Raw genomic sequence first — 70926 nt, 5'->3', positions numbered from 1 at the left:
CTTGTCTGACTTATATTACAGGTTATACAGAAGTCTGATACCTTTTGGGTCCAAACATGGCAAAGAATGCACCGCCCAACAAAGAGGAATTCTTCCAACACCATTAAGTGAAACGGAAGATCAAGCATAATTTATCGAACCATGTGGGCTGTGGCCAATGCTTCCTCAAGTCCATCAGACTTTAACTGGTCTATTTGGGACTCAAATGTCAATTAAACCCACTCTTTAGCTTTAATATAAAGACGAAACATCATACCTTACTAAATTCTCTCTATTAAATCCCTCCTTTAAACTTACAGGTGTGACATCTACAAAGAATGCACATTGACAACTCACAGAAAAAATTAAATTACAAGCTCTAGTTTGGCCCCAAATGTAAGTCTATTCTATCTCAATAGTTTTGTTTTCTTCAAATCAAAAGTCTTCTTGTCATCCCAAACTTCTCATTCTGTTGTTTGAGTAATCTTTTTCCCACCACCAACCATCTTTCTCTGTACTAGGAGAGCTGATCAGTACAAAGTACAAACTGTCTATATACAACTTACAGCTTTGTGCGTGTGCATTGCAATGGCAATGTTTTATTGTTGTAAACCTTTATCTCCCTACATTCTACTCTTGACTCAGTACTCTTGTAACATCCACCCAATTAACATTTAACATTTTCTTAAGTCAAAAGTTTTCAAATCATCTCAAACTCCTTAATCAATTGTTTAAGCAGAAAAGGATGACCTTTCTATCAGAAGTCCTTAGTGTGAAGCTGAACTGGGCATTTAAACATTTATGGTCCATTTGGATTGAGGAGGAGGGAGGGAGAGCAAAGTAGAGTAGAAATGACCCAAAATTAGCCTATTTTCAGCCAACCCTACTCTATTCCCCTCCACTCCCCCTCCCTCCCCCCTCAATCCAAATGGGCCCTTAGTTCTTGCAAATATTTGCTCTTTTATTGCCTCTAACATTCCTTCAGTATGACTATTTCAGTTTTGAACGTCTCCATATTATCGAGCATAGGCAGAAAAATCTTCTCTAAGGTTTAAAAAATAGTTTTCTAACAATAAAAAGTACACAACATTTTCAGATTTAAAAATTGTCATTAAGCTCTAGCTCAAACACCACCTCCTATGCCATAAATTTATAGCATTAACATTTTCTGAACTTTCCTTTTGCAGTGTATTTTTCATTTCATCCCAACTATTAACACGCTACAGGAATAAGCCACATTCTGACAATCATGATCCCAGTACATATATGGAGATCGTAATGAATGAGGGAGAGTCCACATCGATACAATGCAAAACAATAAAAGCATTTTACACATAGTGGCCAGGAAGGCAGGAACCTATAGTAAAGTCAAATACAAAGCAGAGACAAACACAGCTTAATCCCCCACTCAACCCCAAAGACACGCACACAGAAAGGAGAAAGAGGGGGGGCACAGAGATCTCAGTGAATCACAAGAAAATTTTAGTAACAAATAAAATAAATAAACTAGAAGAGTGGCAAACCTCAGTCATCTGTTTCTGCCCACAGAGCACAGCACCAGTAGATTGAGGGCTGTAAATTTGCTTGGCTCTTGTAAAAGCAGCCTGCAAAAGCAGTCATAGTGAGTATAGATTTGATTATAGGGAAGAAAAAAGACCAAAGCTCAATTGCTCAAGTGCACACTCTACCTGTACATAGCCACTTTCACCCGTCCAGTTGCCATCTGGTTGTGATAATACAGGCACAATCTTAACCCCAGAAGACTCCCAATCTTTAAATCTATCCTATAAGAGGAAGAAACATGATTTTTAAATTAGATTCCATTGAGCAGACTAGCATTGCTGATTCTACATAGTAGATTCGTGACACAAGCAACAAAATTTTAAAACAAACCTGATAAGCCATTCTCTTAAGGTTTCTTGCCCCATAATAAAGCCTCACATCAGATCTCTTATCAGCACTAAATCCTGACTCGATGAGAGACCGGATTGGACTGCAGATGAGAAAGTCAAGAGAAATTAGTAAATGATGAGGATGTGCACGTGGAAACTTCCACAAACATTGACATGAAAATGGAGATCAAGGAGCAAAAGCTCATTAAATTTCTATCAGAATGATTCCTTCTAGCAATAGTACCACATCAAAGACCACTTGGGCACAGTAATACTAATATTTTACATTTGGAGACTACAAATAAATATTTAAATGTGAGATTTCAAGACCCTTTTTTTTAAATTACTATTAGTAAGTACTAAGTTATACATGCACCAAGACCTATCAAAAAAAAAGTTAATACACGCACCAAGTGGGTCTTGAACTTGTAGCCTCATCCTTCATCCCATTATGTTGGGAGGAGGAAATGCCAGTTAAGCAATAGCTCATTGGCAAGCCAAAATTATAAGCTATGAACTAGAGTTTGACAAAGCACAAGAAAATTACAATCAAATGGACAAAAGACAGTTAAGTTCTTAAGGGTTGCAACGTTCAGTAACTACGGAGTTAAAAAAATTTATTTTTGTTGCTTCTGGACTTAGGAGCAAAGTGAGTGATGCCTAACAGCCTAAGTCAATGATAGACTTGTTTTAATGTTAGCATAACAGCTCTAAGACTTTCCAGAACAGGTCTTGGAATTTAGCCCTTTCTTGTTTAGTGCAGCTTGTGTGGAACAAGAGCAGTAGGAGAACATTTGAAGATTAAAAACTATTATAGAGACTCAAATCTCAATTTATTGGCACTTCATTTTATGGCTCTCCTTGGATCCATGAGACCTTTTTCTTTAGATGATTTTATTGATTCAATGTATATGTAACTTATATCAATGAATTTTGGGTATAACCAGTATACTCCATAGGTCAAATATCGTAACATCCTTTATTTTGGTTTGATGAAATTCTATTACCTAAAAAGGAAAAAAACAAAAGACTGCTATGCTATACCAATCATCCAATTAAATTTCCAATCTTCATGTTCGGAATTAAATTATTGGTCAGAAAAATAATTAAAAAACATATCTTTAATCTGCTTTCACGGGCATCACACTCAAGGGATGAGGCTCAGGCCATAAGGTATAAATTGCAATCCTCAGTAAAAGGAGCTCTACTACGCTATAAAAGGAGACACAAAGGACTTCTGCTCTCCAAATGGAGAGGGTTGGCAATCACTGAAAAAGGCTCATTTAGAGTAATTCAATGAATTTCAGATACCAAATATGATTTTCAGTTTTCACAAGATTAAACCATAAGGAAACAGTTGTATCTATTCTAACAACCAATCTAAAATTCATGTAGTTGTATCTATAGAAGCTCAAAAATAGTAAACAGTTGAACAAGCTTATATTGCTCACATTCTAGTTCAGAATTACTACAAGCAAACCTTTTAACATCCAAACATCACTGTAGAAACTGCCAGATCAAGAGGGTGCCCAGCCTACACACAATTATTATCATTTCTAGAACCACATCTACCAAGATAACATAGATGGGCAACATAATTTAAGATATTCCACAATGCTTTACCATGAAACTCAATAAATTCTAAGAACAAAGGATGATTAGTAATTTGGACAAGCAAACTAATTCCTAAGTACTCTTATGATTACAAAATTTTCCAACATTGAGCACAAAAATACACCCATTTATGATGAGAGAAAAAAAAAAAACATAGGGAAACGCATTACGTGGTTCCGCCTTCGTTTCTTTAATACACTCCATTTGGTTCTATGGAAAACGTTTTCCGCATCTTTTGATGTTTGGTACAATGGAAAACATAAATCAATTGAAAACATTTGACTTAGAGCTCATTGGCACATTTCCCTTTTCCCCTAAACTTTCTACACAAAAAGGCCAGACAAAGCAAATCTTGCCACTTTCTAACATTAACTCATAAAGATCAAAGAAGTTCCCAATTCAACTTTGCATTGCCTTTACAAGCTTACCAATACAATTCAAACACTAGTTTGACTAAACCTCCAAATCAAAAACTGAACTTAATTAGCAAATTGATCCCCATATTAACACATTCCTAAAGTTCCAACTCAAATTCAAATCTTGCAGAGACACATAGACAATAAAATTAATAAAAAAAAACGAAGTAAACGAAACAGAAATCTGACCTAATTCCGGATCCAGTGGCGAAAATGAGAAGCGTATGAAATGACTCGGGCGGGTCGACCCGATCGATATCGAATCCACGTCCCATGACCTGGCTGAGCTCAACCACGTCGCCTTTCTTCAATCCACAGAGGAGCTCAGCGGTGGAGCCAGCCACGGTCTTGACCAGGAACTCGAACGCGCCGCGCGCTTCCGAGAGCGAAGGCGGCGACGCGATGGCGAGGAAGGAAGGCTTCTCGACGTCGGGGACCCGGAGCTGCAGGTACTGCCCAGGGCGAGTGTGGGACACGGCGAGGTCCGGCGCGTCGGACACGTCGATGGTGACGTGGAACAAGGACTCGGCGGCGGGCTCGATTTCCGTGAGCGGAGCTGGAGTCCAGACTGTGGTGTCTTGACGTACGGCCGCCGCGGCGGCTAAGCTTCTGAAGAGGCGGCGGTTTCGGTTGCGGTTGCGGAGATTTAGGTGGTTGTGGAGGTTGAGGCGGCGTAGGATAGACATGGGAGGGAGGGGTGGGCTAAGGTGCGCATGGGGCGAGAGAGAGAGAGTGGTAGTACTAGTCACGGACATGGTGTTTTGGGTTTTTGAATGATTGGGTTTTTATATTAGTAATGAAGTTTAGGTCTTCGTGGCGGGGACTATGGAGAAGAGAGGCGGCGTTATAGGTGGGTAGGTGGTGATGAGGTGGCGTGTGATAAAATGCGCCGAGGGTGTGTGTGAATTTGGTGGAGGGTTAGTGAGAAGCCACGTGTTAATGGTTTTAGACTAGTTGACCCTGGGAGATTGGAGGATAGAGTGTACAGAAATATCTTACTTCTCAGCCATAGAATGAATGGAATTCAGTCAACCTTTCCTGAATGGCCAAGCTCTTATCTTTACCCCTTTTTTATTCTTTTTTTTTTTTTTAATAACTTGATAATTACAATGAGTTGGAGATATTTGAAAATGATAGTCTCTGTTCAAAAAACTTCAAATTTCTTGTTTTGTGGATCCGAAAGTATTATATTGTTTCAAGTTTTAACTTTTATGGTGAAATGAAGAGGATGCCAATAGCTATGATGTAAAGCAGGATTATGAACTTGACTCGCTGCCAGTGGCAATAGTAATGTTACATTATCTGTGAATAGTTAAAACAGCCAGTATCAGTAGAGTTGATAATTGATTGAAAGCTTCAACGTAGATGATGCCAAGTTTTGAAGGACAACCAAAACAAAACTTTCATTGAAAATCCAGTAAGCATACATAGAGGCATGGTCAGCATTGCATTTCTAGTAAAATTTCATATGAAACAAGAGTTTAAAATTAACACAACTCCATGTTTTAAAACACAAGGTAATATACATGTCCGCTTTCTTTTTCCCCTTATTAAATAACATGAAAAAAGGGGGGGTAGGGCATTTTGGCTCTATTTCTCTTACACAATCTGCCATAAGATCAAAACAGAACTGGAAATTCCTGATACATTCAATCTCAAAAAATGAACATTCCTGCTGCTGGCAATGCCAACAACACCTAAATTATTTGATTTTCGCAATTATCAAGATAAGGTAACAAGAGAAGTTGGGGGTAGAGAAGGAATTTGATTAGGCTGCAGATTCCTTGGCAATCTTCTCTGCCTTAGCAATGACCTCTTCAATACCTCCAACCATGTAAAACGACTGTTCTGATAGGTCATCGTATTTGCCATCCAACACTCCCTGTCAGCCAAAAAAAAAAAAAAACTCCAATGAGTGAAAATCATGGACAGTGCTACTAAAACTAAGCACCATATTAATAATTTCATATGCCAATGCTGTCCGTATCTCTAATACACACATTAACACATAGCATGTGCAGGTGGATGCCGTGTCTTTGCACAATCATATGAATACGGAATTTATGGTTCTGCTTTGATCTTATTGCAAAAACTATTGTGTACTGCTCATAAAACAAACAAAACTCAACAAATGACATGATCATATAATACATTGTGTGCTGTTCCTCGGTCTCCACATGTACAGTTTTTTTTTTTTAAATAAATATAGAAAATACTTGAAATAGATCAATGAACAACTAATTAGATCCTCAATTAATAAAATCCTTCCACACATACAGAACCTAAGATGGAAAATATAGATAATACTTAAAATAGATCACTGAGCAACTAATTAGATCCTCAATTAAAATCCTACCATACATACAGAACCTAAGATGGAATATATACCCAAAAACTAACATGGACGCTTTTAAAACAGGTAGTAGTAAAGATAGAAAGACAAGATTAAACTTTTCTAACTTCAGGATCAAACATGCAAGGTTATTATTGAAGCTCTGATATAGGTTATCAAGGATAGAATTCCAAGACTATTCTCCATCTTTAAAACAAAATATCTTAACATAAGGAATCCATAGATATTGGAAAGCAAGAATGAGGGAGAAAGGAAGGCACCTGGAAACTGGCAATGCTCTCTTTCAATTCCACATACTTGCCAGGGGCACCAGTGAACACTTCTGCAACATGGAAAGGCTGGCTCAAGAACCTCTGAATTTTACGTGCACGAGCAACAGTCAATTTGTCATCTTCACTGAGCTCATCCATTCCCAAAATGGCAATGATATCTTGCAGATTCTTGTAGTTCTGGAGAACCTTCTGTACCCCACGAGCAGTGTTGTAATGTTCCTCACCCAAAATGTGAGGAGAGAGCATACGAGATGTGGAATCTAGAGGGTCGACAGCAGGATAGATACCAAGCTCGGAGATCTATTATCATTAAAGCATAATAGAACTAATTAGATGACAACCTAAGAAGTAATGATCCCAAAGAACCACTAGTACTTCATGAAACATGGTCAAACCTGTCGTGACAACACAGTCGTGGCATCCAAGTGAGCAAAGGTTGTAGCAGGAGCAGGATCTGTCAAGTCATCAGCAGGCACATAGATAGCCTGGACAGAGGTAATGGAACCTTTCTTGGTGGTTGTGATACGCTCTTGAAGACCTCCAAGATCCGTAGCCAAAGTTGGCTGGTAACCGACAGCAGATGGAATACGACCAAGCAGAGCAGACACCTCAGAGTTAGCCTGCAGGATGCACCAGAAGGAGAAGAGAAAATGACATCATTAGCAAGAAGAATCGCATGATGTTGGGCAAATCTACAGGCAGGAAAAAAGTTACTGGACAAGCTTGCTTACTTGAGTAAAGCGGAAAATGTTGTCAATGAAAAGAAGCACATCCTGCCCCTCAGCATCACGGAAATGTTCGGCCACAGTTAGACCAGTAAGACCAACACGAGCACGAGCACCCGGGGGCTCATTCATTTGACCGTACACAAGAGCACATTTGCTCTCAGCCTGAGAGATGGAAAAAAGACAGTTAAATATAAAAATCAAAACTAAGATTCAAAGAATAAGGGTTGAGATGCAACAAAAAAAAATTAGGATATGAGTGAGCATCATTCTATTAACCTGCTTATCACCAAGCTTAATGACACCACTCTCCATCATTTCCCTGTACAAGTCGTTACCCTCTCGAGTGCGTTCTCCAACACCAGCAAACACAGAGAAACCACCTGTTAAAGAAAACAGGAAATTTTGATTTTAAAAAATTGAATAACGAACAATTCCTGACATGCGTACTTTAGAGTAAAACCAACCGTGAGCTTTAGCAACATTGTTGATAAGTTCCATGATAAGCACTGTCTTTCCAACACCAGCACCACCAAACAGCCCAATCTTACCACCTCTTTGGTATGGTGCAAGAAGATCGACAACCTGTAGATGAAAACAACATTAGAAAATTTTGCAACAGTTCTAAAATTACGCTTCCAACTCTAGATTACCCAACTATAAAGGCTCTAAAGGCTCTACAGTAGAAGGGACAGGGAAAGCATACCTTAATTCCAGTCACAAGGATCTCTTGTTCAGTTGCCTGCTCAACGAAAGATGGAGCTTCTCTGTGGATTGGCAAATAGTGGTCGGTTTCTGTCATAGAATTCCCAATAAAATTGTCAGAAAATTTACATCACATTGAACAATGCACGAGAACAACAACCCATGAAAAAATACACTCAAAAGCTTTATATTTGTCTTACTGAGATCTCCCCTCTCGTCAATTGGCTCCCCAATAACATTTATGATACGTCCAAGTGTAGCCCTACCAACAGGCACCTAAAGGGGGGGCATACAAAAAACAAATTATAAAATGGAAATAAAAATTTAACCGAGGAGAAAACACTATCAATAAAAGGCAAAACAAACAGCATATTGATAGCCACATAACAGATTTCCCAATTTTGCAGAAAACAAATGAGAATACAGAGAATTACAAAGCCTAGAAGACATAAAATTTTCTGATACGTAAGTTTTAGGACTAGGGGTAGAGGAGACCCAAACAAAACTAACATCATGACATTGAACAACAAAAGCAAGTATCCTCATGTAAACGCAGCCAAGGGACTGGAACCAGTGAAATTTCAATGGCTAGCGCACATTATAATAGAGCATAGAACTTAGAAGCACAAGACTATAAAGAAAGTGCCCATTTGGAACCAACGGAATTTTAGCAGTTAATCCAGGTTCAGAATAGATGAAGGGCCCATTTGGTACATCTTATTTTTCGGGGATCTTTTAAAATGGTCCATTTGCAAAAGTTGTAACTTCTATGCAAAAGGTTCTAACAAAAATGTGGTATTACAACATTCCTCCCAGACAGGCACAAACATACCATTTTCCAATAAAAACTGAAATAGTAAACTATGCGTCTATGCCAAACAGGCCTTAAGAGTCTTCTTGACATAGAGTAAGTCACAAATTATGTTCTTTTAACACCAATCAGCATCAAGACTACAAATTTAATCAAGTTATGCATCGCACTAACCCCTCGAATCCTTGATCCATATCAAAACAATCACCTAAACCCTATTTTTATACATTTACCATTATCACATTTTTTATATAAAAAAATTTAAAACCCTATTTTTGGTTCCAACGCTATCAATCAATGACACGTCATCTCTTACTATAACATTGAAAAAATAACAGTTTAAAAAATATTTAGTTGCTGAGAAAACAGATGAGAAATGCAATTAAAAATTTGAACTTTATGAGAAAAAAGTCCTTGTTTTGGAGTCGTTGACCAGAGGATTTTCAACTAGAGACATTTTCTCAACATCCAAACAGAGACAAACAAAAGTAATACTCAGATCTACAAAACACATTAAGATCTACACCTACAAATCACCAAATAACCAAAGCTCAGCTCTTTTCATCCAATCACAATAATCAAAGCAAAAAAACCAAAAGAAAAGTATAAAAAAAAAAAATCCAAAACTCACAGTGATAGGAGAGCCAGTGTTGAGCACGTCCTGGCCTCTGACGAGACCTTCAGTACCGTCCATAGCAATAGTACGAACCATGTTCTCTCCCAAGTGCTGAGCCACCTCGAGCACCAATCGGACCGAGTGTCCCTGAACCTCTAGCGCGGTCAAGATCGGAGGCAAGCCTTCCTCGAACCTCACGTCCACGACGGCACTGATGACCTGGCACACCTGCCCGATCGATCCCGCACCGGTAAATTCATCGGTGATCTTGCCTTTCTTCTTCGGCGCCGGAGGAGCCTGAGCTGGAGCCGCTGCAGCAGCAGCAGCGGAAGTCGAGTAATCGGCCACGCGCGACAAGAGATAGCCGTATGGAGAAGCGCGTGACGACGGCGACGGAGACGTGAGTCTAGGGGCAGCACTTGAGATCGGCGATCTGGTGGTTCGCCGTGCAGACGATCGGAGAAGAGAGGATAAGACTCTTCTAGAAGCCATTTTCGCTTAAGCTTCAGAGAGAGAGAGAGAGAGAGAGAGAGAGAAATGCTAGGGTTTGTGAACTCTGTCAGTGTGAGACTATAAAGTAAAGCTACAGAGGCTAAAATGGGAATATTCTTTGTTTTTTTCCTTTTTATTTCCTGTTTTTCCGTTTTTGATATTGCCAAGGATATAGGAAATGTTATTTCCATGGGGGTCAATTTATATCTAACAATTCAGATTTTATTTTATTGCAAAACATTGGGAAAAAGAAACGGGTTTTAACACAAAAACAAATCACGAATTTTATTCAAAAGTTATAATAATTGTTTTTATTTTTAGTTTAAGTGTAAAATTTTCAAAATTTTAAATTTTATGATAATTTCTAGAAATGTACTTAATATTACAAAATTACAATATGCTGATGTGTATGACTATGAATGGTAGACATTTTTTGCCTATTTTTATTTACATAAACCCACAACTTATGATCTATTATTCACAATTGTACAAATCAGCAAATTATAAAATTGAATGTAAAAATAAATGTGTTGTAATATTATTGTAAATTTAATTTAAAAAATAAAATGTACCGAATGGACAAGATTTAAAACAAGAGAACATGGTTCTGTGATAACGATTCTAAGGTAGGGACGTACTCGTTTCATTACTTAATTTCACTGTATGTTAACATGTACAATTGTAATTGATAGACATTTTTTACTTATTTTTGTTTACATGCACCTATTACTTTTGATTAATCACCCATAATTGTACAAATTAGGAAATTGTAAAATTGGGTATAAAGATTGATGTATGCGTAATTAACATATTGTTGTAAAATTAAATCAATGTACCAAATGGACAACAGAGAGATCCTGTTCCTTTCAATAATTTGAGGTTTTTTCCAAAATCTAAGACTGAATACGATGTTGTTTAAGGAGGTTGAGTTTATCTGGCAGTCGCCTTGGCAAAATAAAGTTCCCTTTTTGGTATTGCCAAGATGTTCGTGATAAATGATAACTTAAAAATAAAAAATAAAAAATAAAAAATGTTCAATTTTAACGGGTGCTGTACTATCTGCGTTTTCACGCTACTTTCCAATTTTTTAGTTTATGTAGTGGAGTGGAAAGACCATTATGCCCTCTCATAAGTTCACTCCACTAACTAGGTGAACAACACTCTAACAAGAAGTCAATCCGTGTTTGGGGCCAAATATCTAGTTACCTACAAATGGTTATTAGATAATATGGTCACGAGTGAGAATTTAGTGGAAAGGGTATTTTTATTTTCTAAAATTTTAAACATATTGTAAGCATGTATTTTCTTTTTCCTTGCCTCATCACACTCGCTACGAGTGTGCGATGAGGTTCTTTTTTTTTTTGAATTTAGTATTATAATTTTTTTTTCATCATAATTTGAAAAAATGGATAGGACTTTTTTTTTTCAAAGAGAATAAGATAAATTTTTAATTATAAACTTTTGCGGGTTTATCTAAATCCAATTGATGATGTAATAGTTATCAAAAAAAATTTGATAATGTAATAAATCCAAAAAAATGATAATATAATAGTTTAAAAAAGAAACATGGGATAGTTTAATTTGACACTTTTTTTTTTTAACGTGGGATAGTTTTTTTTATTGTATTAGAGGAGTAGTTATTTTCTTTTAAATGTGAGTAGTGGGAACTGGGAAGTTCTTTTTTTAAGAAGAAAAGTGGGGAAATTTTATTTTACACGTTTCTTTTTTATTAGAAATTCTATTCAGAAAATGTGGAGAAGATAAATACGTGAGAAGTTTTTTAAGCTATTGAGTAGAAGTAGGAATTTATTAAAAGTAAGAAGGCACTATAACATAGAAGTAGGAATATATTATTTTTGTCAATTTACTATTTTAACCCCATTTTAAATTTTTAGATAGGGGTATTTCTTACTATAAAAAAAGTAATAACTAACTTTTTTTTGTCAATTTACTATTTTAACCCCATTTTTGAGTTGTTGGTTAATTAATTTAGGGGTATTTTTGACAATAAAAAAAGCAATAACTAATTTTCTGAATCCTCTTAATATATACAGATAATGAATTAATTTGATGTCTACATGAAATTTGAGAGTCCATATTTAATTCCTTCAAAATATTAGAACAATTTTTTTTTTTGGGCGATTAAACGAGGGAGCAAAATGACAATAGAATAATATTTTTTTCATTATATAAGTGAATCATCAAAACAAATTTGCAAGAAGCTATGAAGAGAATGACTCAAATGACTACTTTTTTGTGCAAGAATTATGTTCTATAGGCTATTAGGTGTGACAATCTTTTGAGAAATGGGCATGTAGTCACAATCATAATTATACACACAATCCATGCTTCTCAAAATTTAAATTCTTCTTCTCGACTTGAATAAGTTAAAAATGAGGGGCCATTTGAGGGATTAAGCGGATTAAGTTTAACAAGCCCATGATTTTAATTAAGCCCATCAACATAAAACCTAGTCTTGAATGGTTTATAAGTCGAGCGTCATGTTTGGCCCATAAGTCTTGGAGTTGAGTTTAGTGAGGTGCATTGTCTAGTAATATTCTAGATTAGATAGCAATATAATATTCAGAAGTGCCTCCTCGATGCTCAACCTACATCACCATTTTAACTAACCACCCTCGTCATCGCCTTTTGATGGAATTGAATGCCTCAAGTAGCTCAAATATGTGTCTAAAGGAATCTCTCGTTTGAACGATCTGTATTGCTCTCTTAAAGGGAATAGCTTCATGATCGTTGCCAAGTGTTGACTTTCCTTCGCATTTGTAGTTATTGCATCTCACCAAATTTCAATCACATATAAACCATTTAAACATGTCCCTATTTGCAACATGTTCTACCCTAAGGTACACTCCACTAGCTAACCAAATGAAATAATCTTTGTTAGTTTGTTACACTCAAAAGCTAGCCAATCTGCATTATTCTCTTCAAAATAATAGCCTCGTGAGCTTTGCCAAGTGTTGACTTCCCTTCTCATCAAATTTCAATCGCATTTATGCAATTGATCATGTCTCTATTTGAAAACTAAGCTTGTCACCTAGGGCTAGGGTACATCTCATCATTCGACCAAAAGAAACAATCTCTATCATATTCAAAAGCCTAGATTTTGGGTGTGATTCCCACCAAAACTAACTCCATTCCTTCTTAAAAAAAAAAATGTCAATTATATTGAGAACTTAAATTCACACAATATTGCGGTGTTGATTTAACTATCAAAGTGTTTTTGTCCAACCCCAACACAGGGTTAGCTTAAGTTACACTTAGTGCTTGTTTAAGTTGGGGGGATTGAAAAAGTGAGAAGATAGAAAATGAGAAATAGATGAAAGAGATTTTAATTCCCCTTATTTGTGTTTGGTTTAGGGGTGGAAAAGTGAAGTGATAGAAAATAAATACTTACAATTTTACTCGTATACCCCTATTTCATGACTTTTTTTTTTTGGGTTTATATAAGCATTTTATAAAGGAAAAAAAATGTGTTGTTGGAAACAAAAGAAAAGAACGAATAATGGTGTGCGCGATGAGATGGGATGGGGTGGGTAGATGGGTAATTTCAATCTAACCCCTTCTCCTCCTCACTCTCTCTCCAATTTTAGGAGAAACCAATTGAACCCCACAACTTTCTCTCCCCCAAAATTACTCAAACCAAACATTCCTCTCACCCAAAATCTCTCCTATTTCCTCTCTCCCGTTTTCTATCCTTCCTATTTTAATTCCAACCAAATGCAGTCTTAAGATTTTTCTTTTCCTTATAAGTAGGGGTGATGTTTATGTGGAAGCTCATCATATTCAGTTTACTTTTCTCCTCCCCATTTTCTCTCCAATTTTTGGGGGTTGAAAAATGGTGAGTTTGGAGAGAAAACTATTGGACCCTACCATTTTCTCTCCCCCAAAATTACTCAAACCAAACACTCCTTCCACCCAAAATCTCTCATATTTTCTCTCATTCATTTTTCAATCATTCCTGTTTTCACTCTAACAACTAAACCTAGTCTTAAGATTTTTCTTTTCCTTACAAATAAGAGTGATGTCTTTGTGGAAGCTCATCATATTCAGTTTATTGAGGTAATCCCCTTACAATCCCATTATCACGTTTTACTTAACCCACACATAATTTTCAAGTCTAAAAGATGCGTTACGTCCACAACATTTTCTCAACAAATCATAGATGGTTAATTGTTATTAGTTCTAATTTGAACCTACCACTAAAATTACTTTTTTAATCATTAATAACAACCAATAACAACTTACCAAATAAGATTTGTTGTGAAAATGTTGTGAAATTATTGTGGACAAATCATTTCTTAGCGTAAAATGCTTCCATATAATCTTATAAATTCTAGCTAATCAATATTGTTAGTACAAATGTAAGAATTATCATACGTACAGTACAGTGTAAGATTACATGCTACTTAACCATAAGATGTTCTTCCTATGAATAATAGCGTGAGATAAAAATAAAGTCTATCTGCTCCACAGATCTTTCTTGGCAAACAACTCGGAGTCGTGCTTCCTTCCTTGTCACAATTCTGGTTGCGTCAGAATCAACTTTGATGCTGTTTGTTTGTCCCACCACAACGTTGTCCATCTGCTATAATCATAAGGTGAAATCCTATTTGCTTGGATTGACTATTCTTCAATTGGGACTCTTTGTGGGCTGAGCCGTTGAGCCTGGCCCTTTTCACTGTTCAAAAATCGAGGAAAGTGAGTATGAAAGATATGATATTGGGAGAAGATGCTCTAAAATGTGTTAGAGCCCATCCAATATGTCTTTTCTGGACTGGTCTATATGGCTTCCATTTCTCATGTTTTAAGGTCTCCCAATTGTATGGCCCATTATATAGCATGTTATGTGTTTCCTTTTCATTCCTTTTTGGGATTTATTCTCATCTACAATCTTCCAACCATGGTCCACACCAACCATTTATATCACTAATTGGGATTGAAATTCTATAATTTCTAATTACAATTTTAATTTATATATATAATTTTACTGAATGATTCCATACGGCTTTTAAAAGGTGGTGAAACTAACTACTACTTGGTTCTTACACCCTGTATTATTAAAAAAGAAAAAAAAAGCTGTTCCTAGGGTATTAAAGATTGGATTATGTCAATGTAGTCATTTGAATTTTTGAAATAGTTCAATGGCATCAAAGTTAACGATCAATAAAAACAATTGGATATGTTCTATATAGAACTCTCATATATAAATATACTTCTGTCAAACTACAATACTCAATAGCCAAAGAAAAAAAGAAAAACTCCATCCATATTCACTTTAATTTTATTGTTTGTAGTGCCTTTTAGGAGTAGTATATAATTGCATTTAAAAAGAAACTGTAATATATACACACACACACACACACTCTCTCTCTCTCCCTCCCCCTCTATACATAGTTACATACATTTATATATATACATAATTTGTTAGTCTCCTTTTAACATTTTCCTTCTTAACTTCCAAGTTTTTTTTTATTGGAACTACTAACAATTTTTATTTTATTATTTGATTAATTTCCACAACATAGGGTTTTACTTGTAAAAATTATAAATTTGAATTTTGACAATAAAAGAAGTATTGGAATTTAAAGTTTACAGTTTACCAAATGTTAAATAAAAGACTCATCACACGCATGCAATTAGGCTCAAGGAAAAACCAAAAATTGATCAAAATAGGCTCAATATTACAAAGGAGTCAAATACATACCTCAATTGAAATTATGACTGGGCTTGTAGTCGATGATCTTTGTCTCTCTCGTGATGGAAATATCCACAAAATTTATAGATCTGTGAGATGCAAAAATAGAGAAAAATATACGTTAAAGAAAAATAATTACACATAAGACAGTATTTATATGGTTCGGCAATTTGCCTACGTCCACGAAGTTGCAGGGATTTCACTATTCTCATGAAAAATTACAGAGTGCTGCAGTACAATTTTCTCCCTAAAAAACAACAGAAAACCCTAATATCCAAAGCAATAGTTTTTATATCCTACTCATAAGATTTACAATGGGCTACAAAAACGAGCCAAAATTTTTTCAAGCTTCAGAAAATCTCTCACTAAAGACCGTAACAATATTATTTTAGGTTCGTTCATAATTCGGATCAAACACAACTAGACCCCAACATCTTGCCAAGCTCTCTGTCAACAACAAACACCTTTAAATACATACCTCAATAAAAATTATTTTCTCTATGTAAATTAGATATAATGTACCTTTAAATATTGAAATTCAACAAATTTCAAAGGTTGTTGTGTTTAATTCTGTTATTAACTGGGTTTGTTAAATTGGAATGAATATGTGAAGTAGGAAGGTGGGAGACATGATATATTTGATAGTGGTTAAAGGGAGTTGGGATAGCAGTGAGTAGATGCAATTTTAACGCGTTCAAATGAGGACACTTTTGTATCGTAAGAAGTTGAAACCCAATAGGATGTTTGAACTTATTGATTGGGATAAGAATTGTGATAAGTACAAAAATTTAAGATATGAACAAAAAAAAAAAATGTTAGTGTGGATAGATGGAGATTTGGGATAACTGTATAGAATTTGGACAACAAAAATTTTGGAATGTTTTAAAGAATTTAAAAAAAAAAAACATAAAATTTGTAGGATAAGAAAGAGTAGTTTTTACATGAGATACGGGTTTTTTTTGAAAGATGTAATTTAGTATTTTTTTTAATAAACATAATTGAAGTATTTGAATTCAAATAGATAACAAATATAGATAAGAATCAGACATTTGAATACAAATAGGTGGTGAGAATATTGTTTTTTTTTTTTGGTGAGAGGTAGTGAATTTTTTTTTGGAAGATTTTTTTTTTTGATAAACATAATTGAAGTATTTGAATTAATATAGATAACAAATACAAGTTGGAATTAGACATTTGAATACAAATGAGTGGAGAGAAAAATTGTTTATTTTTTTTCATTGTGTCCGTACATAATTGAAGTTTTTGTTTAATTTTTTTAAAACATATTTGAAGTATTTGAATTCAAATAAACAAATACAGATAGGAATCAGATATTCGGATTTGTTTTTTCTTTTGTACGTGAGATAGTATTACTCTTTTAACATTTTTTACTTTTTTGTAGAATTTGTATGAGGATGTTTTGGTAGGCCAAAAGTTGAAGACAAAATAGAGAAATCCTCCTATTATTAGTATAGATTAATAATTATAAGAATAAAAACCAACAACTATATTATTTAGTTTAAGAAATATTACGTCTATGACATTTTCATAATAAATCATACAAAATAAGTTGTTATTGGTTTTACTATAAACCTAACATAAAATTTACTTTTTTACCCACCAATAATAAGCAGTAAAAACTTATCACTAAAAATTTGTTTTAAAAGTATTTTAAAAATATTATGAACACTATTAATCTTCAAATCAAGTACTTAAAAAAAGTAAGAACAAATTTCAATAATATGAAAAGGGCAAAAAACTCCCGCCAATTTGTAAAACCTTTTCCCTCCACACTAATCACCGGCTACAGCCGGTAACCCCAATATTCCCTCTCCCAAAAACGCAGCCACATATATAAAGAGAAAAAATGCTATGTCCAATCTTGTTTTCAAAGCTTCCACTCTTCAATGAGGCTCACCCTACCCAGGCTTATTAGAAAAACCGATACCTATCCACGACCCGAACCATCAAAATCAAATCCAAATCCCTTCTGTTCATATTCCGGGTCGAGACTATGAGCGCCGTGAACATCACAAACGTCGCCGTTTTGGACAACCCGGCCGCGTTTCTCAACCCCTTCCAGTTCGAGATCTCCTACGAGTGCTTGACCCCTCTCAAAGACGGTAACAACTTCACAAAACGTCACCGTTTTGTTTTTTTTTTAGCTTCAGCTAGGGTTTGTTGTAAACTGGTACTTGAATTTAATTAGGCTTCTATTACATTAATCTACTGTTAATTTAGTGTAACAATTTTCGTTGATGTCTTGGTTGTTATGATTTATGACGATGTTTCTGGTTTCTTTCTTGTACTCTAGCAAGTCTTATGTTGTTGTTCTTTGCAACTAATTAGGATAAATGTTATGTTATGTTATGTTATGGTTTCATTTTTTGGGCATGAATTTTTTGCTTTTGAATTTGTTGAATGACTAGGAAGTTGGAAATGACAATTTCAACATTCTTTGTTGTGTTCGCGTATTAAAAAGTGGCGGGTTTTGAATTTTGGGGGTATGATTGTCTACCAATCACCTATGCCGGACTCTGCAAAAGTGGGAGTTTTGTGCATTGGGTACGGCCTTTTTGTTTGCCGTGTTCACAAAAAGGGTAAAGTCTTGTTGGGTGGCTATGGGTGGTTCAAATGGGCGTTTAAGGTCAAAAGATATGAATGCAAAAAGAAATGGAGGGGAGTGGGGTCTAGGACGAATTTTACACTAAAATCTTAAATTGATTTTGTATTGTGTAAATTTATACCCTTTAGCTGGTTTTAGGAGGATATGGGGGAAAGAGAAGAAACCATGGTATCAAACCTTATGCAAAAGGTAGAGAGAAGAAAAAACAAAAGGAAATGGAACCGGGAAAGTTGATTTCTCATTATACCCTCTCTTATTTTTGAAGGGCTAAATTGGTTACTACAATACTACAAAAGAATTTATAGACCTTGTTACATTTCTTTTGAGATCCAAGCACTTGTGTTGAAGTCGGCATCTAAGGGACAATAGGTTGCCTGTTGCCACTATCTCTATTCCAGTCTAGAGCACCAAGACTAAAGATGGGTTGTATATTTCACTCATTTTATCTCCCCTACCTCCCCTCAAGCTTGACCAATCCAAATGGGGAATTAGTATGATTAATGCAGTTTGTTTGGTGTTAAAGAGTGCAGTTATCTGACAGAATCATTTATGCAGAATGAACAAGCAGTATCTGACTTAAAGGAAGATTTACCCATGAAAAAAATGGAACATTTGAGCTACGTAATCTGATTAACCTTTCCCATTAATTTGGATGCTTTGTAGTTACTTTTTAAGGAAACTAAGAATCCAATGATGTCTGATCCAGTCCTGATTTGATTAAATGTCCATCTATTGAGAATTAATGGTCCTAGTTGATTTCCTTGATAATATGGCCTTAATGTGATGAAAGAAATGCTTTTATCTAGAGTGAGGAAACATAAAAAGATGGTTTTTAGATGTAATCCTAGGATGGTTCGGATATGATGGAGAATTGTTTGAGATGCTTTTGACATATGCCATGGAGGCCTGTGAATGTAATCAAAATTGTGATAATAATCGTATGGATGGAGCAAAAAAGGCAAAAGGGAGGCCAAAATGACTGGGGTAGAAGCTGTATGGAATAAGCGAAAGGCGTGGTTGTTGGATAGATAAATGGGACACGACCCTAGATAAGTTTGAGTGACATAAAAGGTCTTTGTAGCTGACCCCAATTAATTTGGCTTTAGTTAAGTTGATTAGTTGGATGTAATGCTTAGAGTTGTGGATAAGTTTTTTTGGTAGCTTAATTTATGTGTAATAAGTTTTTTACTAAAACACTCAAGAGGATTGATAGTTAGACAAACCTAAATGGTTTGAGTTATTGGTCTCCTTATATATTTTCAGTTACATTGTTGTTCTAAATACTTCAAATTTAAAAGTATTTGAACCAATATTATATATCTCTGAGTACTATTTACCATTAAACAACTAGTCACTGATTCATTGATAAATTTTGGATATGATAGGCTTAGGTAAAGTGTTCAATAGGAAGAGAAGCTCAAAAAGTAGTCCTGTGTTAGATTCCATGTGTTTGTTTAAGATATGCCTTACACAGGATGAGACAACAAAGAAGCCCCTGATGGTTTGAAAAAGGCATTGGATCTAAGTGAGGCTTTTGGCCTGTTCCTTTTAATTTTTTCTTTCTTGCCCTGAATGAATAAACTAATCTTCATCTTTAAGCATGTAGATGTTTATATCTTTGATAGAACTCATAGAAGAAGCATTTCTATATTTCCTATAGAAGTTCTATTTTGAACTCCAGCTACAAAGTACTTGAATTAGAGACACTAAAATGCTTTTGAGGATGTACCATGTTTTGTCAAGATATTTTGTACATTTTCTTAGGGTAAAAGTGGCAGGTGCAGCAAAGCTGTTTTTCAGTATTTGATGCTCTCTTTAACCACTCGATGCCTTCTCTCTTCTCCCTCAGTCTCCCTGTTAGGTGGAGTCAATTATACTAATGGGAATCATTCATTTTTCTCTTTGAACTTTTAAATTTTTCTTTAAAAAAAAATTATTTTGCCTAATATAAACTTCTTGTGCATTCCTTTTGTTTGTTGTCACCATCTATGTAGTTAAATTTGTTTACTTGACTTCTGCCTTGCTAGCCTTGCCATATTTTGACTCATAAAACATTGCAGATTTGGAATGGAAACTCATTTATGTGGGATCTGCTGAGGATGAGACATATGACCAACTTCTTGAAAGTGTGCTTGTTGGGCCTGTCAACATTGGCAACTACCGATTTGTCCTTCAGGTAATTTTTCGATGAATGCTTGTGCTATGTCCTAAACTTGGTTTTCAATGCTAATTTGCTTATGAAAATAACACTAAATTTTTTGTTATTGGGGCCCCTGGCAGGCAGATCCTCCAGACCCATCAAAAATCCGTGATGAAGATATCATTGGCGTCACAGTACTGCTATTGACATGTTCTTATCTTGGACAAGAGTTTATTCGAGTTGGATACTATGTGAACAATGATTATGATGATGAACAGCTAAGAGAGGAGCCTCCACCAAAGGTTTTGATTGATAGGGTTCAAAGAAATATTTTGGCCGACAAGCCCAGGGTCACAAAGTTCCCAATCAATTTTCATCCTGAGAACAATGAGCATGGTGAAGAAGCCCCTCCTTTAGCTGAGAATGCCATTGAGACCAATGTGAATGGAGAAGAACCACTCCCTTCACCTGAAGGACCAGCTATTGAGCAGTAGGTTGTAAATTGAAGCAACTGCGTGACATATTGACTTCAAATTTTGACATACTGATGATTTTGGGTGAAACTGGTTTCCTAATCTCAAACATCTCCATCCATGATATGCTCTTGTGACCGAGATCTACTGTGAATTGTCAGTTGGAATGTGATGTACCATCACTGTACTTGGGTTGTTGTGATGTGGTACATAATGGGTTAAAGATTTTGTATGCCATGAAAATTAAAGTTTAGGTTTTGTTTTTTGAAAGTCTTTCATTACTTAGTCTTGTAAAATTTCAATTTTATTGGAAAAACAGTATGTTTGACTGTGTTCTTTAGAGACAGTAAATTAAATGAAATGAATTGGAACCGAATTGCAACCTATGCTTAAAAATTTTGTAAGAGTTATTGATGTGAATACTTAAGCCAATCTGTAAATATTCTTGACTTTGTCATTGGGCAGAGATCATGAAAATTTCTGATAGTAGGTAGAGACAGCTTTCTGAGTTTGCATAACTTGTGCCATGCAAATAATCAGCTATATGGACTTCTGGTTTCTAATGAATATCGATGGAAAGACTAAATTAAAACCAGTTAAAACATTTAGGCATTTAATGAACTTTGGGGATCAATTGGATCTTCAAGCAAATTTTTGGGACCAAAATTGGTGTTTTACTCGTATTAATTTATAATTGCATGCATTTGCGTAGGTGAAAGAACATAGGATAGGATTGATATTGCTGGCTTCAGTCAGGATAGTCTGCAAGATCTAACTCCTAAAACTTTGCAGGACTAGAAATGATAATATGTTTAAGGATATTTGTATTCAAAGTCTAAGCTAACTTGAAACTTAAAATCTCAACAAGAGCTATAATCTATTTATTTTTATTTTTTTACAAGTAAAGCACTTCATTTTATTACTCAAAAAAGAGAATTATTTATCCACAATTTATCTTCTTGGTGTGTAATGAAAAGTGAAAATCAAATCTATAGTTCCTCTTCCTCCTCAACAATTACGCTGCCACCTCTTTGAGCACCACGCACAGCTTTATTTGCCTGAAAAAGGAAGGAAAAGACATTCCGTAAAATATAATACAATTACTTGGCCAAATTAAACCCAATGTTAGTAGGGAATAATGTTATTTTGTTTTTATTTTTGTTTTGTTTGTTTTTTGTTTTGTTTGTTTGTTTGTTTGTTTTTTTTTTTTTTGTTTTTGTTTTAATTATGAACAAAAAAAGGGCCTCAAGCGTGTGATCATTGATCCGGCCCACTTAAATCCGCTATTGATAGTGTGGGGCACCCTGAGCACTTTAGGGCTATCCGCTTCGTGGCACAACATTTTTGTGAAGCGCACGACTCAAGCCCAACAACTCCTGGATTTGCAAGTATGACTAAGTTTGGGACTCCTATCAACACACCACGCCCCAAGGGGCTAGGGAATAATGTTATGCCTTTGAACAAACCTAGACACATTATATTGTAGGTATAAATTTGGCACCGGAATAAATTATGAGAAATTTTTTTAACACTTTTAAGTTTGAAAGCACTTTTCTAGTCTAGTACATTTGGAAGTAATCAAATATTGTATTTAGAAAAAGTGAGACATTAAAAAAATTAGACATAAGCAAATAAATTGAAAAAACAGTTGCCGAACAGATTAGCACATTTCCAATAGTCATGATCATTTTAGTCCTATGGCATGGTCCCAATTTATTGGATCATTAATTAATTAGTGCCTCTTTATGAAGAGCTAGTTTCTTACTTTTTTTTTGTGTGCGCTGAATATGCTAGTTTCTTTCTTGATTCCTATAGGTTAAATCCAAGTCATGGGTTAAAGTTAAATAGATGAAATTTTCTTACCTCTTTTTTCCAATCAGCTCGTAGGTTTACTATAACAAGTGCCACAACTTGAATAGAAAGTCCACATATGATGCCCATCCAAAGCCCCTAATAAAATTCAATTTCACAACTCAAATATTAGTATAGCAAAATACTAAAATTGCTACTGATTTTGCTATATTTTTTTTAAAAAGTAAATTGATGTGATAATGAATGTGATTGATAACACATCAATAATATAATAATAAAATTTATCAATTACTTTTTATTACATGTTTAAAAATTGAAATAACAGTTTTTAAGGCACATGAGAAAGAGACATATAGAGACATACTTTGCCTCCAAAATGGAAGACAAAAGCAAAGAGCACAGCAGAAGGAATTCCCACAAGATAGTAAGCACCAAGATTTATAAATGAACACAGATTTTGCCACCCACATCCTCTAGCAGCCCCTACATATCCAAAGCAGAAATCACTAAGCAGTTGAATCAAAGTAAGAAAAAACTAAACAGTTGTTAACAATTGAACTTGATTAGTGCTTGTGACATAAATTTAAGACCTGAAAGAACACATTGGAATCCATCCAAGAAGTCTGATAATGCAAGCAGTAGCATCATTTTAGCAACGTATCTGATAACTTCTTCCTCTTTGCTATAAAGCTTTCCCCAAACATTGCGCACCAAAATTGTAGTAATTGCTATTATTGTACCCTCTGAGAGAGCAACTATGATCATCACACGAAGAGCCAATCGTGCACCATATGGGCTCCCAGCACCCAATTCATTTGACACTCTTGTACTGTGTAATAGCAAGAAGATTCTTTTAGTTTTGAGGGGCAATGGTATTAGGGGGAAAATTCATATAAACTGGCTATGTCACTAACCTTATAGTACCACCAAGACCAACAGAAATCATATAAACCAACCAACATGTGTTAAGGCTGCAGAACATTTAAGAATATATTATGCTAAAAGAGGTTAAGTAATAAACATAGGTAGTAGAAAATGGTAAAACTTAGTTACAGTCTTCTAGATTTTCAATTATATTCAAATACGTGATTGTATTGATTAATACAATATAAATAATGTTATTTTATAAATGATAACTAAATTTAATATAATCATATGTTCGAATATAATTAAGGAATCTAAAGTATAGCACTTAAGGAATTGCATCTAAGTTTTACCCATAAGAAAATCTAAATTACTGACTCCCTATTCTATGTTTTTTATCTTTAAAAAAATAATGGAAGTGATAGCAAATACCTTATTGATAACACCGATGTCTCTAGTTTTGGATTTGGGAGAAGTCCTGCTAAGAGAACAACCATTTCAAATGACCAATATTCTAAGCTGTCAATCAAAATATTCAAAGAGTCAAACCCCAAAAAGAAAAAAGAAAGAAAAAAGCTAATTGCTTCAAACATTTCAACAATGCAAATGAGTAAACCGAAAGCTGGAATGATCCAAATTTCTTTTGCAAATAGAAGAGCTGCTTTTGTTATGCATCCTTCAAACATTACAACAATGCACGGGACACGACTTTTTTCTCAATCTTTTCCATAAATTGTCAAGGTGATACATTGTGATTGAAACATCAATTTCATGTGGGTCCATCATTGATACTTCTTTTACAATACTAGTCAGAAGTAGCTAGAAATTACCATATCATAATTGCTGAAGGAACCGCTAGCTTTAGGAAGCTGAGAATATCATGCAAGGCTTCTTTTGAAAACCCAGTCCAAGTTTTCTTGCAAGCTGGAGACAATCTTACATAAATCGCAAACAAAAGCACATTAACCCAATTGGAAATGGTAATTGCCAAGGCAGCTCCTTTAATCCCAAGTTTGATTTTAAACACAAGAACCCAACAAACAAGAACATGTAGCAAAGTTGTGAATCCAGAGCATATCAACATAGGAATAATGTTGTTTTGTGTTTGTAAAAATCTGTTTAGGCATTGAAGGATACCATAGGCAAAAAGGCTTGGGATCATCCAACGATTGAAAACTCCAGCTTCAGTAGCTATTTCATGGTTTTGGTGTAGAAGTATGAGAATGGTGCTTGTATTATACCAAATTATTGCTAGAGGAATGCTTAAGCCTAGGAGGGTTAGTATAGCTCGCTGTGTGTGAACACCAAGCATGTGGTACTGTTTTGCTCCATAGGCTTGTCCACATAGAGTCTCTAATGCGCTTCCCATACCTAGCTTTAAGAGATTTATAACGTTATAGAGATGAGAATTGGCATCAAATGATACTTTATGATGAAAAATGATGAAGAATGGGGATGATGCATTTAACTGGAAAACAAAAAAGCTTTACTAAGGTCATTAATTTGTTTAGAACAATTTGGACAAAACACAGGCCCATTAATATTTATGAATTCTTCTTTGTGCAGTGACCTCAACATGGAGTTGTGCATGCCATTGTTTAACCCTATATATAGTTTCAATGTTTCTAAAAAAAAAAAAAACTATAATCTCAATATAGTTGGAGACACAAAAGTTATCATAATTGTTGGTGTAATCTTATATGATTGCTATATAATAGAAGTTATGTCAATGGTGGACTCGTGTAAAAGTGGTGATGCTCCAATCACAACTTACTTCCTTAACTAGTAGTGAAAATTTCTATGTATTTAATGATATTCTTATAGTTTAGGCCTAAATGATCAAGAGTGGAAGGAAAAAATCCACTGGCATGAAAGTAATGGGCTAAACTTCCGATATTTTCATTTCAAGCCCATATATATGGACTTAAGAAGATAGCAAATGCCCAGGAGGTAGGCCTTTTCAATTTTGACACAAGATATACTTAGTCAATGCTACAAACACAATTCTCAGCAAAAAATAAAAATAAAAATGCTACTAACACAATAAGTTTAATTATTTTTTTCACAAACATTTAAGGTGATAGATTGTAATTAGTGCAACTAGTGGTGATAGAAATATTAAAAAATTTTCTACATAAAATTGATGTGTAATAACAGGAAAAATACTTCACCACCGATTATAATTATTATCACATCAATTTGTACATATTTTATAGTAAAATTTGTAGTAATTTTAACATTTTCTTTAGCGAACATTACTTTTATTATATACAAATCACAACTTGCTGTCACGGCACTTATAAAAAAGGGTTGTGAAATTTGTTGTGTATATAGTCTTTTATCGCTTATAGTTATTGATACTTAGGGTCCGTTTGGATACAGCTTATTGCTGAAAACTGAAAACTGAAAACACTGTACCAAAATAATTTTTAAATGTGTGAATAGTACCGTGGGTCCCATTTTTAATTTAAAAAAATCTGAAAAATGAAGTTTGTGGGTCCCGTGAACAGTACACGGGACCCACAAATGTGCTGGAAGTCAACAAAATCGGCTACTGTTCATGCACAGTAGCATGAACAGTAGCCTTGTCCCCTGTGAAAAGCGTGCAGCAGAAGGAAAAAAAAAAAAAAAACGCTGAAATTTCTCAGCAAAACGCAAACGCAGGTTATCCAAACACACGCTTAGAGCAATCACACCAGATCATGTAAAAATTTCCTCTATTTTACACAAAAAAATTCCTTTTAAAATTTTACACATTTATTTTTACAAATTACCCACATCAGTTCATCTATCATACTCCTTCTATTAATTAAATAATAATTTCCTCACTTTTTTTTATTAATTCCCTCAACTAACCTACGCGCCTATCTATTTCATTTCTTCTCTTCTTCAGTTCTGATTAATTTCTCTCTCTCTCTCTCTCTCTCTCTCTCACTCTTTCTACCCAGATCAATTTCCTCACTTTTTTTATTAATTCCCTCACTCTCTCTCTACCCAGATCAACGCTCAATCCGAGCTCTGATCCAGCGCTCGGAGCGCGATCGCGAGCTCCGATCCAGCGCTCCGATCGCCGATCCGCGAGCTCCGATCCAGCGTCCGCGAGCTCCGATCCATGGCAAGACCCACGAACTCCGACCAGTCAAGCACCGATCTACAAGTCAAGCACCGATCTGTGGTTGTTTGTGTATGACTGTGTTTTTTTTTTTTTTGAGCAAAGTATATCTCTGTATTCTGTGTTGAGAAAATGATGGAGTTTGTTGAGAACGGATCAGAGAGTGAAAAAAAGGAACGAAGGAGAAATAGTAAAATATTGTTTACTTGAGCTACAGTAACCGTGTAAATATACACGGTACTGTAGCTCGGGATGATTTTACACTATTTTACCTAGTTTTAGCTCTACTGATGTAGCTCAAAATGTGTAAAATTGAAATTTTTTTGCATTATACATGATTATCCACACACTGATGTGGATGCTCTTACTAGACTTATCTTTAATGGAAGGTTTATTTTTTTTGGGTGATGATGTACAAATATTTGACAATAGTTAAGATTTCCATAAATGTGACAGTCATGCACAGAATAAACTACTCTTGCAGAGAAAATTATTCTATAATCCAAGAACAGTATTCCTTCCTCTACATGGTTCCAAGAATCCACTTACCAGGACATAGAAACCAGTGACTGATGCAAAGGAAGATCCCAAGGAAGCACCAGAAAGAGGCAGCTCTCCTAAATGACCAGTGAACATCACTGATACAATTTGCAAGCTGTACTGCAACAAACTAACTGCTATAAGAGGCCCTCCTAGCCTTAGTTGCTTTTTTGCTTCTTTGACATATTTTGGTTTCCAGCCATCGTTTTCTGATCTTTCTTCTCCTTCAACTTCCATATCATGAATTCTTACTTGGGTTGTTGTCATCAGATAAATATATATATATTCCAATGCTTTGAGGCTGGCTAGGCAAGAAAGAATACAGTAGTCACTTGGTGCTGAATAATCTAATGCCACCTGCAACAACACAAACCCAAATATCCCTTAAACGTTAAAGCTTTCTTAGTTCTAGCCATGTGGATTAAAAAGCAAAGGCCTTTTTTACCTTTTAATTTTTTGCTTTTCTCACCTTTTATTTTTTCTCATCACCAAACTAACTTAAAAATAAAGTTAATTCTTATCATTTTGTTTCACATTGAGTAAATAAGTTACCAAAAACTACGTGATTATTATGAGTTATACCCAAAAATAACAAGTATGTGAGATGCTTTGTTTTTATTTTTTTATTTTTACAAGACCAGATTAAATATAATAAAATTCTTAAATTAAAAAATGAAAACTTTCATAATAGAAAAAAAAAAGCTTTATTTTCATAAATTTACTTTTTTTTTCAGGGTATCAAAATTATCTATAATATTTCTAAACTAACTTTTTAGCAATCTCTTTTTTTTATGTACACAAATAAAACATCACTCAAAAACTCATTTTTCATCTTATTATGAAGTTTTTTTTTGACAAATTTCAAGTACGAAGATACACCTTTTGTAGTTGCTGTTGAAACAAAAAGAGCAAACACAAGTTTAATCAACAAATGAATAGATTGCTGATTTTCTAACTCTCACAAACCCTTGACATAATTAAAAAAAGTATGGATAAATTCTTTAGATCTGGATGTTGAGGAACAGCAGGTTGGATTCTAAAATGTTGTTGTTGTTGTTGTTTTTTTTTTTTTTTCCCCAAACTTAGTTATATCGCAAATTTAAAAAGAAGAAAAAAAGTATGAACAATGAAGTATAAACTACTATTTAGATACAATGAGATTTTTTTTTTGTCTTTATCTCAAATTTAAATAGTTAAATATATTAGCATATAATAAGCACCACTATTATATAATAATAATAGATTATATTATATAAAGCAATTAGAAACCTAAAGAAATTGACAGTTACTTATGAGAGGGGTTTTACTTTGTTTTATGCCAGAGTTACTAGCAAAATCTTACAAATTGATTTATATATATATATATTAAAGTATAGACAAAACAAACCACCTTCCATTTAAGATGGAAGAATGCTAAAAATATTATAAATAGTAACAAATTGATGCGATAATAAACATGATTAACTTACTTTAACAACTTAATAGATGATATTTAAAATATTTTTTTGTTATTGATAAAAGATCAGTTTATAAAGGCTAGACTTCAGTGCAATGGTATATAAGAATCAATCTCTTATATAAGAATAGTTTTCACTCCCAAAAAAAAAAAAAAAAAAAAAAACCATCAATCATAACATCTCTCAAACCCAGCAAATATAAGAATTTTGTGCATATGATACTACTTTAAGAACAAATCATTCTATAAATTTATACAATAAAATTTGTAAAATTCCAAATACCATTTTTTAAATTTTAATAATTAATAGCACTAACACTATTCAACTCACCACCCACCACCCACCACCCACTACCCACTCTCGTCATCTCTTTCTTAATTTTTTTTCTTCAATATTAATGTCACAATAGCTATCATTAAATAATTTAGATAAATCACTCAATGCACAGTTGCACACTAACAAAATACAAAAAAAAATTAAGATAGCACAAACCTTTTGACTTTCTCTCATTCCACTGTTTGTGATTCCACATTGTCTTTATTAAAAAAGACAAAAACTTATATGTATAGTTAAAGCCTAAAAAGAGTCTTGCTGTTGGTTTGTCTGTCTGTCTGTCTGCTTTAGTTTCTCTTTATCTCTCTATCTGTGGTTTGTACGGTACTCTCTCTTAAACAATAAAGCTCAGCCCTTTCATGCAAAACTAAAAAAAGAGAAAAATAGAAAAGCTATAAAAGAGGAGTTTTGACTTTTGAGAAAGAGAGAGAGATACCAGCTGGTCCAGACGCGTCGCCGGCGTGGAGTGGCTGGGCGGCACAGCGGCGGTGCTGGATGGTTGGTGATTTTTGCGGTTGGTATGGGGATTTTTTTCTTCTTCTTGAAACCAATGCATCTGGGTATAGGATTTGATGAAATGGGTTTCTTTGTAAAGGCTTAAAGAATGAATAAATATAGACTCACAAACACACGTGAATTGGCAAGTTGTTAACTATTGTGGGGTTATTAAAGTAAGGTAAGTGGTGGGCTTAGATGATAACCCATAAAAAATTAACAACTCAATTGCTTTAAAAATATTGTGAAAATGTGTAAGCATTACTCCCTAAGAATGGGTCATATGAGAAATTCTGTTGGGCTAGATCCTAAAATATTATGACAACTTGTTAATGGTCTAATGTGAATAATAAAGTAGTGTAAGTGGCGGCCTATATAGAATTAATAATAATTTGCCAACTTAGCATATATGAAACTTGTGGCGACAACTGCTCTCTGTAACATTGCTCTATATTTATGGTTGTAAGTGTTTGAAATTTTGAACCTTTGAAAGCTGAGTCTTGGTGGTTCGGATGCTGTTGGGTTCTTGCTACTTGCTAGTACTCTAGCAAGTCTTATCGTGTTGTCATGTTGTTACCTAGTGTGAAAATTAAAGTGTGGATGATTGTGATATATGGCTAGCTGTAAACTATAATAAATGTTATGTATAGGTTGTTGCGTGATTGATTTGTTTGCTTTTAAATTTTTTGATTGACTGGAAATTTGGAAAGCCATTTCAAGGTTCTTGTTGTGTTCGTGAAGGGTTGAAAGGCTTGTCTGTGTCACTATGCAATGTTGAACTTTTTGGTCAAAAAAAAGGGGGAAAAAAGAGAGGGTAAAAATTAATATTGTATTGTTGTTAGTCAAACCAAAGATGCCTTAGTCTTAAAAAAATAAATTTACCTTCTTTCATTAATTTCGTATTATTTAATAACCTCCCTTAAAGTTAATGAAATAAATGCTTTTAGTTTGAGCAAGGAAACATAAAAAAGATGAATTTGTGGATGTAATCCTAAGATGGTGGTCATGATGGAGAATCATTTGAGACAGTTTTGATATAAACAATGTAGGCCTGTGAATATATCCGTACAAAATTGTGATTTTAATAATGTGGATGGAGCTAAAAGGGTGAAAGGGAGGCCAAAATGGATGGGGTAGAAGTAGAAGTTATATAGAATAATGGGAAGAGACATGGTTGTTGGAGACACCAGTTAAAACATGACCCTAAATCAGGTTGAGTGACATAAAAGGTCTTTGTAGTTGATCCCAATTAGTTTGGCTTAAAGACTTAGTTAAGTTGAGTGGTTGCTTGTAAAACTAAGAGGTGTGGAAGAGATTTGTAAGTAGTTTCATTTATATTGTAATGAATTTTTGACTAAAACACTCAATAGGATTAATAGTTGACAAAACTAAATTTTTTTGAGTTATTGGTCTCCGAATATAATCCCAGTTCTTTCCTTTTTCTGCTGTTGAAATTTGACTGAAATTAAACTCTGCAACAATATTGAAATTTGAAAGTGTGATATGTTTTCTTATTTAAGCATGTTTTGTTCTAATAGTTGTTTAATGAGTTAGTACTTCGCACGTCCAAGCTTATGAACATGCCTGCCTTCTTGTGGTCAATGATTTGATTAAGTTGTGTTTTTGCTTGATCAGATATATATTTGTTGACCTCACTGTGTGTGTGTGTATATTATATTGGCTTGTTTGTATGTTTTTCAATTTTATGACTTGGGCTCCGGTGTGTTTGTTTAGTTTGTCTATGCAACACAACTCAAGGATTGAGAAAGGATCACCATTGAAAAGTGGAGTGTTTAATTTCTTTCATTCTTTTCCCTTTTCAAATATGTTGGAGGTGAAATGAAATTTATATTTTGAGAAGAGAATGCTTGATATGGCCAGTTCACAAAAAGAGAATATCTTTCTTAATTGGAACTGCTTATCATTTGTACACCCCAACACTAGCATTGTTATTTCATAACAATCCCCATTGGTAGAAAGTTGACTCATTTATGTCATGGCGTGCTTACTTGGATCTCACACTTGGACTACGAATTTGCATGCTATCGACATCTGGATGATGGACTTCCTTGGAGCTGTCTTGAAAATCCCTCTCTCTGGTGTGTGTTTATAATCTTGAGAGATGTTTATCTTGACTTTAATTACATACTAGTATATTGAGGGGAGCATAAATACTCTTAGATTGCATACAAGGAATTTTGTAAACCATTGGAAGTTGGAATTTCTTCTAGAAAATGCATTATCTTGGAAGATTTTGAAGTTGTGGTAAGCTGGAGTAGGAAATGTAATTTAGGAACATTTGAATTTGCAAAGGGCATGACCTATTGTTCTGTACCTTCAGCGGTCTCATTAAGTATTGGATTTTGGAACCTATATTATAAATCTGCAAGTACAATTCAACAATTAGTCACTGAAATAAATTTAGGGTATGACAGATTCAAGGTAAAGTGTTCAATGGAAAGAGAACGTCAATAAGGAGTTTGATACTCATTCATTTAATTAGTGCCGTGTTAAAATTCATGCTTCTGTTTAAGATATGCTGTACACAGGATGAAACCACAAAGAAGGCCCTGCCGGTTTGAAAAAGGCACTGGAGCTAAGTGAAGGCTTTTGGCCAGTTCCTTTTAATTTTGTTCCTCGTCCTGAGTGAATAAACTAATCTTTGTCTTCAAGTATGTATATGATTATGCATGTGATATAACTCAGAAACATTTCTATACTTCCTACAGAGGTTCTGTTTTGAGCTCTTGGTACCAATTACTAGGATTTGATATACTAAATGCTTTGAGGATGTAACAAGTATTGTCAAGGTCTTTTGTGCATCTGCTTAAGTTAATATTGGCAGGTGCAGCAAAGCAGTATTTGGTTTCCCTTTACTGCATGATGCCTTCTTCTCTCTTCTCCTCCATTCTCCCTATTAGGGTGGAGTGACCTAATTATACTAATAGGAATCATTCATCTTTTCTCATTGAACTATTTTTATTTTATTTTTCTCTAGTATGATGAATCTTTTGCATTTCTCTTCACTTATTTGTTGTTTGCATCTAAGTAGTTAAACTTGTTCTTTTGAGTTCTGCCTTGCTAGCCTTGACATGTCTTAACTCATTACACATTGCAGATTTGGAATGGAAACTCATTTACGTGGGATATCCTAAGGATGAGATGTATGATCAACTTCTTGCCAGCTTGTGCTAAGTCCGGAAATTGAGTTTTCAGTGCGAATAAATTCTTGAAAATAAAACTTAATTATTTCTTGTAAGGCCCCTGGCAGGCAGATCCTCCAGACCTATAAAAAAATGTGTGATGAAGAATTGAAGATATCATTGGTGTCACGGTACTGCCATGACACATGCTTATCTGGGACCAGAGTTCATTCAAATTGGATACTATGTGAACAATGATTATGATGATGAACAGCTACGAGAGGAACCTTCACCAAAGGTTTTGATTGATAGGGTTCAAAGAAATATTTTAGCTTAGTATGACATTGAAACCAATGAGAATCGAAAAAAACCAAACCACCCCTTCACCTGATCATCCGTCCCCTGAGCAGTACTTGCAAATCCAAGCAACTGCATGACATACTGTGACATTTCTTCTTCAAATTTTGACATATTGATGATTTTGGGTGAAATTGGTTTTTCCAAATCTCAAAAATCTCCATCCATGATATGCAAAATTGGCTAGATTGTGCTTTCTTTATGTCATATATATTGGTCCTAGGAAACTAATAATGTCAGTTTTTGCTTTTGTATTTTTGAATTTTTTTGTCTTGTTTGTTATCTCAACAAGAGCTATAATATGTCAATTTTATTTTCTACCTGAAATATAATTTTCTTATTCCAAAAGAGAATTATTTACAATTTATTTTCTAGGTGTGTTGTGAAAAGTGAACCAAATCTATAGTTCCTCATTAACAGTAAGGTCACCTCCCTGAGCAACATGCACAGCTTTCTTTGCCTGAAAAAGGAACGGAAGACATTCTGTAAAAATAAAATACTACTAATTTGCAAAATTAAGCCAAGTGTTCGTGGGGAGTAATGTTATGCCTTGAACAAACCCGGACACATGATATTGCAGTGTAAATTTTGACACCAGAAAAAAATTATTAGAAATTTGTTTTACACTTTTAAGCTTGAACAGTTGAACTGCACTTCTCTAGATGATATTGCAGTGTAAATTTGACATCAGGAAAAAATTATTAGAAATTTGTTTTACACTTTTAAGCTTGAACAGTTGAACTGCACTTCTCTAGATGTCTAGTGCGTTTGGATGTAACTTTTTACTGAAAGTTTAATTGCTAAAAGTTGGATAAAATATACTTTGTATTTTAAAAAACGTGAGGCATTAGAAAGTTGTACATAAGCAAATAAACTTAAAATAATTTATTACTAAATATATTAGCACATCTCAAATAGTCCAATAGGAAGATCATTTTAATCCTATAACATGGTCCCAATTAATTAGTTCATTAGTTAGTGCCATCTATGTAGAGCAAATTTTGTTAATTGATTCCTATAGGTTAAGTCCAAATCAAGAGCCTAAACTGATAATTTTTTTTTACCTCTTTATCCCAATCAGCGAATAAGTTTACTGCTACAAGTGCCACAACTTGAACAGAAAGTCCACATATGATACCCATCCAAAGCCCCTAATTAAAACCAATTTCACAACATGAATATTAGTATAGGAAAACATCAAAATAAATACTATAGAATTTTTTACAAATTGACGTGATAATGAATGTGACTAATACATATCAATAATATAATAAATAAATTTATCAATTATCTTTTTATTACCTATTTAAAAATTGGCACAATATAGTTTGTAAGACATAAGAGAGAGAGAGAGAGACAGAGAGACTTACTTTGCCTCCAAAATGGAAGACGAAAGCAAAGATCACAGCAGAAGGAATTCCCACAAAATAGTAAGCCCCAAGATTTATAAATGCACATAGATTTTGCCACCCACATCCTCTAGCAGCCCCTACATAGCCAAAACAAAACTTACTTTATAAGAACTTGAATCAAAGTAAGAAAAATCAAACAATCATTAACAATTGAACATGAGTAGTACTTGAGACTTAAATTTAAGACCTGAAAGTACACATTGGAATCCATCCAAGAAGTCTGATAATGCAAGCAGTGGCATCATTCTAGCAACATATCTAATAACTTCTTCTTCTCTGCTATAAAGCTTTCCCCAAACATTGCGCACCAGAAGTGTAGTAATTGCTATTGTTGCACCCTCAGAGAGAGCAAATGTGATCATGACACGAAGAGCCAAACGTGCACCATGTGGGCATCCAGCACCCATTTCATTTGACACTCTTGTGCTATACAATACCAAGAAAATTCTCTTAGTTTTGAGGGCAATGCAGAGACTTCAGGAATTGGCAATGGTGTTAGTGGGGAAAGCCATATAAACTATGTCACTAACCTTATAGCAACGCCCAGACCAACCGAAATCATATAAACCATCCAACACGTGTTAAGGCTACAGAAAAATTACAAATGCTTTTTGACTCTTGAGATTGTAGTTTCTGATGGTAAAAACTTAAGTACAGTTCTTTAAGTTTTTCAATTAAATTCGAACACATTTATGTTGTAATGATAAATGTAACCATGAGTTTATATATAATTAAAGAACATAAGGTTTAACATCCAAGAGACTGTATCAAAGTTTTACTTATAAGAAAATCTAGAATATATGCCCCTTATTCTTTCATCTTTATATGTTAAAAAATCATGAAAGTGACACCAAATACCTTATTGATAACACCGATGTCTCTAGTTTTGGATTTGGTAGAAGTCTAGATAAGAGAACAATCATTTCAAAGGACCAACATTCGAAGCTGTCAATCAAAATTTTCATAGAGTTAAATGCTTTGACAGAAGTGATATCTTGATGTTGCAATTACAATGTTATATGCTTAATTTTTTCATGCAAATCAATGAACAAAAAGCTTTAATGAACCAAATTTCTTTTGCAGATAGAGGAGCTCTCTTTTTTCACAACCTTTTTCAGTTTTTCTTAACTTGTTAAGGTGATGTCTTGTGAATTTTTGTTAGAGGAGGCATCTTTTTTATGCATGCTTCAAAAATTACAACAATGTGATGGACATGACTTTTTCATAGCTAGTTAAGGTGATATATTGTGATTTTTTTTAGAGGAGCCCTCTTTGTTACACATGCTTCAAACATTACAAAAATGCAAGAGACAAGACGATATTCACGCCCTTGTTCATAATTTGTGATTATTTTTAATAGTAAATGATAGAAGATGATATCTTGTGATTAGACCAACATCATTTTCACTTGAGTCCATTGTTGACCTAGAATTTACCATATCATAATTGCTGAAGGAACTCCTAGCTTTAGAAAGCTGAAAATATCATGCAAGGCTTCTTTGGAAAACCCTGTCCAAGTTTTCTTGCAAGCTGGAGAAAATCTTACATAAATTGCCAACAAAATCACATTAACCCAATTGGAAATGGAAATTGCCAAGGCAGCTCCTTTAATCCCAAGCTTGATTTTAAAGACAAGAACCCAACAAACAAGAACGTGTAGCAAAGCCGTGAATCCAGAGCTTATCAACATAGGAATAAACTTGTTTTGTGTTTGTAAAAATCTGTTTAGGCATTGAAGAATATCATAGGCAAAAAGGCTTGGGATCATCCAACGATTGAAAACTCCAGCTTCACTAGATATTTCATGGTCTTGGTGTAGAGCTATGAGAATATTGCTTGTGTAATACCAAATTATTGCTAGAGGAATGCTTAAGCTCAGGAGGGTTAGCATCGCTCTTTGTGTGTGAACACCAAGCATGTGATACTGTTTTGCTCCATAGGCTTGCCCACATAGCGTCTCTAATGCACTTCCCATTCCTAGCTATAAGAAATTATTGAAAGAGAGAAAATTTTAGCTAATGTAATTGAGATGAAAATCTGAATCAAAATGATACTTTAATGTGGCGTTTGGTACGGGGGAATCCACATTACTTCTGGCATCCAGATTCCTAGGAATGTGATTCCTAGCAATCACATTCCTAGGAATGTATTTATTCCTATGTTTGGTTTCATTTGGAGATTCCTAGGAATGTGAGATGATAATGTTTGGTGTATTCCCAGGAATCTTAAATGAATTATTTATTTTTCCCATTTTGTCCTTAGATTTGAATGTGAACTACTAAGTCCTTTAAAAAAAACTTCCTTTAAATAAATAATGAAAAATATATATAAACTATTAAAAATATCTTCCTCTAAATAGATAGATAAAAAAAATATTTTAGAATTAATATGAAATTGACGTTTTTAATCAATGATATTGTAATTTGCTCAATCGACAGGTAAACAAGGGTGTCACCTAATTTGAACTAATTAATGGTACCTCTTTGTTAATAAATTATTTTGACACTACTTTTATGAAATGTATAAAAAAAATGGCAGAAAAAATCAATTTAAAAAAAAAATTCCTAACAAGTTTCTAGAAATTTAAAATTTTCTTTTCCATTAATTTTTTTCCTTACAAAATTGGGAAAAATTAATAGTTAACTAAGAGCATAGATTTCGAAACTTTTTTTTATGAAATAAGAAAAAAAAAAAAAAAAAAAACCAACATCCATGTCCAAGCTAAAGCAAAAGCAAAAGCAAAAGCAATCCTTTGGGCGGTTAGTTTGGCTAGACAATTGAATGTAGATCAGATGGTGTTTGAAGGGAATTCTAAGGCCTGCATTGAAGCTTTGAGTAAGTCAAAGCCTGTCTCACAGTGGCGGCTTGTCACTTTTGCAAAGGATGCCCTTCGGACCTTTCGGAGCAATCTAGCTGGAATTTCAATGCCTAGAGCTGGAAATTTGGCTGCCATAACTTAGCAAGATGGTCCTTCTTTTGTAAATGTTGTTCAGAATGAGGCTGGACTCTCTTAGTTTAGGAGCCTCGCCTTTTTTTGTATCATTGTAAAATAAAAATCAAAAGCACTAGAGAGGATACAAATTATTGACATGTACTGTAACATATGAATCTAGAAACAAAGCTATAAATCCACACAAAAAAAAAAAAGACTACATGAAGCTACTAATTAGATCTATATTTCTAGAAACTACACAAAACTAAGATCTGAGATACGGATAGAAACATTAACAAATTCTCATGAAAATAAATTCATTAAAGTTTTGTTGAACAATACACACAACAGTAAATGTGATTTCTCAAAAAAAAAAAAAAAGAAAGTAAAACTGAATACCTGGCAATAATGGAGAGTCTCCTTCAAACTTTTTTTTTCACACGTAAAATCTAAATAGAACCTTGTTAAAATATATATTAACAGGGTTGTTTATCCTTATATTGTTTTGGTGGGAAAAGATAAAGACAAAAGAGAAGATATTGATAATTTGTTTATAGTTTATCTTAATTGCTTAAATGATAAGGAAAAAGGGTTAAAATTGTCAATTTATAAAAAATATAATTTCTTTTAAGCTTGGGAATCTGGATTCCTACCTGTTTTAAAGGGAATCCACATTCCCACTAGGAGAGTTTAAGAGGGAATCCATTCCCCCGCATCCGATTCTGCGTAATTTGCAACCAAACATAGGAATCTTTAAACATTCCTGAGAATCCTAAAACATTCCCCCATACCAAACGCCACATAAAGGAATTAAAGCTTTATTAAGGTCATTAAATTGTTTAACAATTTTGACTAAAACTAGCCAATTAATATTTTTGTGTTCTGTGTGCTGTGACACCCATATAGCTTAACTTGGAATTGTGTAAACCATTGCTTAATCCAATTTGGTTACAATAAATCGAGACATGCAATTTTTCATTATGTTTGATATAATGGGTTGTAATTAGTATATTTAATAATAGTGGTGACAATGACAGACTCATGAAAAGACGACAATGTTCGGATCACAACTTTTATGTTAAAGAAGTGAAAAGAAAATGTATATCCTAACATTCCGGTCACAACTTTTCCATTGTTTACGCCATATGGCCAAGAGTGGAAGGAAAAATCCAATGGGCTAAAATTTGGACATTCTCATTTCAAGCCCATTATGGACTTAAAAAGACAGCAAATACCCATGACGTAGGCCTTTTCAATGGCATGGAAGTGTTGAGCTAAATTTCCGATATTTTTCATTTCAAGCCCATATATATGAACTTTAAGAAGACAGTAAACACACGAAGGCCTTTTCAATTTTGACACAGGACATACATCCTCAACAATGCCATGGAGTATGAACATAATAAATTTTACAAATTTTTCATAATGTCTAACGTGATAGATTGGATTCTTAAAAAAAAAAAAAAAAAAATACACGTGATAGATTGTGTTTAGTCTGCAAGATCACTTTAATCATACAACAATAATCGCAATTTGCCACTTCAACAATTTATAAAAAAATTTGTGAAATTTGTAGTGTATTTAATTTTTTATATATATAATAATTTGATAGTTAGGAAATTGAGGATTTGAATCTTAGAGTGGAATAAAAAAAAAAAAAAAATAGAATAACAGATTTTTATTCGTATTTGACACTAGTTAAGACTTAAGCTTTCCGTAAATGTCGTAAACTCATAGTCATGTATCTTTTTTTTTAAAATTATTTATTATTATTATTATTTTTTTATAATCTCATTGGCATGTATCTACAATAATTACTCATCGTAGAGAAGATTATTGAATAGTGAACATCATTTTTCTTCTTGTTTGTTGGATCTTATCATAAACTTAATTAATAAAACTTATTTTTATGTTTCTATATATACTCCATACTTAAAAAAAAAAACAATTATGTAAGAGAAAAGAAGCATGGTTCAAAAAGTACCATATAATTACTCTTGTCGTTATAGCACCAGACTAAACGAAAACATTCAAGATTCAAACTCCATTTTTTCAATTATTGAATCAAAAGGAAAAAGAGAAGTCACTTACCAAGACAGTGAAACCAGTGACTGAAGCAAAGGAAGTTCCCATGGAAGCACCTGCAAGAGGCAGCTCTCCCAGGTGACCATTGAACATGACTGATATAATTTGTAAGCTGTGAAGGAAAAATTTTGGTTTTGCATCTCATGCAAAACCCACAGCGGAAGCAACGAACAAGGATCTATTTCATTCATGATTGATAACGTGCACAATGTAAATTTCAGAATTTAAGAACAAGATAGCGTACCTTGGTGTGGAGAAATTCAAAACAAAGATTAGAAGCACTTGGGAACACTTTTAATCTTCACTCCAATTCCACTTTTCGCCCAAGATGTGTGGTCTCTCAATCAGTTTTTTAAAGGGAGAATGAAAGTGTATCTCACACTCTCTCACACACAGTTTCTTTTTCTTTTCTAATCTCTTCTAATAAAAATTCTGTATGTTTCTCCCTTTATAACTAACTGATTATCTAATTGGGCTGGCCTATTGAGCCTTTTCAATTGGGTTTTAGTGTGTGGCTTGGAGTGGGACCAAAAGGGACCAATAAGACACTAGCTTCAATGGGCCTTGGGCTTTTCCATCAACTCTTGACAAGTCCAAAGTTACCATTAATTATATTTAATACCACTATATAAATATAATTGCACTCTAGGCCCTATTAATAAATTATATCCCAAGACTTTATTATACACGTAACCCCTTCATAAAATATTCGTAATAACACAAAGTCATAAATGTAGACTGCCACTTTGTAAATTACTACATCTTATCCTTGAGTACCCGGTTTAATTCTTTAAAGTTATTCATTATATATTTATGAAATCCAATTTCATAAATATATACTTTAGTAATTTCTTACTAAAGTGGTTAGGCCTAACTCTTTGAATAACTGAAACCATTAAACTTATCTCAAAGGAATATTTTATATCTCCATCAAGAGACTATGAATTTCATATTGAGAATATATGTTCCATCAACACTAAATGTGGCTGCCCAACGTGCTGAGGTTTTGACCGTCATTTCAGATCTCACTCCTGATATATCAAAGCAACCTACACTTCATGATCAGGTCCATTATTCTCTCAGGATTGAGAGTTCATGCAAATAGAAGTCGTGAGATTTATTATTCATTTGACAGTCATTAGGAGAACAATAAATCTCACATTGGTCCTGTTCAATATATTTTAACTCTTAAAACATATCAACATATCAACTAGAAGTCTCCACTTCCATGATTAAGACAAATTATCTTAGTTGACACGTTATAGTTTTCGGAGATGAAATGCCCAATTTCATCATCGACTACGAACTATAAATTTTGAGTTTACAATGAACTTGTGATTTACATCTTCTGTGACTTTTCACGTGAATCATATACAATGCATCTCATGGACTATATGATAATGTCCCATATTCATGTTACCATTATTTTAGATAATAATAAAATAATTTTATCAAACACAATATTAAGTCGTACATCATGTCGTACATAATGTCATACATAATATCATACATAGCATCATACAATAGGATTTAAGGGGACAAATCCTAACAAGCTGTACTGCAAAATACTAACTGCTATAAGAGGCCCTGCTAGCCCTGCTTGCTTTTTTGCTTCTTCAACATATTTTGCTCTAAACCCATCATCTTTTCCTGATGATCTTCTTTCTCCTCCTTCCAGTTCCATATTTTGCATGGTTTCTCACAATCTTACTTGGGTCGTAATCAGAGACAACTATATAATCTAAGCTTTCTGGTGGCTGTGGCTGGACAAGAGCGAAAACGATAGTCACTTGGTGTTGATAATCTAATTTAACCTGCGACAAACCCAAGATCTCGCGAACGTTAAAGCTTTCTTAGTTCTAGCTCACTACAATATATTAAATAAGATACCAAGAAATATACCCAGTAAATCACAACCACGTAATTAACTTGGTAACAGACAGAAAGTTCATTCACATCCTCGCTCGTTTCGTCTTTATTCAGTGGCGCAGAGCCAAGAATTTTTGTATGGTGGCCCAACCTAAATATTATAAAATTCTGAAGTTACAGAAAAAAATCTTAAATAAAACGTGGCCTCATTTCGTAAATTTAGCTTAATAAAGTGAATTTCCAAAAAAAAAAAAAAAAATTGAATGAAGTTGTACACTACATTTTAGTAATTTCTTTTTATTTTTTCATTATATTACTAAGACTTGTTTTGACAAACTTCATGGTTGAAAATGCACTTTTCATATTTGTTGTTTGGAACAGAAAGTGTAAGCACAAGTTTAGTCAATCTATCAAAAATGAATAGATTGTTGAATTTATTACTCTCATAAACCTTTAACATAATTCAAAAGGTATTAATAGACTCTTTAAATTTTTAAGATGTTGAAGAACATCAAACTCAAAATGTTGAAGTTGAGTTTGCAAATGTATTCTTTTTTCCTTAAATTAGTGATGTAGCACCTTTCAAAAAAAGAAAAAAGAAAAAAAGTTATGTAGAAAAAAATTGTATGAGAATAAAGTGTAAACAACTATTTAGATATAGTATAAAACTAAACAATTAAAATATTATTTGTCTTTATAGGGGCTTGAACCCATCTATATCTAAATCATGTATTTGACAAAACAAAATGTTGTCGTTTATTGAGTGCCTAACAAAGCTTTTTTAACAGAGAATAACGAGGGATCTGAATCAAATTAATTTAAAAGTTAGAGAATCTAATTAAACAAAAGTAAAATTAATTAGGAGATTGAATTGAATTTTGACTAAAGTTATAATGAGCAATTTATAATTTAGCCTAGACTATAGAAGAGTAGAGAGAGTTTGAAAATTTAGAGCATGTACGCTAACCATACAACACCCATACAACAAACACAAAAACAATTAGAACATAGTGGGGTACTACAAATCTACAATACACATTGACCATACAATTACAATTACAGGCTAGTCCCTTAGGTGGGCGACTCCTATCCTATACCAAAAGTAAGTAATTGATCATAAAAATGACATAAAAAGCACTTTATAATTTATATTGCAATTGATTGCATCCATGTTCAGCCCTATTGTTAGCATATAATAATCTCGAACTATTTTTTTTTAATTAATATATATATATATATTTATATAATAACTAACAGTCGAAATATTTGACTTTTTGTTGACTACTCTTCATTGCACCACGTGACAACATAAATTTATGACACATTCACATTTTAAAATACCAAACAATTGTATCTTTTCATTTGTTAATAAACACCTTTTCAGGTAATAAGCACTCTACAATTGTTAAACAAACTGAAAAGTTATGTCTTTTATTGAATTAACCGAACCGTTTCACTACAATTTTTGTTACAGTTGGTGGCTTGATTCGGTTTATTTAAAAAACCGAACAGTCGTATGTATAAAAGAGTCTTACATGAGAACTAATAAATTTTGCAGTGTCAAATTCCCTCCCAAAAAAAGCAAACACTTCTTCTATCTCTCTATACGCTCTTCTTTCTCTCTCACCCTTTCTCTGTACTTCGCTGCATATAAATTTTGTCCTATCTGCAAAGGCACTCAAAGCAAAACTTCACCATTTTTGATCAGCAAAGTTCCAAAGCAAGTCTAAAGGTTCACCGTAAGTCCAAAACTTTTTATTTTTATTTTGCAATTTTCTTATGATTGTATTTGTTTGGTGAGAAATTGAGGGAAAAGAGAAGGGAAATAAGGGTTTTGGACTATGAAGCACGGGTGCGTTTTGGGACTCGGGTGCGGGTGCGGGACTCGGCAATTTTTGAAAAAGGTGGGTGCGGGTGCGGGTGCGGCGGGACTCGGCAATTAAAAAATTATTAAAAATATTTATATTTATATTTTCTATATATTTTTACAATTAAAATATTCTTAAAAAACATATTACTATGCCTTGATTAACAAAACAAAGAAAGAAGAAGGCAAGAAACACAAAACAAAACACAAAACCAAAAAGAAAACACAAAAAGAAGCAACAAATATTCAAAATAAATTGAGGAATGACAGATTTAGGGTGTTTGGGCCTCATTCAAAACCGATTTCGGCTGTTCGTGCGAGATTCAAGGCTGATTTCGGCCGTTTCGGTCGTCGGCCGATATGACCCGATTTTGGCCGAATCTGCCCGGTTCGGCGCGAATCGAAGCCGAATTGGCGCGAATCAAACCGAGTCGGCGCGAATCCGTGAAAAAAAAAAAAAAGCTCAGACGTGGCACCGACGCGCAAGCAACCGCGTCGGACTCGGGTGTAGCACCCTTCCAGCCGCGTCCGTGCTTTCTAGGTTTTGGATCTTGGGAAAGGATGAGAAATCTGAGGGCACTACCGTTAAGATATGATAAAAACCTAAATAGTCAAAGGCTATGCCCCAGCCAATTCAGAAAATTGTATCAGTCATCCTCTAGAGAAGGAGTAGAAGAAGAAGATGAAAGAACTGTCTCACCTCTCACCACCCTGTTACCTTGCGATTCAGAAAACCTGTTAAGCAGTCTTCTTTTTGTCTTTCCTTTTTCACTGATTTTTTTCCTTTTTTTTTTTTTTGCCATTGATTTCAGGATCAGGTACTAAGATTTTGCCCTTCTGATTGATTTCTCATAGTTCCAAAAACCCCCCTACAAAATTCTCTAAGCAGAAACCAATGGCTGTCTAAGTGGGTATGTATTTCTTATTTGAATTGTGATTGTGGGAATTATTGTTGATTGAAGAGATTGGCAGTAAAGATTGGGTTTTTTTGGTCGTTTTTGAGAAATTTCAAATAAATTTTTTGGTGTGTTTTGTTTGATTTGTTTCATGTGTTAACTATTAATGCTTTGGGATGTCATGTAAACTTCAAACTGATTTTTTTTTTTTTTGGTTTATGAATATTGATATAGGGGAAAAAATGTTTGACAATGGAAAAGGGAAAGCAAGGCAAAGTGACGTAGTAAGAGTTGAGGCATTGCAACTTGCAAAGCCAGTTTGTGGATCATGGACTCATGGAGTGGCTAATGTAACAGGTATAATCTGAAAACATGGAATAATTTATGATATTTAAAATAGTGAGAACTATAAGTGGAAGAAAATTACAGCATTGTGAAATAAAATAATATCAAATGGGGACAAACTAGTCATTAGAATTAGGAATATTAGAAGGCACAGATTAATGCTTTGTGAGATCGTGGCATATCATTTGTGAAAATATGACATTCATAAGTGCCATAGCTACTTCTATGTTGCATTGTAAAGTTATCATCATTAGTTTTGAGTTTGGACAATTTGTTTTTACTGTGTTTTAACTCAGTTTTATTTTCAGATAATGTTCATCTCATATATTTATTTTTTTATTGTTCAGGACTGTGTTTGGTTCTAAAGTGATGGTTTCACTCTCTACTATTCAATTACAGTCAAATTTCAATCTGAATAATTGCAATTGTTAACTTATTTTATGCAATTTTTATCTATTCAAGATAATTACATCAAACTTAGGCATCTACATCCCATTGTGGATTTCCATAGCAGGTATGTAAGCGATTTTGCTGCTGACTTTGAGCTATAATATTTTTGGACTTCAATGGGGACTGCTAGATGGAATCTAACATAAGTTTTCATTTTTAATGTTTTGAGGCATGAGGAGTACTTTTAGAAACGTGATCATGCACTTGAATTTATTGTCTATATGAAGAGGTAATTTACCCAATTCAATTTCTTAATGCTTTAGAATTTATGAAAAAAAAAATATTAATGCTTTAATACGTTTGCCTTTTGTTGGATTCACAAAATATTATTGATCACAGGCTTTGAATTTTTGTGTGTAAGGTTTTTGTTGTAATCGATTTCTTGGCTTAGTTGGTTTGCAGCAGTTTTGTTGCTTTTGGGATTTATACAAAACCAATCTTTTCTTTCCCGGTTTTCACAGCTTCATTAAAATATGTATTGTCATTATATGTCATTCTATTTATTTGTTTCTGCTAATCTAGGCAGCGGCAACAGAAGGGCAGGAGGTGAATGTTGTGACAGATTACTTTCTATAGGCAATAACAACAAATTGTTGAATTGATTATGAAATTGTTTAGAAATTATCAATATAGTTCACTTTTATTCCTTTTCCACATTGTTTTCAGGTTTTGGGATTGGAAGTCAGTGCAGATACCTTAGTTAGGAATCAAATGTTAAGGGGAATATCTGGAGGGCAAAGGAAACGAGTTACAACTGGTAAAGTCAAATTTGTAGTACATATATACAGAATCATATTCTCTCTACATCTGTATCAATAATGTCTAATACTAAAATTGTAGGTTAGATGTTGGTTGGACCATCTAAAGTGTTATTCATGGATGAAATATCTACTGGTTTGGATAGCTCAACAACTTTTCAGATTGTGAATTCAATCAAGCAATATGTTCACATTTTCAATGGAATTGCTGTCATCTCCCTCACTTTAAAACACTAAACAATTGTATCTTTTCGGTGGTTTGCTTATTTAGTTTCAGTGGGTAACTACTTATTATTATTTATGTACGCTGTTTGCTTTTTGTTTTCTTCTTTCCGTTTTTCTGTTTTCTATTTTTTTTCCCCCTCTGCAAGAACAAACCCAGCGAAGGTTGTGGACAAAAAACAGAGTACCCTTGACGCTACTGCTTTTGGTAATTTTTTTCTTCACAATCATGCTATTGTTTTCTGTTTTTAATTTTTATAATAACAAACATTTATAACTAAGGCATTGAAATATTTTGTGCACACCATGTGTTTGAGAAAATGCCTTGCTTACTCTTGCATTAGTTTGTAGCCACTTTATGGTTTGTGCATCTTGGTTTTAATTGCTACTGGTTATTGACTACTTGTTGTTATGTATCAATCATAAGTTATTGGCCAAGTCATTGCTGTCTATATTAAAGGATGAAGACACTCTTAGACACTCTTTGTATTAGCGACTATAATAAAAGCCTTATGGTCAAAGCACAGTTTGTCAACGTTACTTTCAACTTTCAAGCATTCAAATTTAGATAGGTGCTTGGGAGAACTTTGTTTCTAAGGTATTTAATTTAATGTATTGAACAGTCTTTTTTCTTCTTTTCTTTTTTCAAATAATGCAGTAGCCTGGTATTCATACTGATATTTTCAATGCTTCGTTCTTTGCTCTCTTTTTATTTTGAAAAAGTTTTTCCTGGGCTGAATGAGTTGTCTACTCTATTAAGGTTACCACTGAGACATTATATAGCACTTACATCCATTCAAACGCCTACGTAAAGCTTTACATGAATTCTTCTTCTTTTTTCCTTGCTTTAGCCTCTTTTTCTATTTGCTAAGATTGAGTAAATTTGTGGTTTGGTAAGAGTACTGGCAGCATACAATGAGAATTGCTATAGTTCACAATTGAATGAGTTTTACTATAGTTCACAAATGAGTTTCTTTTGGAACATGTGACTCCTCCTGACAACGGTTTGAAGCCATGTCATATCTGTGATGCCTTATAGATAGAAAGCAAATGGCTGTTCCTAAGCAGATCAAATGAACATGAATGGATTTGGGTGAACATGACTTATTACAACCATGATTCCAACTGTTGCCATTGCATAATTTTGATTTTATTAATCAATCAGATGCAAGAACCTAATTGATAGTTTAAATTTTAAAATTAAAAAGCTTTAAAAAAACTTATTTCGTAGGTCCTCTCATTTTTTTGATAAAGAGCTACATACTTTTTGAGGGAAAGAGTTGCATACTTAACCGTGTCAACTCTAGGTTTGTTAACAATTACTCTAATTTTTTTAAAAAAGTTTATGTTGCGTTTCTTTTCTACATATTCGGAATAATTATTAATGTCATCTTCAACAAAAATTTACAGCATAAAAAATTATTACTGAAAGCAATTAAATTCCACATAACTATATTTTTAAATTTCTAGAAAATGCTAATTAACAATAAATATATGCTTGAAAGAATATTCCATTTTTTAACGTCTATTTGCTATCTTTGATTTATACAATAATAGTTATGATTTGATCTTCTATAAATACTTTGTTTTTAATTATATTTCCGAAGTATGGAGTCTGCTTTATTTTCAAGAGTGAGAAAGAAAACTGATTCTATCACAGAAAAACAACAGAAATGTACCTACCAAATTTACAAATTCTTCATTAAAGGGATTTTTGAGACTGATATCTTAATGTACAGGAGGAAGAAACAAACAAAGAATTGTTTAAATTTTCGTACAATATAACTTTTCGTACCATTTAACTTTCCCGTGCATCGCACGGGGTAGCGATTAGTATATATATATAATAACCACCGACAATTATATATTGTATATATGACAAATTATATAGTGTTCATTCCACAACACCACTGTTACATATTCACTTAATATAATAACACAGTTATATATTATACCGTACATAAAGTTATATACAGAAACCTAAAGAAATTAACAGCCACAAGTTGAAAGCTAGCATATTTGAAATTGGAGTACAGCACAAAACAGTGAAACACATAGAATATGGGCTGCTTTAGTCTTTATATTTTGAAGTCTTTTAATTTTTTTTTTAATTAATTGCACTCTTAAAGTTTGAAAAAATTATATTTTTTACCTCCTAATTTTTTAAAATTTCGATACACTCCTTCAGTCCTTGGACATTAAATAATACTGCTTAAAAAAAGGCCTTTTGTCCAAATCTGTTAATAAAGTAGTCGTTAAATACTTAAATGCTACCTCATATCAAAATAGCATAGTTTTGATGCACTTATAAACTAAGGATGATGCTATCAACACTCGACAATAATTCAATATATATATGGCTTTCTCTTAATTTGTATGTAATGTAAGGGAATGTGAGAAAGATTTTGGTGAAGAAAAATTAGTTGGGGGGAGGGGGGGTTGTTCATAATATATTAAAAAGAAAAACAAAAAAAAGTTTTATCAGATTTTAGGATTTATTTTAAAGTTTTTTAATTACATGGAATAATCAAATTGACATGGCATGATTTCATTAGGTTAACTAAAGCACATGCGATAGGCTTAGGTGACATTTAGTAGGCGCATTAGAATCTAATATAGATGGCAGAGCTTTAAAAAAAAAAAAATTCAATCAATATTAGTATAAACATTAGAGTTAATCAAAATGTTAAAACTTTAGGGGATAAAATCAAAATTATCCAAAACTTTAAGAGTGTAATTCAATTTAGTCTAATTTTTTTAAAGTTTGTTCTAAATCAAATCATAAAAAAGTCTAGCTTTTGAGAGAGAGAGAGATAGAGCTGTGGTTGCGGGGTTTATATGAAAGTGATGGATCACCAGTAATGATTGCGCTATCATTAAATAGTGGCAAAAAATGGTATTAAAGTATGTGATCTTAGAAGACCTATTTTAAAAGTAATCAATAACTAAAAATTATGGGTGCGATTACATTAAGCTCCTTTTTAGGAGTAAAAAAGCATGGCCAAACGGATACTAAGCTAAAAGCAACAAACCATTTGCTTTTCCTTTCTTTAAATTTATTGCACGCCACCCTTAATTATTAGTATTTTTTTTATTAGGTTACATCTTGCTTCGTAGGCCACAAAGGGCACAAGGCTCACCCATGTAGTTAAATCAAGGGCGTAGCTTCTGTCTAGTACCTCCAGTGCACTGGATTTGTTGTGATCATGACACATGTCCGAAAATGGACACGTATCATGATCGCAGCGGGTCTAGTGTTACAGGACATTAGACAGAAGCTACACCCTTAAATCAAATGACCTCACTTCAGTCAAATTAGGCATATAAATTAAGGAAATTAAACCCAAAATTTTTAAACTTTTGGACGAAATCCATGGGTTGAATAAACTTCTGCAAATGCCAATTTTTTTTTAGCAGCAACCAGACTTGATTTTTTGAACCAAGAATTGTCACGAATATTAGCTAGTTTAGATACAAATAATTTTTTTTTATGGTAATTTTTTATAGGACTTTTTACACAATTATTAATGTGGTAAGTTGTGAATGGTAAATAATTAAGTGATTTTATTGGTGGGTTCATGTGAAGATTTACGTAATTTAACTTATACATGTCCATAGACAACCTCTAGAAGAGAGTTTCATTGAGAAAATTGAGAGACTACAAAAATGGGACAAATACTTACAATCCTCATCTACTTATTTTCTTTGTATACTTAGCAAACTTGACTACGTTCTCTTCTTTGTTTTCTAGTGATGTTGCATAACACAAGTGAAACATCCCATGTATATATAATAGACTAATGTCAGTGGAGGATTAGGTTTGCCGCACCTCAAAGAGTGAAAAAGTGTGGCCAAATATATACGTGATATAATCCTATGTGGTTCAAATGCAATCATGTACAATCACTCAAGCCAGCGACCAATAAATTATCATGTTCAATCATGTATAATCATGTACAATCGTGTACATAATTTTTATTCGTAAGAAAGGAATGAATTATCATCAATTTATTTTCTTGGTGTGACACTGTCGTGAGAAGTTAAACCAAATCCATGGCTCCTCATCAACAATTATGCCACCTCCTGAGCACCACGCACAACTTTCATTGCCTGAAAAAGGAAGGAAAAAAATTCCTCAAAAAATAATAGTAATTGTCAAAATTAAACCCAATGTAAGGAATAACTTTGGGCTTATATTGCAATACAAATTTTTTAGCAGAAAAATTTATGAGAAACTTGTTTTATACTTATAAGCTTGAACTGCATTTTTCAAGTTTTATTCATGCCATCTCAAAATAGTCCCATAGGATGTACATTTAGCCCTATGGCAGGGTCTCAATTTATTGGATCATTAATTTTTTATTTTATTTTATGAGTATTGGATCATTAATTAGTGCCTTCGTGTAGGGCAAAATTCTTAATTGATTCCTATAGATTAAGTCCTAGTCAAGGGCTTAAAACTAATGGAATTTTCTTACCTCTTGATTCCAATCAGTGCATAAGTTTACTGTAACAAGTGCGACAACTTGAACAGAAAGTCCACATATGATACCCATCCAAAGCCCCTAATTAAAACCAATTCCACAACGCCAATATCAATATACAAGAGAGAGATTAATAAATATCTAATATATTTGAAATATACATAATGAAAATGTTAAGGACACCGTGTACATACATATATATATATATATATATATATATATATATATATATATATTTACAATTGTTGATATGATATTTGTGAATATTGATTAGAATGTCATTTTCACTTAGGTCCACAACTGACACAATTTTTATTATGCGGTGAAAATGAGAATGTATATGTATCTGTCTTGAATGTGGGTGCATGGATTGCTCTCAAGTGGAGTTGTATGGGATTAAAACCCAATTCAAGTTTCCAACTTGTTTGCTGAAACCAATTTGGCTTTGAAGTCATTGATGAATGCAAAATGGTGCTGTGACCCACTCAAATAAAGGCATAAACTTATGCCGAATTATACCCTTTTGTTAGCCCATATATATATGATCCTTTGTAGTGCGGCAATTAACTATAATTCTCAAACTCTAGCAGCCTCATATATAAATATTTGCGGTTTGGATTTTTTTTTTTTTTAGACAGTATTTGTGCCACTATTAGTCACTCCATTTTCATAGTGAAACTTTCTGTGTGTGTTTTTGATTTATTTTTTTAATGCATGAGAGAGAGAGAGACTCACCATGCCTCCAAAATGAAAGATGAAAGCAAAGAGCACAGCAGAAGGAATTCCCACAAAATAGTAAGCGCCAAGATTTATAAATGAACATAGATTTTGCCACCCACATCCTCTAGCAGCACCTAGGTAGCCAAAACAGAAATTACAATGAAAACATTTGAATTCAAAGTAAGAAAAATGAAACAATCATTAACAATAGAACTTTGAGTAGTACTTGTGACAAGATTTTAAGACCTGAAAGTACACATTGGAATCCATCCAAGAAGTCTGATAATGCAAGCAGTGGCATCATTTTAGCAACGTATTTGATAACTTCTTCCTCTTTGCTATAAAGCTTTCCCCAAACATTGCGCACCAGAAGTGTAGTGATTCCTATTGTTGTACCCTCTAACAGGGCCAATGTGATCATGACTCGAAGAGCCAAAAGTGCACCATGTGGGCACCCAGCACCCAACTCATTTGACACTCTTGTACTATATATAATAGTAAGAAGAATCTCTTAGTTTTTGAGGGCAGTGCAGGGACTTTAGGAATTGATAATGGTGTTGAGTGTGAAAATCCATGTAAACCATGTCACTAAGACACTAACCTTATAGCACCTCCAAGACCAACAGAAATCATATAAACCATCCAGCATGTATTAAGGCTGTAGAACAATTACACATGAATTTCTTTTCGGCTGCATAGATATATATTTTACCTTAAGAAAGGTTTTAAGTACTAAAATTGTAGTTTGTGATCACAAGCTATAAGAAAATATAAGATATATGAATGTGCTCAATCTGTGATTTTTATCTTTGCAAAGATTAAGAATGTGATAAAAAATATCTTATTGATAATACCGATGTCTCTAATTTTGGATTTGGAAGAAGTCCAGACAAGAGAACAACCATTTCAAAAGACCAATATTCAAGACTGTTAATCAAAATTTCCAAAGTTAATAAAAAGAAGTAAATACTTCAATAGAAGTGACTTTTTGATGTAGTAATTACAATTTTATATACATGTTGTTACGGTTTGTTTTGAGTTCAAACCCTATTTCTACTTATGCACACAAATCAATGAGATAAAAGATAAAAAGGTCCATTTTTTTGGCAAGTAGAAAACATATTATTGGTGAGGGACAGATAAAAACTTACCATATCATAATTGCTGAAGGAACAGCTAGCTTTATGAAGCTAAGAATATCATGCAAGGATTCTTTGGAAAACCCAGTCCAAGTTTTCACGAAAGCTTGGGAAAATCTTACATAAATTGCCAACAAAAGCACATTAATCCAATTGGAAATGGAAATTGCCAAGGCAGCTCCTTTAATCCCAAGCTTGATTTTAAACACAAGAACCCAACAAACAAGAACGTGTAGCAAAGCCGTGAATCCAGAGCTTATCAACATAGGAATAACATTGTTTTGTGTTTGTAGAAATCTGTTTAGGCATTGTAGGAGACCATAGGCAAAAAGGCTTGGGATCATCCAACGATTGAAAACTCCTGCTTCAGTAGATATTTCATGGTCTTGGCCTAGTGCTATGAGAATGGTGCTTGTGTGATACCAAATTGTTGCTAGAGGAATGCTTAAGGCTAAAAGGGTTAGCATAGCTCGTTGTGTGTGTACACCAAGCATGTGGTACTGTTTTGCTCCATAGGCTTGCCCACATAATGTCTCCAATGCACTTCCCATTCCTAGCTATAAGAAATTTTTGAAAGAGAGGAAGTTGAATATAATGTAATAGAGATGAGCATCTGCATCAAAATGCTACTTTCTAATGAAAAATGGGGATGATGCATGAAAACGCAAGAAGCTTTAGTAAGGTCATTAATCTATTTAGAACAAATTTTGGCTAAAACTAGAAAAACAAAATATTTTTAACTACTTTATTTAGATTTGTAAAAAAAATTAAACCTCAATCTTTAAAAATTTTAAAAAATTAACCCTAAATTTTTAAAAGTAACAAATTAAATCATAGCCAATTTAAATGGAACAACATTGTCTTAATATAGGCTGAAATTTACTTTTAAAATTAAAATATTGAATTTATGACCTTTTAAGATTTCAAGGTTTATTTTATTACTTTAAAATTAATAATTTAATTTGTTATGCATAACTGCGTGTGTGTCTGTTTGTTTGTCAAAAAAAGAAAAATTGTTATACCCTAAATTATAGAATTTTAATATAAAAATGTATTTTTCCCATGTATTCTTATTGTGTTCTGACCACCAGCTTAACCTGTAGGTTGTGCGGGCCACGGTTGAATCTTATTCTTATTTAAAGTTTACGGTCCAGAGTCCAGAGTCCAGACTGGGTGGAAAAACCCATTGACACGGCATTGGACCCAATTTCCTATATTTATTTCAAGCCCATATGTATATATATATATATATATATATATATATATATATATATATATATATATATATATATGGACTAATTGAAAAAAAAGGCCTATATAGATTTAAGAAGCAATCAAAAATCGATGAGGTATGCCTTTCAATTCTAGCATAAGATATAAGGGTTAAAATTTAGAGATAATTCTTTAGGTGATCCATATTAGGTTTTTTAATTAAATTCAAACATATGGTCATATTAAATTTAGTTTTTACTAGAAAAAAAAATTATTTGGGTTGTTTTAATCAATGCAATCAATTTAAAAAAAAAAAAATCAATGCAATCATGTATTTGAATATAGTTAGAGAACCTAAGGTATGATACATAAAAGAGTAATACTATAGATGTTACAAATTTTACTTTATAATTGAATCAAATTGATGTATCAAACTATCAATAAGTACAAAACCGTAGTTTAAACATTTATTTATTATCGTTTTAAAATTCACCGATCACATTCATTGTTACATAAGTTTTTTTTAAAGGTTGTGTAATAAATTTGTAATATATATTTTTAACATTTTCCTTGAAAAAACTATACTTTTTTTTTAGAAAGTAAAAAAAAAAAACTATACTTAAGTTTTACTTATTAGTCAAGAGTTTTGTAGATTAATGGATAACTTGTCTCATTCCTCAAGATAACAATAGTTTAAATAATGGAATTCTTCTCTCCTATTGTGATGATCTTCAACAGTTTAACACTCATCGTGAATTTCATGGTCATGTTGTAGTTGTGGTAAGGGGTGGAGCCGCAGGGGGAAGAGGGGGCAAGTGCCCCCGGCTCCTCAAAAAATGACTTTTAAATGAAAAACTTTAACTCTTTAAGGTCTTGCCTTTCCTGACATGAGAAATGAAAAAACAAAGAAGCATTCTCACACCAACCAATTTGTACCACTGATATAAGAAAAAAACCAGAAACCTATACTACTTAATTAGCAAGCCTAGCACCTAAGAAAAAGACACATCTTCTTACTTCTTTAAGTGCCCGTTTGTTTAAGCTTTTAGAAGCTAAAATGTGCCTTTTGAAACCAAAAAAATAAAATATGCATTTGGTAAGGTTTTAAAAGTTGTTTTTTATAAAAAAAATTGCATTTTCATTTGTAAAGGAAAAGCCTAAATCATGAAAGCAACAAAGAGCTCCATTGCAAAAAAACACTGAAGTGCGTTTCATGTAACCGTTGGAAGTTGCACAAATTTCTCAAATTGCCCACTAATTATTCTTAAAAACCCAATTTTATCCCTTGGCTTATAACACAATTTTACACAGTGAAAGTGAGCACCACAAATCAAAGATTGTAGCAACAGCCCTAGAGAACCAGAGCAGATCACAAGTTCACAAACAAGCTTGATCAACGGTGCAGCCCCAGGTTCCTCTCCTTTGTGAAAATTGATAAACTGAGGAGGTGAATGAAACAAACGATGAAGAAGATCTGAAGATGACAAGGGAGGAACAAGAACTTGAGAGCTCTAGCAGCACGACAAGGGAAAAGATTAAAAAAGAAAAAGAAAAGGAAGATGAAGATGAAGAGAAAAGACAACGATGAAAGGAAATGCAAAAAAAGAGAATGTGGTCAGATATATGTGGTGGGGGTAAAAAGAGTGAAAAAGGAAGCTTCAAGATGCGATCAAATATATGTGGTGGGGGTTAAAAGGAGTAAAAAAGGAAGCTTCCTTGCAAAATATTATTATTAAAATAATACCAATAATATATTTATTATTTTTATTTTTATTATTCTTATTATTGTTAAGTAGTTTTTTTTAGTAAGTATTATAAAGTAGTTGATTTAAGAATGAAATAAACTCATTTATATATATATTGTCCTTTTTGGTAATTTACCACTTAAACTGCTGCTTTTATAAGTGCTAGCCAAACACTCACTTTTTTCAAAAAATATTTTTTAATAATTTTTACCAAACACTCAACTTTTTCAAAAAAAACACTTTTTCATTCCGCACTTTTTAAAACTCTCACTTTTTCAAAAAGCATAATATCAAAAAGTTGAACCAAACTCACCCTAAAGCCACTGTCAAATATGATTTCACCACACCACACCACACTACACCACAGTACCACACCATTCCTACTACCCTTTTATATTTTCTCCCGAATCCCTTTTTTTTTTTTTTTTCATTTCAAACCAGCCACAACAACTCAATCAATAGGCCCCATATTAATATTATAAAAAAATATAATATAATAATAATAAGTAAATTTTTTTTTGAGAAACAATAATAAGTAATTTTAGAGACACAATAAAATGTTATAACAATTATAGTTGTTACAGTTGTTTATTTATTTATTATTAATATTGATCAATTTTCTTTAGGCTATTTTTTTATATTATCTTTTAATTTTGTTCTTCTAAACTGAAATCCTAACTCCGCCGCGGGTTGTGGTTACCGTTGATCACCACAAAAATAGCCTATGGTACAAGAGAAATTAAACTCATGAAATAGAACCCACTTACCAGGACAGTGTAACCAGTGACTGAAGCAAAGGAAGATCCCATGGAAGCACCAGAAAGAGGCAGCTCTCCTAAATGACCATTGAACATCACTGATATAACTTGTAAGCTGTACTGCAATATACTAACGGCTATGAGAGGCCCTGCTAGCCCTAGTTGCTTTCTTGTTTCTTCAACAAAATTTGCTCTTCTACACCAATCTTTTTCTGATCTTTCTTCTCCTTCCATTTCATGGCTTCTTTCCTGGGTCGTAATTAGATTAGATCCAAGACCTGAATATTCTCCTCTTTCCATTCTCAGTATCTTTAGCCAAAGTGAGATGGAGGATGGAGGTGAATATTTATTATAACGTGCTATAATATCGCTAAATATAAAATAATTAGTAACCGGACAAAAAATGTCACACGCATCTTTTATTAGTATAAATATATATAAACTCAAACTTGTGGTTGACGCCAATTAGTAACAGTAACACAAACTAACCAATGACCTTTAGATCAAATAACATTATTTGGTGTTTTTAAGGAACATATTTAAAATTCAGGTGTATTTAGATACTGCTTATTTTGTTGAAACTGAAAAATTATTGTTGAAAATTAAAAGTTAGTTAAAATAATACAGTGGAGCCCATGAATAGTTACAAAAAGTGCAGTGGGCCCATGAATAGTAGCAAAAATAAACTGAATAGTAAAATAATTTTAATTTTTAATTCTAACTCAAATGCACACTCAAATCCATTTTTTCCCTCTTAAAATGTATCAAAAATTAGTAACATGGAACAGAATTTTTGTTTTCTAAATTCTGATCCTCATTGTGCAAGCTAATTAGGGAATAATAATTCTACAAACAATGTAATCTTCAGTTGAACTTGGATCAAATTTTCAGGTCAATCTAATAAACGTATTTAAGGTTTAAATTCTCTTTCTCCCACTTAAAATATAATATGTAAAAATTGAAAATTATATTGAAAAAACAAGAACTTTCAGGAATTTAAGGGTAAAGAATACTGCTTCTCAAAAAAAAAAAAAAAGGGTAAAGAATAATACTAGCTAGAATAATTTGTGGTTTTGAGACAAGCAAGAGATTATGAGACTGTTTTGTTTATTTTTTGGGAGAGTACATAACAAAGGATTTCGCCTTAAGGACCAAAACAAATTAACCGAAACAAGCAGCAAGAGAAAACTGCACAAACTACAAAGTAGATACTTACGGGGACAAAAAACTACAAAGCAGATTAAGGTATTTAATTGGCCCCATTAATTAAGCAACTAGCTAGCAACCCACTATGAAATCAAACGCACTCCTAAGCACAGCAAAATTACCCTAGTTCAAAAACAGTGAGAAAGGGACATGTCATCTGCTACAAAGATTCTATTTTCGAGAGAACTCTTTACTTTCCTCTAAGGTAGTACTCTATGCCTTATATTTAACTAACTTGTAACCTAATGTATATATATAAATATACTTAAAGATATATAATAAGATACATAATATATATATATATATATATATATATATATATATATAATTTAAATACTAATGATAGTCATTTTTATATCTTGTTAACTGTTTAAAAAATTTTGTAAGGATATTATTTGATATAAAATGTAAATTTTCATTTTTTTTAATTATTGTGAAACACTTTTTTTTTTTTAGATTTATTTATTTTAGACTATTTGGTTTTTGTACTTAATAACTCACTTGGATGAATATTTATGATGTGATCCCACATTTGATTCTAAAATTAAGAAATAAAACTCTTTAATAATAAATAATTTAGGATATGTAAGTGCACAATTGCACCTGGCCCCAGGAGCAGTTACGGGCTCAGGCCCAATGAGCCTTAAACAATATGAATTTGTAGAGTGTGGGTTTGAAACCCAGGTTAGAAGTATGTGAGGATTAAATGACAAGCCAAAGATTGCAAACACCTGGAGACAACAAGGAATTTGTAAATCAACCTCCTCGGAATTTGTACTTAATAACTCACTTGGATGAATATTTATGATGTGATCCCACATTTGATTCTAAAATTAAGAAATAAAACTCTTTAATAATAAATAATTTAGGACATGTAAGTGCACAATTGCACCTGGCCCCAGGAGCAGTTACGGGCTCAAGCCCAATGAGCCTTAAACAATATAAATTTGTAGAGTGTGGGCTTGAAACCCAGGTTAGAAGTATGTGAGGATTAAATGACAAGCCAAAGATTGCAAACACCTGGAGACAACAAGGAATTTGTAAATCAACCTCCTCGGACATAAGCCAAGAGTTGTTCTTATATTATCTCTTCCTCTTTTTTCTTTTCCTTTTGGATTACAAAAAAGTCAGTCCCCCTTTTCTGTTCTAGGTTGCTCCTTAAATACTCTTCTTTTTGATACTTTGTACACGTGTTGCCCCAACTCCCCCTTAACCTAGATATTTCTTTTCTCAGTGCCTTTGAATAGTAACCAGAAGTTTCCCTTCCACTATTCAGGTGTCACTTCCCCATTAATGCGGCCAGGGTGGTAGGTGCAGGGTCTTTAATGTGGAGATGGCAGCCTTTATCTTTGGTATTTCTCTAACATCGGTGCTTCTAGGACATTCAAGGGTTCACCCCCTTTAACCAGTAGTCTTGACCGTGTCATTCCCTAACCTTTACCATGAAGTCCCAGGTTTTCCGGTGTCCATCTGAAGGGAAATTCACCCTCGGTTGGATCCTCGGATCCTCGGCGTATGGGCCGACCCGTAGTACTGTCAAGTTCTAAACCCAAGAGCAAGTCGGCCTTTCTTAGCATGGCCCAACGGCCCATATTCCCATCAGGGTCTTTTTACTCCCCACAATAGCCCCTCAAAACTCTAATTTTCAACGTCCGAGGAGAAAAATAGGGTTTTGATCTAATGAGAACCTACTCCACACATTTTGTGAATGATTACACTTGTAGAAATCGTTTCGCGTCCCAGAAGATGCCACTTGGCGGTTTTATTTTAAAAAACGCGCGCATTTATTGCTGTAAGCTACACTTTGTCCCCCACGTTCAACGGCGAGATGGGTATCCAACGGTCCTCGTTACTCCACTAAAATTTGGGCGGGACGAATATAATTTCGAGGCCGCCTTTCCGCACATCGTGGCGCTTCGGGAACCGGCGCCTTCATTTAATTCCCCAGGGACTAATCCCATCAAAACATCAGCAATCATACTTTACCTGCAAAAAACCGTGGAAATTTGCACACCTTCAACTTTGTAAGTTCTTGCTCTCTCTATTCTTAACCATTTCTCCTCAGATATAGTCCTCGGCTGTCCTCGTAGATATTCACCCCTTTAGAGTTTAGCCTTTCGTTCTTTTCTGATGGGTAGGTTTAAGTGTTTAGTGGATACCGCCGCTGGAATGGAAGGCTTCAGAGCCAAATATCACATTCCCGGCGATGTAGGGTTAAAATATTGCCCGGCAGAAGCCGTGACCGGTTCTAGAAAAGAGGGAGAGGTTATCATCCCAATGATAGCCTTTATAGAGGGTGGGATGACCCTCCCAATGAAACCTGTAACTAGGGAATACCTTCGCAACCACCGGTTGTGTCCCGATCAGTGCCTCCCAAACGTTTTTAGAGTTTTGGGTAGTGTCGATGCTCTAAACGAGCAAATGGGTCTAAACCTCACCTGGCACGACGTCGTCTTTCTGTACGAATCCCATAAACTCTCCAAAGTAGGTTATTATATTAAATCCCGTTCCAGCGTCGTTAGGCTAATCTCCTGTCTGCCCAAATCCAACAAAGGCATGAAGGATGACTACCTGATCGTTTCTGGGAACTGGCACGATGGCCTCCACTGCCCAGTTGAGTGGGGAGATCCAGGTGCGACACCTTAGGATTAACCTTCCCCCCCCTCCGCACAAACTCCTCTAACACTCACACAAATGTGTATTCACATTTATTTAGGTTTATTATATGTTGTGTGAATCTGACCATGTTCGTGTGATTTGGTGTCTTCTTTTGCAGATAAGCAACACGTGCGCCCACGCTTAAGCCACTGCAACGTTGCAGATCTCAACCGAGTATTGCTCTCTGAGGTGTTTGTCAGCGAGGACCTACAACTCAGAGCTGCTCATCTGATTCTAGGATACAATCCCATCTCCTCGGACTTCCAAGAGATAGAAAACGCCATAGTAGCGGGTGACCGAAGGCGAAAGAAGATCAACGTAGTCCGGCCCCATTTTTTGGACGACCACGATCTCCCTGACGCCCCTCACACCGTACTGCATCTACAACCGATTGCTGCAGTCCCTCTAGCTACACACTCCCAGGCAATTGCTGTCCCAGAGGAGCAAGTGTCTTCTTCAAACATGCTAGACGAGGAGATAGAACAGTTCCGATTTGAAGACACCGAAAGACCGCGAGGGAACCAGTTCGTTGTACTCTCTGACGAGGAAGAAGAAGCCACTGAGGCCTCTGGAATTGCAGGGTTCGTAGTTGCCCGACCGGAAGGCGAAGCCGAGGAAGACATGGATAGGATGCAGGATCTCCTAATCAAGAGAGGTGCGAAGGTCGCCGAGAAAAAGACGGGGGCGTCCCAAGCTCTTCAAACTTTGCCACCTCCCCCTCCTCCAGTCGAGCCAAAACTCCCAGCCGAGGATCCCAAAAAGAAGAGAAAGGGGGAGGCCGAGGGGACGATCAGCAAGGACCCCAAAAAACCACGACAACAGCCTCCAGCGGCTCAGCAGCAGAAGCTGGATAAAGGCAAGGGTAGGGCCCGCTCAGTTGAAAGCGGGGAAATCAGGAACGTGGCCGAAGTGCGCCGAGCACCGACCACGTGGTCCCCCGACTTAAGATTGGACGGTGCACCCATCTCCTGCCAATCCAGTATAAGGGCGGTTCAATAAGGCCATGCCCACCACTTGGCCGAAGTGTTGGAGCGCCCTCTTTTGCTGCCCAAGGACATGGAAACTTTGGAAAAAATGAGCCAGCCACAACTATTCCTTTCTTTAAAAAGAGACTTAGCGCTGGTAAGTTTACCCCTTTTTAGGAAGATTCCACTTTTAACAATATTCATAAGTTTTTTACTATTCCTGATTCCCTTATACTTTGTTGCAGGCCATTCAGGAAGTCTTTGTAGCCGAGAAGTTCATAGAAGACACTCGGAAGAAGGCCAGAACTGAGTAGGAGATTAGGATGGAGACTGAGAAGTCCTTGGGCACAGCCCTTGCTGAAAATGAGAAGCTTACTTCGGAGGTGGCTGAGCTGAGGAGAGAGAAAAATGGGGTCGAGTCAAACTTGAAGACTATGAAGACCCAGATAGAAGGGCAGCGCAAGCTCCTTCGTGAAAAAGATGATGAGCTCGCCTGAGTCCAAAGGGAACGCTCGGATTTAGAAAAAGAACTTACGCTGATGAAGGAAGAAGCCAGCTCATTCCAACGCTCCTTACAGGCTGCCAAGCAGACGAGCTACGAGGAAGGGGTAGCAACCACCGAGGAGCAGCTGACAGAGGCCTTCGCGGCTTTGTGCCGGGAGTACTGTCAGAAAGTCTGGGGGGAAGCCCTAAACGTAGCTGGAGTTCCTCTATCCTCGGATCTGAGGAAGTCCGAGAACGTTTGGCTTCCCCTGGAGATACAGGAGATTGAAGAGGATCCTGCTGCTACACCTACCCCTGACTCAACTCTCCCTGCTCTGCCTCCGATGGTCCCACAGCTAATTCCAGATCCTACAGAACCTTCAGGTTCCAACAAAGAAAAGGAAGGAGGCGAGGATGCAGAGAAGGACTTGAGCCAAAAGGTGGAACCCAACGTCCTTCCAACTAAGACAGCAGACAAAGGAAAGCAAGTCATGACTCCCTTTGAGCTGGAGTTGAAAGAGACCGAGGCCACCAGTACCTCTCAGCAAGACCCTCCTCCAAAAGCTTAGGACCTAGCCTTAGGACTTCTCTTTTTCTACATCTGCCTTAAATATGTAATGTACATTTAAGTAATTAATGAAGAAGTATTTCGTTTGATTCTCATTTATGTTGCATCCATTCTACTTTATTCTTGTTATATTGGTCATAAAGATTGCCATTAGTACAGGGTCAAAAAGGGGCAGAGCAAACAAATCTAACTTCAAGTTTTGCACAATCATAACTTCCACGCAGTCATTCGCGTGTTATTAAAAACTTAATAAAAAGTGATATGGCTAATATGTTTAAACAATGCCTTGGTTAAAAAGGAGAGACCTCATATAACGATTAAGACCTTATAATGTGTAACATTGTTTTTCGTAGGATGTAAGATCCGAGGACCACCCCTTCCTCACATAAATTTGCTTAATATTTTTAAAGAAATAAAACTTAAGATCCAAGTTATTGAACGGTAAGGCACTAACTCCCAGACACAATAAGAAGTTAACTTTGATCAAGTTTATGGTCCAAGGACAAGACTTAACTAATTTTCCATTTGATTCTTTAGACCATTAACTTCAAATGTTAATTTTCCCAAAGTAGGAGGTCCGAGGACCCGACATAACTAAGGTTCTGTTTAACAAATGATAAGATATCAATTTCTACAAGGTTAGTGGTCCGAGGACGACACTTAACCAAGTTTCTGTTTGATTCTTAAGAACAATAGCTTCAAATGTTAATTTTTCCAAAGTAGGAGGCCCGAGGACCCAACATAACTAAGGTTCTGTTTAACAAATGATAAGATATCAATTTCCACAAAGTTAGTAGTCCGAGGACGACACTTAACCAAGTTTCTGTTTGATTCCTAAGGATAATAGCTGCAAGCATCATAGGTACTCATAACTTTGAAATATTTAACTGACAAAAGCACATTTTATTAATAATAATACCTTCTAAGGTTATTTACATTCCATTGACGTGGTACAATTCGTTCGTCCAGGTCAGCTAACCGATACGACCCTATGCCTGCTACTGAAACTATGCGATAGGGGCCTTCCCAGTTGGGTCCTAGTTTACCCCAAGCTGGGTTCTTAGAAGTGCCTACAACTTTCCTTAGTACAAGATCACCAGGTGCAAGTGGCCTTAGCTTCACGTGGGCACATATCCTCGTTTTAGCTTCTGTAGATAATAAGCCATTTGGACCATAGCTGCCTCGCGCTGTTCCTCAAGTAAATCAAGATCTTTCTCCAGGAGTCCCTTGTTATTCTTTGGGCTAAAAGAACTCGTCTTTAGAGTAGGAAAACCAGATTCCAGAGGTATCACCGCCTCGGCTCCATAAGTCATAGAGAATGGCGTTTCTCCAGTGGACCTGCGCGGTGTGGTCCGATACGTCCACAGAACATGAGGGAGCTCTTCTACCCATCTGCCTTTCGCATCGTCCAACCTCTTCTTGAGCCCGTTGACTATGACCTTGTTAACGGCCTCGGCTTGCCCATTTCCCTGAGGATAAGCTGGGGTAGAGTATCTATTTATGATACCCATGTCACCACAATATTGCCTAAAGACCTTGCTGTCAAATTGAACGCCATTGTCTGAGACAAGTGTATGTGGGATACCGAATCTAGTGACAATATTTTTCCAGATAAATTTCTTGGAATCAACATCTCGGATATTGGCTAAGGGCTCGGCTTCAACCCATTTAGTGAAGTAGTTTGTCCCTACGAGCAGCCATCTTTTGTTTCCTGTGGCCCTCGAAAATGGCCCTACTATGTCCAATCTCCATTGTGCGAAAGGCCAAGGACTGGAGAGAGGGTTGAGAACCCCTCCAGGTTGATGAATATTAGGGGCGAATCTCTGGCATTGATCACATTTTTTGGCATAGTCCTGAGCCTCCCTCTGCATATTGGGCCACCAATAACCCTGAGTCAGGGCTCTATGGGCTAAGGACCTTCCCCCAGTGTGGCTCCCACAAATTCCCTCATGCAGTTCCTCCAGTAACGCTTCTGTTGATTCAGGGTGCACACACAACAGGTACGGTCCTGAAAAGGATCGTTTGTACAGCTTCTGGTCCTCGGACAACCGGGTTAATCCAACTAGGGCCAGGCCTTATCAGATGAACATGAACTGTGCTGACGACAGTAAGGGTTGGCTCCAACAGATCCTCCACAAGGATAACCCTAGGCAATTCCTGAGCCGAGGAAGTTGCCAACGTAGCCAAAGAATCTGCATGAGTGTTTGCACTCCTAGAAATATGTGCTAAGATGAAGGAGTCAAATTCAACTTGCTGACGCTTAACCTGGACCAAGTATTCTTGCATTCTGGGGTCTCTAGCCTCCATGGTCCCCATCACTTGGCCGACCACTAACTGAGAGTCCGAAAACACATGGATTTCTTTGCCACCCATCTTACGTACCATCTGCATGCCTACTAAAACTGCTTCATATTTGGCCTCATTGTTAGTAGCCGAGAATGCCAATCTCAAAGATTTTTCGATGACAATTCCCTCAGGGGACGTTAGAACAAGTCCAACACCAGACTCTCTCTGATTAACCGCCCCATCCACATACACTTTCCAAATCGGAGGCATTGCAGCTGTAATCACACCAACTGATTTTTCATCCATGTGTGCTTCTTTTGGAGTTTCTTCTAGCAATGGTTCGGTAAACTCTGCCACCAAGTCAGCAAGTACCTGGCCCTTCACCGAGGTGCGAGGCTTGTACTTAACATCAAAGGCTCCCAAAATGGTTCCCCATTTTGCCACCCTGCCAGAATAATCAGCACTGCGTAACACCGCCTTGAGAGGCAATTGGGTCAGAACAACCACAGTATGAGACTGGAAATAATGAGGAAGTTTACGCGTGGCGTGGACTACGGCCAGAAGCGCTTTTTCCAAGGGCAGGTAGCGCACCTCGGCCTCATTCAAGGACTTACTAACGTAGTAGACCGGTCTTTGCACTCCACTTTCATTCCTTATAAGGACTAGGCTCACCGCGTGGACAGCCACTGCCAGATAAGCAAACAAAACCTCGTCCACCTTAGGGCGAGACAAAATGGGTGGTTGAGAAAGATATTGCTTAAGCTGCTGGAAAGCTAACACGCAGTCCTCGGTCCATTGAAACCCTTTCCACTTATTCAACAATTGAAAGAAAGGACGGCATCGGTCAGCTGACCGAGAGATAAACCTATTCAATGCAGCAATCATTCCAGTCAGTTTTTGGATCTCTTTTGGATTCCGAGGCGGCTGCAAATCCTGAATAGCCTTGACCTGCGCTGGGTTCACCTCTATGCCTCTGTGAGTAATCATGTACCCCAAAAACTTTCCAGACCCCACGCCAAAAGAGCACTTTGAGGCGTTAAGGCGCAGCCTATACTTTCTTAGCATCTGGAAGGTGTTGGCCAGATCTTTCATGTGTGAAGGTATTGTTTTACTCTTCACTACCATATCATCCACATATACTTCAATGGTCTTCCCCAGTTGTTGTTCAAACATTCGGGTCATCATTCTTTGGTAAGTAGCCCCAGCATTTTTCAACCCAAATGGCATAACCTTATAATGATAGTTCCCGGTTGGAGTAATGAAAGCAGTCTTCTCCTGGTCTTCCAACGCCAAGGGAATCTGATGGTAACCCTGGAAGGCGTCCAGAAAACTCATCCGAGGATGTCCGACGGTAGCATCCACCAGTTGATCAATACGAGGCATTGGGAACGAATCCTTGGGGCAGGCCTTGTTCAAATCTGTGAAGTCCACACATACTCTCCATGTGCCGTTCTTCTTTTTAACAACAACTGTATGGGCCAACCACTCGGGATAGAAAACTTCTTTGATAGCCCCAGCCCTCTTGTGTTTGAGCACCTCTTGCTTCACAGCTTCAGAATGTTCTTTGGAAGAACGCCGGGGTGGCTGCCTTCACGGCACAATGGTAGGATTGACGTTTAAGTGATGACAGATAAAACTCGGATCTACGCCTGGAGCCTCGTAGGGGTCCCACGCAAAAACATCCATATTGTTCTTCAGAAACTCCAACAACTCCATCTTCTCTTGATGTGGCAAACGTATGCCAACTTGGAAGAACCTCTCTGGGTCATCTGCTATTATAAACTTCTCTAACTCCTCACAAACAGCTTCATCTCCTGTCACCGCTCCAGGTGCATCCGGAGCTGTTAATTGCTATGACTCTTGGATGGGCAAAGTTGATGACTCAGCTGCTGACTGACGCAGCACTGCGGTTGATATGCATTGCCTGGCCACTAATTGGCTGCCGAGGATTTCCTCTACATATTCTCCCGAGGGAAATTTAACCTTAACATGCAAGGTAGAGGAGACAGCTCCCAGAGCATGCAACCATGGCCTGGCGAGGATAGCTGTATATGGGGAGTACGCATCGACCACGATGAAATCCACCTCCACCGTTTCCGAGCCAGATTGGACGGGCAAACGAATCTGTCCTTTTGGCACAACGGCCCTTCCCTCAAAGCTTATAAGTGGTGAGTCATAAGGAGTAAGATCATCCAACGTCAGCCTTAGCCCCCTGAATAAATCAGGGTACATGATATCTGCACCGCTGCCCTGATCAATCATCACTCTCTTCACATCATAACTTCCTATTCTAAGAGTGACCACAAGAGCATCGTCATGGGGTTGAATAGTACCAACCTTATCTTCCTCCGAAAATCCCAAGATGGGTAAGGTCCCTTTCAACCTCTTCGGCCTGCAGCCTGGTTCCTCGGCCTGAGGATGTGAAACTGCCATTACCCTGGTGGGACCCGAACCGGTCCTGCCAGGTGCAGCAAAAATAACATTTATTGTTCCTAACGCCGGTCGAGATGAATAGTTCCTCTGATTATTCGAACCAGATTGACTGCCCTGTCCACCAGGTTGACACAAATGCTGCTTCAATTTTCCTTCACTAACAAGCTGCTCCAAGTGGTTCCAAAGGGTCCGACAATTCTCGGTAGTGTGACCCGCATCCTGATGATACTGGCAAAAGAGGTTCTGATTTCTCATCGCAGGATCCCCTGACATCTTACCAGGCCATTTAAAGAAGGGCTCCTTACGAACTTTCTCCAGTAACTGATGTACTGGTTTTCGGAACACAGTGCTTACGGCCTGAGGTGCTGCCGAGCCGGACTGCCAAACGTAATCTTTCCTCGGCTTGTTGTTGTGGTACCTGTCCGACCTGAAATCCCTTCTTTCCTGCAGGATAACCTTCTCCTTACCCTTTCCTTGTTGCTGGTCCTCCTCCACCCTCTTGTACTCGTCAATACGATCCATGAGACGACGTACGCTGCGAACGGGCTTTTTGGTCAAAGACTTTCTCAAGTCATGATCAGTAGGAAGACCCACCTTAAAGGTATTGAGCGCAACCTCATCAAAGTCACCATCTATTTCATTAAACATCTCCCAATAATGGTCGGAGTATGCTTTTAACGTCTCCCCTTCCCTCATGGACATGGATAACAGCGAATCCAATGGCCGAGGTACTCTGCTACACGTAATGAACCGCGAAGCGAATGTTCTAGTAAGCTCCCCAAACGAACCTATAGACCCCGACTTAAGGCCGTTGAACCACCTCATAGCCACAGGTCCGAGGCTAAAAGGGAAAACCTTACACATCAAAGTCTCGTTGTGAGAGTGCACCGCCATCCTCTAGTTAAAGTGACTCACGTGCTTCACCGGATCAGTCCGGCCATTATAGATGGTAAAAGTGGGCTGGGTAAACCTCCTAGGAAGCCTTCCCCTCTCAATCCTCCGTGTAAACGGAGATTTGGAGAGTTGGTGCAACGCCCTACTCATAGCATCGTTGCCTAAGCCCTTAGAATGAAGCTTCTTACGCCTGCGAGTTGGCTGGTCGTCCTCCTCACCGGAGGACGTTGCACTGGTGGGTGAGCGCGACCTTGAGCTGTAGCCCCTTCCCCTATCCTCCTCTGAGGAAGGATTAGATGAGGACGGTGAAAACCTACGCTTAGCCCGGCGTAACTTTCTCTTCAAACGATTGATTTCCTTCTGCATGGACTTAGAACCCTCTTCGTGGGTAGTGCTACCCCCACCATGAGTATGGCTAGCCCCTGGGTATTCTGTGTGGACGCTTCCCTTACGATCCCTTTGACGTTCAAGACGCTCGAAATGATCCTCCGGCTGCGATCCCTGCGACTCTGCATGGTGAGCACCTAAGCCTGCCATAGTATTCCTACCTCTTCTAGACTAGATTCCCACAGACGGTGCCAGTTGTAAGTGCACAATTGCACCTGGCTCCAGGAGCAGTTACGGGCTCAGGCCCAATGAGCCTTAAATAATATGAATTTGTAGAGTGTGGGCTTGAAACCCAGGTTAGAAGTATGTGAGGATTAAATGACAAGCCAAAGATTGCAAACACCTGGAGACAACAAGGAATTTGTAAATCAACCTTCTCGGACGTAAGCCAAGAGTTGTTCTTATATTATCTCTTCCTCTTTTTTCTTTTCCTTTTGGATTACAAAAAAGTCAGTTCCCCTTTTCTGTTCTAGGTTGCTCCTTAAATACTCTTCTTTTTGATACTTTGTACACGTGTTGCCCCAACTCCCCCTTAACCTAGATATTTCTTTTCTCAGTGCCTTTGAATAGTAACCAGAAGTTTCCCTTCCACTGTTCAGGTGTCACTTCCCCATTAATGCGGCCTGGGTGGTAGGTGCAGGGTCTTTAATGTGGAGATGGCAGCCTTTATCTTTGGTATTTCTCTAACATCGGTGCTTCTAGGACATTCAAGGGTTCACCCCCTTTAACCAGTAGTCTTGACCGTGTCATTCCCTAACCTTTACCATGAAGTCCCAGGTTTTCCGGTGTCCATCCGAAGGGAAATTCACCCTCGGTTGGATCCTCGGATCCTCGGCGTATGGGCCGACCCGTAGTACTGTCAAGTTCTAAACCCAAGAGCAAGTCGGCCTTTCTTAGCATGGCCCAACGGCCCATATTACAAGCTCTATGAACATAGTTTACTTTCCAAACCTGGACATTACATTTCTGCCTATGGATACCTGCAATAATCATCTAGATAAAGGTTAGGGGGGAGCTGCAACCCATCAGCGCATCTGTCACCCCAAGCGCATCTCCCTCCAGCACAAGGTGCTTTAGCCCGAGTTCCCCAGCTAGCAGCAACCCCTCTTCAAAGGCCTTAGCTTCCACTTCCAGCACTCCTAGAGGAACATCCATCCTCTTGCTCATCGCTCCCATGATTTCTCCCCTCTCGTTCCTGATTACAATCCCAATTCCACAGCTGCCTAACTCTTTAAACACCGCTCCATCTACGTTTACTTTATACCATCCTTCACTAGGAGGGGTCCATTTTTCTACTCTCGGAGGGGCTAGTTGACTTGGGGCACCAGTCTACTCACTAAATTCCTTAACAAGAGCATTGGCCTCAGCCACAATCCTCCTCGCTTCCTTACATTTTCCTTCAAATTTTACAGCATTCCTATTCTTCCAAATGCACCATGTTGTGCACGCTAGGCGCTCCAGCACACCCTCCTTTTGCTCTTCCCAAAACTGCCAAACCACATCAATGAAGTCACGGCAAGGGAGGCAGCCCCCCGGTAAAATATCTTGGCTTCCTTCCAAATCGCTTCTGCCATCCAACAATCCCACAAGGCATGACCCAAGGACTCCACCTTCCCACACAGCCCACACTCATCCCCTTTGGACACCTTCTGGTGCCAAAGGTAGAAATTAGTAGGAATGATATTCCTATAAGCCCTCCACATGAAGTGTCTAACTTTAGTTGGACACTTTAAACCCCAAATAGCTTTCCAAAATTCCTTTTTCTTATTCCAATTTGATTCCTCACTTCTAGCCCCTCTGCCTCTACTGTCCATCAGCCACCTGTGTGCTACATGGTAAGCACTCTTCACCATGAAATTACCTTTTTTGGTCCAAGCCTAGACCAAGGCATCATCCGGCAAATTTTGGCTGATCACAGTCCTCTCTCCATCTGCCCCCTTAGTCATACAATCCTTTAATTCTATTTTTTTTTGTCGTCTGTTACTAGCCGTAGCATGAAAAATTTTGTATTCCGGTCCCCACACTTAACCCATAAAGCCCTTGACCTATGATTCCACATCATTTCCTCCCGGATCAGTATTTTGTTTATCTCATTTTTTAGTTCCTAAATCTCCTCCGCTGGTTCGTGTAGCAAATTTAACTCTTCCAATTGTTGTAACCGACTCTGCTTCTACTTCAAACACTTACTTACATTGCCAAACACCCTATGGTTCCAGGTCTGTAAGTGATCTTGGCAACACTTTAACCTATCCCGAATCTGTACATCCGGATTAGCATTCAAAGGATCCCAGGCCGCTTCGATCACCTCTCTACAACCTTCATCTCTAGTCCACATGGCTTCAAACATGAATCGTTTCCTACTTCTCCTTCTTTGAACCCGCTGCCTGAGGGACAAGTTTAGCAGACAATGATCTGAGGATGCCATTGCTTTGTGAAAAACTTTTGCCTCAGGGAACATCTTCATCCACTCCTCATTAGCCACAAACCTATCCAACCTAACCAAAGTACGCTGATCCCCAAACCTACCATTACACCAAGTGAAATGTTGACCCACAAAACCTAAATCCCTAAGACCACAATCAGATAAACACTCTTTAAATATCTCCATCTGTCTTGCATCCCTGTCTAACTAACCCAATTTCTCATCGGATTGCATGATTTTGTTAAAATCCCCGAAGACTACCCACGGCAGATCACACTGCCTCTTTAGTGATTCAAGTAATCTCCATGAAATAAATCTCATACCTACGTCAGGGTGTCCGTAGAACCCCGTTGCCCGCCACGTCGATGTGCGCATTTGAACAGCTTTTGAAGCACACATCAGCCCCTTCCTTCCACAACATCGCCAACCCCCCACTCCGGCCATCGCTTGGCACTATAATCCCCTGAGTAAGGTTAAGCTTTCTCTGAATTCCCTTTATTCTCTTCTGATTTGCCTTGGTCTCCGATAAAAAAACCAAAACCGGGTCGAAATTTTTCACCTCATCGGTGAGTAAGCGCACTGCCGGAGTTGACCCAAGGACCTGACAGTTCCATGCCAAGAGGCTCATTGGGCTTGGCGGTGCTGCCTCGTAGCATCCTTTACACCGCCATCCATTTTAGTCTCATTCTCAACCACGACACGTTCTTGCGTTTCCACTCTCCTTCTTTTCACTTCCAGGGTGTTCTGATCTAGCCCTATAAATGGGTTTTGAGCGCTTCTTTTTTCCCAC

The 70926-nt window shown here is 35.8% G+C and overlaps 6 protein-coding genes and 1 long non-coding RNA gene across 12 annotated transcripts in view; 2 read left to right on the top strand and 5 right to left on the bottom strand.

Annotated features, from left to right (window-relative positions):
• Positions 1-4863, bottom strand: part of LOC142606964 (fruit protein pKIWI502) — a 6028-nt gene extending 1165 nt beyond the window's left edge. Inside the window, exons 1-4 of the mRNA XM_075778346.1 lie at positions 4091-4863; positions 1873-1972; positions 1668-1763; positions 1503-1583 (exon numbers count right to left, since the gene is read on the bottom strand). Coding sequence (XP_075634461.1) covers positions 1503-1583; positions 1668-1763; positions 1873-1972; positions 4091-4656 — 843 coding nt within the window. The 5' untranslated portion in view covers positions 4657-4863. The remainder of the gene's footprint in view (positions 1-1502; positions 1584-1667; positions 1764-1872; positions 1973-4090) is intronic.
• Positions 4864-5351: 488 nt separating this feature from the next.
• LOC142606962 (ATP synthase subunit beta, mitochondrial) lies at positions 5352-9944 on the bottom strand. Its single transcript, XM_075778343.1, has 9 exons — positions 9399-9944; positions 8157-8232; positions 7958-8046; positions 7719-7836; positions 7531-7634; positions 7258-7416; positions 6922-7146; positions 6515-6826; positions 5352-5783 (listed from the first exon to the last, which is right to left on the bottom strand). Exons 1-9 carry the CDS (start codon positions 9873-9875, stop codon positions 5670-5672), a joined length of 1674 nt encoding a protein of 557 aa, XP_075634458.1. The 5' UTR covers positions 9876-9944; the 3' UTR covers positions 5352-5669.
• A 7528-nt stretch (positions 9945-17472) lies between these two features.
• On the top strand, positions 17473-21223 carry LOC142608449 (histone chaperone ASF1B-like). The gene is made up of 3 exons (XM_075780228.1): positions 17473-17711; positions 20275-20390; positions 20495-21223. Exons 1-3 carry the CDS (start codon positions 17603-17605, stop codon positions 20846-20848), a joined length of 579 nt encoding a protein of 192 aa, XP_075636343.1. The 5' UTR covers positions 17473-17602; the 3' UTR covers positions 20849-21223.
• A 480-nt stretch (positions 21224-21703) lies between these two features.
• LOC142606861 (protein DETOXIFICATION 16-like) lies at positions 21704-29563 on the bottom strand. Of its 4 annotated transcripts, XM_075778223.1 has the most exons (10): positions 29382-29517; positions 29105-29255; positions 27165-27512; positions 24334-24878; positions 23936-24022; positions 23554-23610; positions 23230-23468; positions 23004-23122; positions 22691-22777; positions 21704-21885 (listed from the first exon to the last, which is right to left on the bottom strand). In XM_075778223.1, the coding sequence occupies exons 2-10, from the start codon at positions 29120-29122 to the stop codon at positions 21817-21819; spliced, it is 1569 nt and encodes a 522-aa protein (XP_075634338.1). In that variant the 5' UTR covers positions 29123-29255; positions 29382-29517; the 3' UTR covers positions 21704-21816. The 4 variants fall into 4 exon arrangements, with proteins under 4 accessions (XP_075634338.1, XP_075634336.1, XP_075634337.1 ...); XM_075778221.1 differs by lacking the exon at positions 29105-29255 and having other exon boundaries at positions 29382-29563; XM_075778222.1 differs by having other exon boundaries at positions 29105-29513.
• A 2501-nt stretch (positions 29564-32064) lies between these two features.
• On the bottom strand, positions 32065-36327 carry LOC142606862 (protein DETOXIFICATION 16-like). The gene is made up of 7 exons (XM_075778226.1): positions 35789-36327; positions 35211-35297; positions 34883-34939; positions 34540-34778; positions 34311-34429; positions 34005-34091; positions 32065-32082 (listed from the first exon to the last, which is right to left on the bottom strand). Exons 1-7 carry the CDS (start codon positions 36325-36327, stop codon positions 32065-32067), a joined length of 1146 nt encoding a protein of 381 aa, XP_075634341.1.
• Positions 36328-43911: 7584 nt separating this feature from the next.
• On the top strand, positions 43912-45826 carry LOC142608389 (uncharacterized). Of its 2 annotated transcripts, none has more exons than XR_012839482.1 (5): positions 43912-44016; positions 44236-44358; positions 44809-44860; positions 44966-45025; positions 45463-45826. It is a non-coding gene; the product is annotated as an uncharacterized LOC142608389 (long non-coding RNA). The 2 variants fall into 2 exon arrangements; XR_012839483.1 differs by having other exon boundaries at positions 44694-44860.
• Positions 45827-49541: 3715 nt separating this feature from the next.
• On the bottom strand, positions 49542-56162 carry LOC142608041 (protein DETOXIFICATION 16-like). Of its 2 annotated transcripts, XM_075779745.1 has the most exons (8): positions 55844-56158; positions 52132-52676; positions 51824-51907; positions 51582-51641; positions 51227-51465; positions 50996-51114; positions 50255-50341; positions 49542-49886 (listed from the first exon to the last, which is right to left on the bottom strand). In XM_075779745.1, exons 1-8 carry the CDS (start codon positions 56132-56134, stop codon positions 49848-49850), a joined length of 1464 nt encoding a protein of 487 aa, XP_075635860.1. In that variant the 5' UTR covers positions 56135-56158; the 3' UTR covers positions 49542-49847. The 2 variants fall into 2 exon arrangements, with proteins under 2 accessions (XP_075635860.1, XP_075635859.1); XM_075779744.1 differs by lacking the exon at positions 51824-51907 and having other exon boundaries at positions 51582-51638; positions 55844-56162.
• Between the last annotated feature and the right edge of the window lie 14764 nt (positions 56163-70926).

Source organism: Castanea sativa, chromosome 8 (genome assembly GCF_040712315.1).
Source record: "Castanea sativa cultivar Marrone di Chiusa Pesio chromosome 8, ASM4071231v1".
NCBI classification, from domain to species: domain Eukaryota; kingdom Viridiplantae; phylum Streptophyta; class Magnoliopsida; order Fagales; family Fagaceae; genus Castanea; species Castanea sativa.
This window is presented reverse-complemented; position numbering and strand designations above follow the sequence as displayed.

Coding starts and splice junctions, on each gene's coding strand:
- LOC142606962 (XM_075778343.1), bottom strand. CDS start 9,875: ATGGCTTCTAGAAGAGTCTTATCCTCTCTTCTCCGATCGTCTGCACGG. Junction 8,233..9,398: donor ACACTGGCTCTCCTATCACT/GTGAGTTTTGGA, acceptor CCCCCCCTTTAG/GTGCCTGTTGGTAGGGCTAC. Junction 7,837..7,957: donor TCCTTGTGACTGGAATTAAG/GTATGCTTTCCC, acceptor TTTCATCTACAG/GTTGTCGATCTTCTTGCACC.
- LOC142608449 (XM_075780228.1), top strand. CDS start 17,603: ATGAGCGCCGTGAACATCACAAACGTCGCCGTTTTGGACAACCCGGCC. Junction 17,712..20,274: donor CTTGACCCCTCTCAAAGACG/GTAACAACTTCA, acceptor AAAACATTGCAG/ATTTGGAATGGAAACTCATT. Junction 20,391..20,494: donor ACTACCGATTTGTCCTTCAG/GTAATTTTTCGA, acceptor GGCCCCTGGCAG/GCAGATCCTCCAGACCCATC.
- LOC142606861 (XM_075778221.1), bottom strand. CDS start 29,501: ATGCATTGGTTTCAAGAAGAAGAAAAAAATCCCCATACCAACCGCAAA. Junction 23,611..23,935: donor ACATCGGTGTTATCAATAAG/GTATTTGCTATC, acceptor AATGTTCTGCAG/CCTTAACACATGTTGGTTGG. Junction 21,886..22,690: donor GAGCTGATTGGAAAAAAGAG/GTAAGAAAATTT, acceptor TTCCTTTTTCAG/GCAAATAAAGCTGTGCGTGG.
- LOC142606862 (XM_075778226.1), bottom strand. CDS start 36,327: ATGGGAAGTGCATTAGAGACGCTATGTGGGCAAGCCTATGGAGCAAAA. Junction 35,298..35,788: donor CCTTCAGCAATTATGATATG/GTAAATTCTAGG, acceptor TTTGATTGACAG/CTTCGAATGTTGGTCCTTTG. Junction 34,092..34,310: donor TCTTCCATTTTGGAGGCAAA/GTAAGTCTCTCT, acceptor GGTTTTAATTAG/GGGCTTTGGATGGGTATCAT.
- LOC142608041 (XM_075779745.1), bottom strand. CDS start 56,134: ATGGAAAGAGGAGAATATTCAGGTCTTGGATCTAATCTAATTACGACC. Junction 51,642..51,823: donor GAGACATCGGTATTATCAAT/AAGATATTTTTT, acceptor GTAATTGTTCTA/CAGCCTTAATACATGCTGGA. Junction 50,342..50,995: donor TCTTTCATTTTGGAGGCATG/GTGAGTCTCTCT, acceptor GGTTTTAATTAG/GGGCTTTGGATGGGTATCAT.